Source organism: Rutidosis leptorrhynchoides, chromosome 2, assembly GCF_046630445.1.
Source record: "Rutidosis leptorrhynchoides isolate AG116_Rl617_1_P2 chromosome 2, CSIRO_AGI_Rlap_v1, whole genome shotgun sequence".
NCBI lineage: Eukaryota > Viridiplantae > Streptophyta > Magnoliopsida > Asterales > Asteraceae > Rutidosis > Rutidosis leptorrhynchoides.
The window spans coordinates 667,401,029-667,473,117 of NC_092334.1; the positions used below are offsets into that span (position 1 = coordinate 667,401,029).

At 33.0% G+C, this 72,089-nt stretch overlaps 1 protein-coding gene across 2 annotated transcripts; it reads left to right on the plus strand.

The window, feature by feature from the left end:
* Positions 1–13,304: 13,304 nt before the first annotated feature.
* On the plus strand, positions 13,305–19,812 carry LOC139893900 (uncharacterized). 2 transcript variants are annotated; one of them, XM_071877099.1, is made up of 14 exons: positions 13,305–13,529; positions 13,927–14,017; positions 14,144–14,228; positions 14,446–14,530; positions 15,564–15,633; positions 15,731–15,800; positions 15,974–16,022; positions 16,416–16,614; positions 16,942–17,147; positions 17,237–17,311; positions 18,359–18,428; positions 18,504–18,584; positions 19,073–19,152; positions 19,515–19,812. In XM_071877099.1, exons 1-14 carry the CDS (start codon positions 13,423–13,425, stop codon positions 19,591–19,593), a joined length of 1,347 nt encoding a protein of 448 aa, XP_071733200.1. In that variant the 5' UTR covers positions 13,305–13,422; the 3' UTR covers positions 19,594–19,812. The 2 variants fall into 2 exon arrangements, with proteins under 2 accessions (XP_071733200.1, XP_071733202.1); XM_071877101.1 differs by having other exon boundaries at positions 15,977–16,022.
* The last annotated feature ends 52,277 nt before the right edge of the window (positions 19,813–72,089 follow it).

Here is a 72,089-nt window from a genome sequence, read left to right on the forward strand (position 1 = left end):
TGCATTGATTGCATGAATAGTGTATAGACAAGATTCATATCGTAGCGTATCTGTTACTGTAAACCTTACCTGGCGTATCCCGTAAATTCCTCCGTGATCTAAGAAACCTTTTGTTCTATATATATGGATATTCTATGTAATTAAGAATACCATCCGTTAGCCAGAAAATCATTTCATATCTAAAAATTCTTTATTCAATCGTACGAAATGGAATTCGTCATTAGTTCAAGTCACTCGGATTCCGAAATGGAATCCCATTCAAGCTCTGAAAGCAGTGTAATCGGAATGAATCAACCAATCAGTCATCATCTATTCTGGATGAATTGGGGATGGGTTCGTAGCCTCCTCAATCATTGGAGACAAGAAGAAGGTGATCCTTTCCATCCGCCACATTGCTCTATTGGCAAAGAACCTGAAGCACTTACCGGTGAACCTGTTCGAAATACCATCTTTTCTCTCATTTCCAGAGTATCTCGCCACAATTATATACTATACCATTATATTTATCCGCTAGTCCGAACCGAAAATCACCCCGGTGTAATAGAAGAAGTCAACGAGCTTCACGCTCGGGTAGTGGCTTTAGAGAATATGGTGCGAAGGTTACAAACACCAGCAGCAGCACCAGCAGCATAACCAGTACCACCACCAATGTCAACAGTACCATCACCACCACCAACATCAACATCCGCATCCCATACCTCAACATCTTAATCTATACCTCGAACATCAACGTCATACACACCATGGATACCAAGGAGTACCAACAATAACAACATCATCACACGTCTCAACCTCGCAATCTATACCTCAAGCATAATCATCGTTCTACGAATTGTTTTATGAATCGTTCTACATAAACTATCTTCGTCCTTCATGGTGATTATGTAATCTCTAATATTTTAGAGATTATGTACTCTAGTTCTAGCCGTAAATCTGATGAGTTTAATATCACATTGACTCATTAAATCCATAATTACGTCTGAAGAAAATATATATGTATATATGTTTTCATAAAGATTGTAATTAAAATTTTTATTGTACAAACTGTTAATGGTGAAAATATTTTAACGGGTAGGTAATACCCGAGGAATATTTTGATTTTGCATTAATAAGTTACACTGTACATTCTTCGAATCTGATTCAACAATCATTTACTATCCTACTTACATCCACCGATATAAGAATTCGTTCACCACCGAATAACCATTTTCTTTCAATTTCATATTTGGATTTTGATCTATAATAATCCAACAAGTGGCATAATGAAGAAAACATTTGACATAATAAAATTTGTTAGAAACAAACAAATTAACTATGAGAAATTTGTTAAGAATCCACGCTAACTGTTCCTAGCTAATTGTTCCCAACTAATTGATTACACTTTATTTATCACAATTTAATTATCGCAATTTACATTCTCGCAATTTTATTTATCGTCATTTAATTTCTGTTATTTACTTTATGCATTTTATTTATCGTCATTTAGTTTCTGTATTTATTTCACGCACTTTAAATATCGGGACACGTATACAAGGTTTTGACATATCATATCGACGCATCTATATATATTATTTGGAATAACCATAGACACTCTATATGCAGTAATGATCGAGTTCTCTATACAGGGTTGAGGTTGATTCTATAATAATATATATACTTTGAGTTGTTATCGAGTCTGAGACATGTACACGGGTCACGATACGTATTAATTAATTCGAATATTATATATTAAATTATATATGAATTATTGAACTGTCAACTGTTTACTATCGTCTGTGGACGAATATTATTGGACAATTAAAATGAATTAAAATACTGACTATAACATATGAAACTAAATAATTCTTCAAGTTTGCCACTTGATTTCATCTTAAACCTCATTTATATCTTGACGATTACAATCTGCGTTCAAACCTTTCATGATTCTTGAAAACACCTCAATCGGGAGGATGAATCAACCACAACTTCATCTACGGAAGAAAAGATTGATGCATATAGTTATGTACCTGAAAAACTCTCGAAACCAGAGTCATAGTTTAACACGTATCTACGCTAAATCTTTTGGCATTTATTAGCAAAAAATAACTTTGCGATTCCTTTTCAAATTAGCCAATTTTGTCACAGCTCCAGCAAATCAACTTCGAATTTTCATTCGAATAAGCTTTATTATAACCTTGATATATAAGTTTCCTTTCGTCATCGTTACCGGAGAACTTTTTATATTCCACCATATTACCATCAGCGTTTAATCATCTAAAAACACAATTCTCTGAAAACACCTCAGATAGATAATCGACGATTTAGATATGATAGCATTAAATGCAGAGGAAACAGTAAAATCGTAGATGGCCTAAACGGCCACGAGTTTGATAACAAAATAATGGAGTGTTTGGAAGGCTCGATAGAAAATTTGGTACTGAAAAACGGATTGAGCTAACCATGAAGGAGACCAAGGACAAATACAAGGACCAAACCCTATATTCAAAGGATTCGGATAATTCTGGATCCGTTGAAATCTTTAGAGAATATCTTGCTCCGAAGTCATGTTAAAATCTTGCGGAAAATCTTTCTCCATCAACCATCGAACTTAGAAATTCCAAAATATCATAATCAATATCTTCGATATTTCTGAGGATATTTTCATAAATATTCTCGTCCGAAATTATATACCTCTTCGTGCTTCCTGTGTATCATTATATTGGAAACATTCAATAGAAAATTTAGTACCGAAAAGCAGATTATGTGAAACTATGAAGAAAGCCGTGGACAAATCACAAAGAAAAGGTTTGACTTCAAAGAATCCAAATGATTCTGTTTCTGATGAAATCTTTAGCGAATACCTTGCTTCCAAATCTAAACCCTTACGGATAAATCTTCTTCATCATCCATCGATATTAGAAATTCCAAGATATCATCGTATCTTTCATTATAAATATCCTCCATATTTCTGAAGATATTTTCGTAACTAATCATATCTGAAATCATTAATCTCTTCGTGCTATCAGTGTTACATCATATAGAAACTGTTAGTTTCTATATTCTGTAAACTTTTGAGTTTAAAACACGAATGTTTTGAAGTAGTGTTGGGAACTGATGCATGAGTTAGTATAATATAATGACACTTGATCAACGTGATTATATTATAGTAAGTCATGCTGAGTTTCTAAATGGAACATGATGATTCACAGATTATAACGTCATTATGTGCCATGTTACACGACTCTTACATCTTATCTGATATATAAACATATCAAGAAAATATTTTTCTTGATAGTTATATCTTTTCCGTGATATTCTGGTAACTTGACAAGTCAAGATCGTACCATTACAATTTCCTTCTTAAAAACATTAACTATGATCATTCCGAAATTCATATCTATGAATTCTGGACCGTTGCTCGCTTTACTAGAGGTCGAGAGGATAATAACAAGGCAAAGAGATCCAAAATATAAGAGGAAATATAAAGCCCAATGACAACACCAATATTACAAACCGTGGATATCAGTACGTATGGCAATATAAAGACACGGGAGGATTATAAATACAATAATCCCTAGAGCATAGTAGAAATAAACAGATTCTTCCGGTGGGAGTAGGAAAAGAAGAACGATCATTGCGATAGTCAGAATAAGAACAAAGATTAGAACCGGATTAAGCATTATTATAATCTTTTGGATATATGAACTGAGAAAGAAGGTATAGAAGTGGTGGAAACTAATGGAACGAAAAAGATAAATTTATAATGGAAATATCAGACAGTGTAATCGAGGCAGATCTCCGCATTTAATTATAGAGATCTTAATTCCCTTATTCGCCGAAGAATCTAATCTTGTAAATTTCGAAAATTTTCTTTTAAATCCCTTGAATTCCGAAATTCAACCAAGGCCACGTCATAAGTTAAAATGAAACTTCATTTATTCATTTCACTCTTTTGTGATAGCTTCATTCGCGCTCTTCGAATAATCGAATTATTTTATCTGTATTATTCAATAATGATAAAAACTCTATTTATCAGCACATATTCGTCAGGAAAACATATTTATTGTTAGCCATGACGACCTCACTCAAATTTCGGGACGAAATTTCTTTAACGGGTAGGTACTGTGATGACCCGGGAATTTTCGACCAAATTTAACCTTGAATCTTATATGGTTTCGACACGATAAGCAAAGTCTGTAATGTTGAGTCTTAAAACTTTTGAACTATTTACATGGCTTCAGTTAACCTTTGACTACTCCCGACGATTCACGAACAATTGTGTGAATGTAAATAGGAAAATATATATATATATATATATATATATATATATATATATATATATATATATATATATATATATATATATATATATATATAATACAATTATTAGATATAAAATAACTAAAGATATAATTATTATATTAATATTGATGTTATTACTTTCGTTATTATCATTAATATTAATATCAATATTATTATATATATATATAATATATATATATATATATATATATATATATATATATATATATATATATATATATATATATATATATATATATATGAAAATTTGATACATGTAATTAATAAGGATATGGTTATTATTAGTAATAGCATTATTATTCTAATTAGTGGTAGAAATATGAATTTTGTTATTATTAAGATTATTAATATTATATTTTTTTTAATACTCATTATCATAAAAATTATTATTAATATTATAATATTACCATTAATAATATTATTTTTTTATATTATTATTATCATTGTTGTTAATATTATCATTTATTAATATTTTTATTGTTATTAGTATCATTAATATTAATATATTTATTAATGTTAAATACATAATTCATATAAAAGAAAGAAAAGAGATAGGATTCTGTTGAAGGTTATTTTCAACCTGTTGGAAATTGGTACTACTGTCCCTTGATTGTGCTGAATGACAAAAACGAGATTGAATACCAACAAATGCAGTTTAGGGTCACTATTTTTTTATTTTATTTTTTTTTTCCTCTTGAATTATTCTTCTGCGTACATATTCCTGTTAACCCAAAAATCCTTATAAAGAAAACGATTTATTCTTGTTATTGGAAGATCATTCGGTTACTCGCCAATAAAATCAACTATAATTACTTTCAGCCTCAAATTATAGTGGAAGTATTATATTACAGCTCGATATCTCGGTCACTTCAACTTTTTTGCAAAATATCGAATTCAACTCAATCTTCAAAATCCAAAAATGCAGATGTGTTAGGATGCTTATAGCCTAAACTATCTGCAAGATTTCAAGTTCCAATTTTTGATATCAAATTCGAATTCAGAGGTCAAAGTTTAATTTCAAAAAGTCAAACAATTTGTTCTTCGCAAAATTCGAATTCCAGTTAAAGTTTTTGGATCAATGGATGATTTGAAAAGTTTCTAAGAAGGATTTAAAACCTATTTCATGAAGAAATTATTGTCTAAAAACGTATAGAATTCAAAATCAATTTTTTTTTTCTTTTAAAACCGCGAACAGCAACAGCAGTTTGTTAATATATATATATATATATATATATATATATATATATATATATATATATATATATATATATATATATATATTTGATTAGTGATTTATTTAATCACCCAATAGATCGTGTTCTGTTTCTCAAAAAGCCTAATTAAAACTGGTTAATAGTGTTAGAATGGGATAGGGTTCTGATCGATTGAAATGGTGAAGGAAGAAGAAGAAACCGAAAACAAGATTAAATGAAATTAGTTTATGTGTTATATCAGAAAAGCAAAGTCAGTCGAGTGGCTGGGGGTGTTATCGGGTGTGCGAGAGGTCTCGGGTTCGAGACCAGGCGTGGGATGTTTTCTATTTTTTTTTGGGATTCATTATATTTGAGGTAGTTTTCTAAACTTGTTATTTTTATTTTTAATATTATTATTATTATTATTTATTATATTATTGTTATTATGTTAAGTATTATTATCATTAATATAAATAAATATTACTAATGTTATTATCTTTAATATTAAAATTAGTATCACTAAAAATTATTATTATTATTAATAAGTATGACTATTATTATTATGATTTGAAATACCAATTGAGGTTATAGAAGCTTTAGTTATTCGTTCACAAATTAAACATGAAGATCTTGATTAGGATTAACATAAGTTTCGATATTAATATTACCACTAGTAATGAAATTGCTATAATAATTATTATTATTAAGTATTATGTAAAAATTATTATTTTCATTATTATTATTAATAAACTGTTCATTTCAATAAGAATTATTGTTATTAACATTATTATAAGATTTATCATTAATATTATATTTAATAAAATCATTAATATCTATATCATTATTATTAACACTTGTATTATCATTATCTTTATTTTAATCACTGCTAGTATTATTTTAGTATCATTATAATTACTATTTTAACAAACAAATTAATTATATACATATAAAATATATCAACTAATATATACATATGTATTTTATCATATAGAAACTCTAATATATATTATTATTATTAACAAGTTATAATGAAAGATAAACACTAGTTAAATAAAATATGTAAATTAAATATATCTACATCTATATAACAAACAAATTAACAAGCATATTATTAATAATAATATATATCTATTCGATTCCAATTATGTGTGTTAATATATATACAAATAATATAGGTTCGTGAATCCGAGGCCAACCCTACATTGTTCAGTTGTTTAATGTCGTTATATGTATTTTTACTACAAAATACATTAGGTGAGTTTCATTTGCTCCCTTTTACTCTTTACATTTTTGGAACTGAGAATACATGCGCTGCTTTTACAACTGCTATATTAAATGCTTTTGAAATACATTTTAAACTGAGAATACATGCAAATACTTTATTAACTGTTTTAAAATATTTATATGGGTGAGTTTCATTTGCCCTTTTTACTCTTTACGTTTTTGGGCTGAGAATACATGCAAATGCTTTATTAACTGTTTTACAATATTTATATGCGTGAGTTTCATTACTCCCCTTTTTTAATGCTTTTGCAATATATATTTTTGAGACTGAGAATGCATGCGCTTTTATAAATGTTTTACGAAATAGACACAAGTAATCGAAACTACATTATATGGTTGAATGATCGAAATCGAATATGCCTTTTTTTATTAAGTCTGGTAATCTAAGAATTAGGGAACAGACACCCTAATTGACGTGAATTCTAAAGATAGATCTATCGGGCCCAACAAGCCCCATCCAAAGTACCAGATGCTTTAGTACTTCGAAATTTATATCATGTCCGAAGGAGGATCCCGGAATGATGGGGATATTCTAATATACATATTGTGAATGTCAGTTACCAGGTGTTCAATCCATATGAATGATATTTTTGTCTCTATGCATGGGACGTATGATTATGAGAAATGGAAGTATGAAATCTTGTGGTCTATTAAAATTATGAAATGATTCTTTATGATAAACTAATGAACTCACCAACCTTTTGGTTGACACTTTAAAGCATGTTTATTCTCAGGTACGAAAAAAATCTTCCGCTGTGCATTTGCTCATATTAGAGATATTACTTGGAGTCATTCATGACATATTTCAAAAGATGTTGCATTCGAGTCGTTGAGTTCATCAAGATTATTATTAAGTCAATTATATTTGGATATATTATGAAATGCTTTACATGCCTGTCAACTGTCGATGTAACGAAAGTTTGTCTTTTAAAAACGAATGCAATGTTTGTAAAATTTATCATATAGAGGTCAATTACCTCGCGATGTAATCAACTGTTGTGAATCGTTTGTAATCGATATGGGCTTCGTCCGGATGGATTAGGACGGGGCATTTCATGTTAGGAATACAATACTCAAACTATCTGTAAAATTTCACGTTCCAATTCCTTTTATTGATCTCAAATTTTGGAGTCAAAGTTTCAAAACAAAAAGTCAAACGATTTGTTTTTCATGAATTTCGAATTTGTTTTAGTGTTTTTGGATCAATAGATGATTTCAGAAGTTTATAGAAGTGAATTACAATCTATTTCAAGTAGAAATTATAAACTAAAAACGTCCAAAGATTTAAATCGATGTTTGAGTTTGGTGTTCTTCACGAAAACTGTTTCAAAGATTTAATTTTTTTCCTCTTATCTGTAAATCAAAAACCCCCACTACAGGTCGTTTCCATTTCAATTTCAAGCTGTAAATTAAACTAAGTAATTCGTTGTTATGATTAATTGGGTTCCGGTCGGTTTATTTTTGTGAAGAAGATGATGAATAGCAGAAACGGGTTATATTAATTGGGTTGGGAATTAAATCAGAAAAACAGTCGGCAGTGCGATGGTTAAGGGTGTTTGTGGGTAATGGGAGGTCGCGAGTTCGAGTCCCGTCTGGAGCATTCTTTTTAGACAAAGCTTTAAGGGTATACACAATTACTTTTATTTCTATTATTATTATTATTATTATTATTATTATTATTATTATTATTATTATTATTATTATTATTATTATTATTATTATTAATTATTATTATTATTAATTATTATTATTATTATTATTAATATTATTATTATTATTATTATTATTATTATTATTATTATTATTATTATTATTGTTATTATCATTAGTTATTATTATTATTACTAGTATTATAATTATTATTATTATCATCTTAATTATAAGTATCATAACCATTATTAGTAATATTATTGATATTATGAGTATTATTAATTATTGTTATTGTATGTTAAAATTAATATTATGATTGCTATATTTATCATTTTAGTTATTATTATGAAATATCACTAAGTATTACTAGTATTATTATTATTATTATTATTATTATTATTATTATTATTATTATTATTATTATTATTATTATTATTATTATTATCATTGACATTGATATAAGTATGATTATTATTATTATTATGAATATGATTATTATTATTATTATTGTTATTACGAAAATAACACAAACTATTATTATTATCATTAATATTAGTATTGTATCAAGTTATTATTATTATTATTATTATTATTATTATTATTATTATTATTTTTATTATTATTTTTATTATTATTATTATTATTAACATAAGTATTATTATCAATATTATCATTATATTTATTAATATGATTATTACTACTATTTTTATTAAAACTATCTCCTTATCAAAAATTAACATTTTTAATAAAGTTATTATATTTATTAAAATTTCATTTAGGTTAGTACTATTATCATGAACAATATTTATAAAAAATACTTACATATAATAAACTATCAATTTTTAAATATAATACTAAACATATATTTATAGATATATTAATATAACAAAATGAATAAAAATTTATTTTAAATGTATATATACAAAATAGATATATAACATAAAATTTAAGATATAATACATATAAATAAAGTATATGTATTAAATAAAAAATTTAGTATAAAATTTATATAACTACAAACACATAAATATTATATAAGTAATAAATTAAATTATGAGATTTCCATTACATGTTTTAATAAAAATACAATTGATATAGGTTCGTGAATCCGAGGCCAACCCTACACTTGTTCAATGACGTCATATGTATTTTTACTACAAAATACAGTATTGTGAGTTTCATTTGCTCCCTTTTTAAATGCTTTTGCAATATATATTTTTGGGACTGATAATACATGCGCTGCTTTTATAAATGTTTTGCGAAATAGACACAGGTAATCGAAACTACATTCTATGGTTCGATTATCGAATCGAATATCACCTTTTTTAGTCTGGTAATCTAAGAATTAGGGAACAGAAACCCTAATTGACGCGAATCCTAAAGATAGATCTATTGGGCCTAACAAACCCCATCCGGGTTACGGATGCTTCAGTACTCGATTTTATCATGTCCGATGAGAGTCCCGGAATGATGGGGATATTCTAGACGCGTTTTGTTAATGTCGATTACCAGGTGTTTTCCATATGAATGATTTTTATCTCTATGCAGTTTGTGCGAAATGCCTGATACGAGATGATGTTTATGAAAAATGAAAATAGAAATCTTGTGGTCTATTAAAATTATGGAAATGATTGATTACGATAAACTAATGAACTCACCAACCTATTGGTTGACACTTTAAAGCATGTTTATTCTCAGGTATGAAAGAAATCTTCCGCTGTGCATTTGCTCATTTTAAAGATATTACCTGGAGTCATTCATGGCATATTTCAAAAGACGTTGCATTCAAGTCGTTGAGTCCAATAAAGATTATTATTAAGTAAATGGCAGATTAGGTCATTTATAGTTGAATATTATGAAATGGTATGCATACCTGTCAACTTTCAATGTAATGAAAGTTTGTCTTTCAAAAACGAATGCAATGTTTGTAAAATGTATCATATAGAGGTCAGAACCTCGCAATGTAACCATATGTTATTGTATTCGTCCTTATGGATTAGGACAGGTCGTCTCAAGTTATTACAATAGTAAATACTTCTATTTATAGTAGTCCTATTAACCATATAATTGTTCTATTGTCCACTGGTACATTGGATGTCTGTACTTGTAGGGACAACTGCATCAGAGAGCGTGCTCTCTTCTTTCCTCTTTGGTAGCTATTTGCAGGAACACCCCAATTCGGTTTGGCACCACTATTTGATTAAACAAATAGAATGTTGTGTTCCCTAGGCGTTGACAAAGAATAATACATGTCTGCACATGCGTTAAACTTCTGCATTCCCACGTGGTCTTGTAAGGTCACTTGTCAGCCGCCGACGCGTGTCCTTGTCTGTTCAACTTTGTCTTCAACTTCTGTTGAATAGTACAATTGATGTAGACCACTTAGGAAAACACTATGCTTGTAATGGAGCATAACTGTCTTGTGTAGTAAGCTTCTTACCAGCTATGCTGGTTCTTCTATGCTGAGTCACTTGATATTCTTGAAATGCTGGGTACACATCCTGTGCTAATTGAAGAATAATGTCCACCTTGTGCTGGTATACTAGGCAGCATACTAAACACTCGACACATCAATATTTGCTGTCTATACATAAACAAACCTGTGCTAGCTGCACATAACACTTTTAGTGTACATATTTGTTTTTTTTTTTTTTTTTTTTTGTCATAATTAAATCCTTAATTACTTTGGTCACTCAACACTATTTGTAGCTTTAACCCTAATATATTTTAATATTTCAAGGTCAACGAAATCAACAAATTGTTTAATGTCACCTACTATATTTGATACAAAGTTAAAGGATCAAAGATGACATTTATATATATATATATATATATATATATATATATATATATATATATATATATATATATACATATACATATATGTATATATGTATATATATACATATACATATATGTATATATGTATATGTATACATATACATATATGTATATATATATATATACATATATATATATGTATAGATATATATACATATACATATATGTATAGATATATATACATATACATATATATACATATACATATATATATGTATATGTATATACATATACATATATATATGTATATGTATATACATATACATATATATATGTATATGTATATACATATACATATATATATGTATATGTATATATATATATATATATATATATATATATATATATATATATATATATATCTGTGTGTGTGTGTGTAAGAGTAAATTATACAAATGCTCCTGTGGTTTACGTTAAATTATGACGGTCATCCCTAATTCTTTAAAGTTATGTCGTTAGTCCCTGTGGTTTTTTAATTGTTTGGCGCTGGTCCAATTGTTAACTTCTGTTATGTCCCTCCGTTAAATTAAAACATGTGATGTTCACATGGTGGTTAAAAATGTAATTTAACAATAATGCTATGAATAAAATCCCTAAAGTCATATTTAGGGTTCTATTCTCACGTAACCACCTCCGTTATTTCTTTCAATTCGCCTCATTTAAAGATCTAAGGTTCTAATTGATTAGAGTTTCTTCAATTCAATAATCGTTAATCCAATTAATTCGTGATGGTTAACTGTTTTGTTGAAGAAATGCAATTATTCGAACCTCTCTGACTCCAAAGAACCCTGGACGACATTTTTATACATGCCAAGTACCAATTCATAATTGGGTGTTGATTATTTATCTAAAACTTGATGTATTTTACCATTTGTAGAGTTCTAAATGCTCATATTATCGGAAGGGTGAATCTAGTGAGGTGTAATTGTTCGAATGAGATAACACTCGGATTGTTGAGGGTTAAGAACAAGTTTGAGGCCAAGGTTAAAGTTAAAGATGCTAAAATTCGAAGACTCAGGATTAGTCTGAGGATAAATTTGCAAATACAGTTTGCGATGTGTACGCCATTTGGGTCATTTGGTCACAAACATATAATACAATGTGGCATTCCACATGACCCATTTGTCAAATACAGTTTGCGAATCCATCTAGTGCAAATACAGTTTGCGATGCATATGCCATTTGGGTCATTTACTCATAAACATATAATACAATGTGACATTCCTCATGACCCATTTGTCAAATACATTATGCAAATTCATCTGGTGCAAATACAGTTAATTGCAATTACAATATCCAATACACAAAAAGGTTATAATAAAATTACTTCATTGCCTTGCAAAAACATAATGATATTGCATTTCAATTTCAACATTATTAAAAAAAAATACAGGATATTAACACGTATTAATCTAGGAAAAGAAAAATACAATAAATAACAAAATTACAAATATAGAAATCCACAAACAAATCTTAAGTCTTTTATTTCAGCTTCTTTCAATTTACCTTGATCTCAAACTTATTCTTAACTCGCAACAATTTGGGTATGAACTCATTTTAACAATTCAGGAAGTTCGAATGATTGCTTTTTTTCTTCATAAAAATACTTATCCATTTCGCTTTATTTGGCTACAATATGGTCGATTCCACAAAAAACACTTTAAGTTCGAATGATAGCAGCGATGAAAAAAATTAAACCTAATTTACAAGTAGCGAAAGGAAATAGAACCCTAATTTGATAATCACGCTTCACTTGTGGTTTTAACAAGGCATATGAATTGTAAAATGTCATTTATGCCCATCATGTGCTTAGCACATGGCATCTATTAAAGGGCTATGCTAACAGACGTTACAATCTGGACCAAGAGTGAGCTTTTTTAAAAACCACAGGGACTAGCGCTATAATGTTTAAAAATTTGGGACTAGCGGTGTAATAAAAAAAAAAAACTGGTAACCTGCTGGATATTACAACGAAGCTACCAAAGTACCAATCATCATCGTATTTGATTATCCCAAACTATGGTTCATCCGTCTCAAACCAATCATCATCGTTGTTATCATCATCCTGCTTCTGTATATATAAAATATAACTAAACTATACAGAAATACAAAAACAATTCATATATTCAAAATAAAAATAAAATAAAATAAAATGAGGTTGCGCAGATTAGCACAAACTTTCTCTGCTCACTCTCTACTCTTCTGCTTTACCCTATTACTCGTTCTCAAATTGGATCACTTTTTGTTTTCTTCTTGGTGGTTAGTTAATTTAATTTAATTTAATTTCATTTGTATATTGTATATCGATGAACCTAGTCATGCTAGCAACATACTTTTGTACCAATGCTTTATATTATAAAATAATTACAACAATATTACTTTCTGGTAAATTTAATGATCGTTATCATACAAGTATATGTTGCTGATTACCGAAATTTATTAAATTTATTGGATTATATAAAAGCCTGGAGCTTCAATCTTATCTGATTTTTTCAAATTCAATAAACCCTAAAAATATTCTGAAATTATATGTTGTTATTCTCAACCTATTTGTTTTTGTTGTTATGTGTTAATATAATAATTTACACAATTAAACTTTGTTCCTGATTGAATTTAAAATTTTATAATTGCAACCTCTTTTTTCATTGAAATGCAGGTTTATTTTTTCGCCTCTTTTTTTATTTCATTTAGTGGTAGCGCGAGGAAGATTTTCTTTGCCTGCGCCATCTGCTCCACATAACCGACATGTATGATTATTTCATTTTGTATTTTGTTTATTTTTTTTATGTTGTTCGAAAGATTTGTGATCGTGTATTTAGAATTTAAACGAGTTTTACTGTATGCATCATGCGTTCCTATCTCTGTTTGTGCAGTGGGCACCTTGTCATGCAATTGTTGGCATACCTTTGCTTGTTGCATTTGAACTGCTTCTTTGTGTATTTCTCGAGAGTGTTTATGGTACTGAACGTACATTTACTATAATTTATTTACATATTTAAAGTTTTGTGAACCAATAATTTCAGAATCAATCGCTCGTTATTTTTTGAATACATTTGCTGTCTGTTTAGCTATGTCACTTTTAGTTGGTTATATAATCTAGTAAACCAAAAGGTTGCCATTTTTTATTTAGTGTGTTGTTCAAGGTTCTGAGAGCGTATTTATTTCTTTTATGTAGCTAGAAGAACGTCTGTTGTAGATTTGAAGATCGTCTTTCTTCCTTTGTTGGTATTTGAAATATCAATTTTTGTCGACAATGTCAGGTTAGAAATTTAAAACGGTGCTAGTTTTATGTGAAAGATTGTTGTGACTCAAATTTTATGTGCACTTTATATGGTTTTTGTTAGTTAATTCAGCCATCTGTTCCCTGAACTGTTACATATGTTTTTGTATGTTTTGTAAGATGAGTGCTATGTAAAATCGAATTTCTAGGTTAAGTAATAATCATAAACATATTGCTATGAGGGGATAGGAACTAATACCTAATGGAGAGTTTTCTTCATTCACATAATTGGAGTTCTTAATATAGAAGCGTCTACGTCATAGTCATGACATTTCTATATAAAATCAAGTTGTGCATCCTGAAATCTCACCAAAGACAATAGTTTAGTTGTGTGTTGCAACTTAACTAGTTAGTAAAGGTAAAAAGGTAGAAGGTTTTCCCTGTCCAGGCTACCCGGGAGGGAGAGTAATCCGACCCCATACTCTGATGTACGCATCCCAACAGGATTAGTCCCCGGCGATTTCCAACTCATCCCTGGCCACCCCTAAATATTCGTCCTGGACAAGATTTGAACCCGAGACCTCTTGAAAGGAACTCAAGATTCGAACCTGAGACAAGATTCTCAACTTGCAATAGTTACAAGGTGAGATATCTAAAACAATAATCACAACGATGGCCTCTAGAATAGGAACTAAATTAAATTATAGTGACGGAACTTACAAAAGTATTTACCAAATTTTACCCGTATGGGAACACCTTTTTTGACTTCAGGTACATATAAGGTTCTAACATAGATTATTGTGTTACATCTCAAGTCAGAATGTGATTAGTTTTATCTTTCAGTTGTTATTTGCTTCATAAATATTGTGTTTGATCCGGAGACCATTATTGAATCCCCCAAAATCAGTATTAAATGCATAAATTACCTGAGCTTTTTCATATCTGTAAACTCTTTGATAAACTTAGTAAATTCACTTACAAAGTTACAAGAGACTATTTTATCAACCAATTGCAATTCAAAACATCGCATTGTTAGGCTTCATGCTGAATTCATATAACGTATTGGTCTACAGGATGTGTAAGGCTTTGCTACCAGGAGAAGAAGAAAGTTTCAGTGATGATGAAATATGGGAGACACTTCCTGTAAGTTTAGCTTACATAACTAACGAAATCATTAGTCTCTTAAATTCATAAGAACTTTAAATAATCATTACCACCTGGCCTTTCAATCTTATTTCAGCATTTTTGGGTTTCAATATCCATGATTTTCTTCATTGCTGCTACCTTGTTCACACTTCTCAAGTTATGTGGTAATATTCTCCTCAAATGAGTATTTTATAGCCTTAAGATGTGAATATATAGTTATATAATTCATCGTCTTATACATTCAATTGCCATTAAACAACCCATGCAAGAGCCCTTTTCATGTTTGTGAAACAAAAGGGAGTCATTACACCATGTCTGATCTGGTTGCTTTCTTTAGCAGGTGATATCAGTGCTTTAGGCTGGTGGGATTTGTTTATAAATTTTGGGTATTGTTCTCTTCATATCTGTACAATTTGTCTTCATTTTTAATAAAAAATCGCATAAAAAGTTATCGAACTGTTGTTTGATTCCTGTTTTGTCTAATACACTTTATTTGCACCCCATAAGGCTGGACATTCAAAAGACTTTTCTTCAGTATACTGGGTACATTATGTTCTTTCATTAAATAGGTCTTAGAAGTCAGCATGGTAAAAGTTACCATCTTGTCACTGTTATGCGTATTTGGGTCAGATTATCTTATATGAAAATATCTTAAAGCTTGAGCCTTTTTGCGAGTGAATATTAAGTGCCACTCAAAACAGAATCAGACCAACGCTGATTACATTTTATTTCAAATTTTCTCCCTTCGTTTTAACTTGTTGCAATTTGTCGTCTTACAGAATTGCAGAGTGCTTTGCATTTCTGGTTTGTACAAAGTGGTCAAATCCAGCTATTCACAGAAATTTCCAAACAAATGAAAGCCATTCATCATCAATGAGTATTTCAGATGATAGGATTTGTGGGCTGCAAGACATTGGTGGTCACATAACAAAAATTCCCATTATTGTTTTTCAAATCTTGCTTTGTATACGCTTAGAGGTATGTTTAAATGTTGGTCATTAATAAAGTTTGGAACTTTTTTAATGCATAAAAAGGTTACCAACTATGTTAAAAAAATTTATCTTGTTACCGTATACTTTTACCTATAAAAACCCTAATCTTTCTAAAATTTTGACACAAAATGTCCAAAAGTTTCAAAAATTAATCAAGTTGTAATTTTTATACATAGGTTGACCTTTTCAAACTTGGCACCGTATTGGGTTTTAGATACCATATATCTTCTTTCAAGCTTTAAGATTACCTTAGTATCTTTAAATACTTGAAATAATTTATATAAAACCTAACTGTACGTTATTCGAGTTTCAGAAAAAACCTGCTGCTGCTAGATCTATCCCTTTTTCAATTGTATTCGCTCCTTTACTTCTACTGCAAGGAATAGGAGTTGTTCTTTCTGGATCTCTTTTGGTGGAAAATACTATTGTTTTATTCCTTAATCGGGCCCGCACAGGAAGATACTTCATCATTTCTGCTAGAACTCGCGACTGGTTCGAGTTTTTGCACTGTGGCTCTAGGTAAGCACGTGTCTATGTAACAATTGATGAAATGTTGACCAAAAAAGTCAAAGTTACTCATTATGCTCTTTACTCTAACTTGTGAATAGATTGCTTGGTTGGTGGTCCATTGATGAAGAAAGTCGAGAAGAACAGGCACGGCTTTACCATGATGGGACTTCGGGGTAAGTACCCCATTAACATAATGATAATTAGTTTTAAGTAATAATAGAAGGTTAACAATATGGTCAGATATATTTATTTTTTGTTTATGTTTTTAGTATATACGTTATTTATTCAACATCGTTACCACTTGCGTTCGGTGTTTGTGTGTGTGGCAATTGCTTAATATTTTTTTTTGGAAAAAGGGGACGGTACCCCGGAGAATTTTATACCATCAAAAAACGAAAAGTACATGGGGGGATGATTTTTTGTGTGTGTGGCAATTGCTTAATATTTGGATCATATAAGAATGGGAACCTAATGTTGTGTTGGAGAAATCTTATGATAATTATCTACATTTTTATTGTGTTCCTCTTTTGTAACCCTTTTAATGGATCAAGACAACAACTTTTGAATCATTCAACACTAAATGTATCAAGATGGGCCCGTTTGCTACCGAGTCAACACAAAATTGAGTTAAAACTTGCTGTTTTTAGTACAATTGGGTAGATAACAGGCTAAATCAGTCAACATTTTTTGTCCAGTTTTATTAAATAATTGAAATGTCGGGTATTATCACATTATTAGTTTATTACAATAATAAGGAGAATTATTCTAATATGTAAATAACTTTCTAGGATATTTTATGGATTTAAAGTAGACATTCAGTCATTTTGAACCCCTTTGACCCGTTCCCTTTTTTCTTTTCTTTTTTTTTTTTCTTTTTTTTCTAAAGGGAAACTCACACACCAATACTAACACGAATATATACATCACGAAATGTCCTAAGCAGGACTCGAACCCTCAACCTCAAAGTTGTAAGGGTGACCTCGATACCGCCAAACCATTGGCTCTTTGGTACCCTTTCCCCTTCTAGGCTGTTATCTAATTTATTTTGTTTGACCACAAGCCCAAATCAGTGATATAAATGGGTCAAAGTTTCCACTTGAGTCAACACCAATATAATTATTAAAAACCTGAAAATTTTTATATATGGATATATTAGTAAAACACATCTGAATGGACATTTTTACGTGTTCTGAAATTTTAATATTCTTGTATTTGTGCAGTTATAATACTTTTTGTGGATACCCACCTGAAGTAGTTAAGAAAATGCCCAAAAAGGATTTGGCTGAAGAGGTAACCACCTTCATTAGCTATAATACTTCATTAATATAAACTACAAGTTTAATCTTTATTAATCCGTTTATTTAGATTTGGAGACTTCAAACTGCTCTTGGTGAACAAACTGAGATTTCGAAATTCAGCCAACAGGAGTATGAAAGGCTACAGAATGTAAAACTTCTAAATCTTAATTTCTGTTTGAGATTGCTCTTACTTCTAAACTTACTTTATAAATTTAGCTACACAGACACACATACTTTCCCTTTATATCCACCTCAAAATTCTAACCAACCGTAACGTCGTTTAGTGACTAGGGGTGTTTACTTTTTTTTTTTTTTTCCCCCCCCCCCCTGAATTAGCCTCTATTTTCATTTGCCTCTTATTCTGGAGGGGTGTCTAATTCCATGTCTCCTGGAAACAGACCAAATTTCAGATTAAATGACAAAGAAACAACAATTTTACTTCCTGAATTAAGATCTGTACAGAAACAGATCATTAACTGGAAAGTAAACAGGCCCTTAGTACTAACAAGTATTAAGCTTTTATTCTCTCAAGCATGTAAACACTATGAAATATATTCTTGTTTTTTTTATTATATAATCGTAAAAGATATGGTATTGACTTGTGATTACTATTGGACTTTGAAATCATTATCTCAGGAAAAAATTTTGTGTCGAGTTTGCTTTGAAAGAGAAATAAGCATAGTACTCCTTCCATGTCGGCATCGGGTCCTTTGCAGGTACTCTATTAAACTATTTTTTTTTGGACAGCAGTACAGGATCACCCAGGGGACTTAACCACCCACACGTTCATCTCCACAGTTGCATAACCCGCCCCCAACAATTCGAGGGCATGGGCGGTAAAAACCCCCTCCCCCACTGCCTCCGCAACGCAATGTGCAGAAGGCACCATTGGGTGGAATTCAAGGGTAAAGGGGCAACCTCATGGGAGCCGAACTCCTGACCTCTCGCTACGAGAGGCAGGTTACTACCAAATGAGCTACAACACAAGGTTTACTCTATTAAACTATTACTTCTTAAAGATAATCATTAAAAGTCACTCAAGTGTTATCATGATTTTTTTTAATCTCTCTATGTGCAGCATTTGTTCCGAAAAGTGTAAAAAGTGTCCTATTTGTCGCTTAAGTATTGAGGAGCGGTTACCTGTATATGACGTATAGCTTTAGTTATTTAGGTGACCCGAAAGCGTACATATAGTAGCTGAAAATGCAAAAATTTGTAGTCACATGGTAATTTTATCATACCAGTGAAGCAAAAATGTAAATCTGTGAAGACAAATTTCACCAAAACTGTAAAGAAACTGTCACGGTATTCAGATTGCTTATCTTACAAATGTTAACTCATTTATATAACTAATGTAAGTGTTATAGTTTGTATGACATTTAATCTGTTATTATATGTTTACTAGATTCTTTATATGGGATGTTTATGTTTATGGCCTTCGACAGAGTAACCTTTTTGTGTTCATGGGCTCAAATTCATGCATTCTACGTTTAGTGTAGTGTTGCTAAGATACAGTGAATCTGGCCGTTGATCATAGATATCAACGGCTGAGATTGCATACTCTCGAGCCACAATGACTTGTCTCATTTTTACCCCTCAAAAGCTGATCAGGTAGGTCACTGACCAGGCTGGTCACCGATAAATCCTGGTCTTGAGTTACTACGCACTAAAATATACGACACTATATTCATTATCTAATTAATTAAAACTCGACAAAGGAACAATTTATAATAGGATATAACTTTCATTTGTAAATGAAACTAAATCTTAGCCCATTACTAATGTAAATTTAGAATCTCGGCTATAAATTCCTAATCAAAAACATAAATTAATCCACATAAATATTCATTATCTGCCTAGAAAACACACTATTTATAAGGGCTGATTTCCAATTATGGATACTCTATTTAATTTGTTTGGTTTCATGTTTCCCAACTCCATCTTCAAGCAGTCTCAAGACTAGTCAACTGGGGTTGGTATTATCTGCATCACAATCATAAAAAAAAAAAAAAAAAAAAAAAAAAAAAGTACACAATCAGATACATTTTTCATACAATATTGTTTAAAAAATGTTACTGCAAGTAAATATGCAAATGCCTAACCCCTTCACATAACGTGCCCATTAGGCGCATTTTATCTGCAGACGCCCAAAGTATGAGCGTTTGTCCAGGTAGATAAATGTACGCACACTGTCACAAATTATTTCAAGGTTTAGTTTAAAAATTAAAATGGTGAAATTCGTACGATAAATGAAAAACATATCAGATGAAACATCGAGTTCCTTACTAGGTTGTTTGACATCATTGATACCCACGTCGGCCATGTATCAGACACAGAGAAGGCGAGATAATACTTGCCGGCTTGATTTGGACTAATTCACACAAAACGATAAATGATTGTTAATTAATGGTTTCTATATCGGTGTATGATCGTAGATTTGTAAAGAAATTTTTTACCAGATAGAAGTATCTGTGACAGGTACGAAATTGCTCAGCTGCATCATCTTTGGCCACTTCTCAAAGAACCTAAAAGAACATTTGTCATATACGATTATATATCAATGATGTATATATATAAAATCTATTTAGCATAATTGTCGATATACGCTTACTTCTCTGAGACTTCTGGCTTTCGATACGCCTGAAACATGAACGAAAATATATAGTTAATTATTGTAGTGATCGATGAAGTAATTGGGCAAACGTTCAAAGAATATATGTACCACGAGTTTGCTCACAGCAATGGTGGATCCTAATATCCTTGAAGTTATGTCTCCCTGTAATTCAAAGAATTAGATATATAACGACAACACAAGGATAAAGGACAACATTGACGACTGTACCAGACGACATGTCGTCCGTAAAGGCATTCACTGACGACATGTGGTCGAAAGCACGTCATCATAGAAAAAGGGTCGACAAAACCTTTTTGTCGGCGTTTTGGTCTTTTCTGACGACAAGTGCGACCCACTTTGACTGACAAAGTCAAAGGTAGAGACTATCTTTTTTAACAACAAATTCACTCTTTGTGTTCACAACGGGGTTGATTAGTTTCTTTGATACCGCTAGATCAAAAGCCCATTCGTCAAAGGTAGAGAGTACTTAAGCCGACAATATGCCGTCGCCAAATTATTATTATATTTATTTGGTATTTATTTATATTTATTTATTATTAAAAAAAATTTAAAAATTTACTAAATTGACTTGTTTTATGACTTTTTTGGACAATTTTGACTATCTAGTCAAACTTTATAAGCCGACGACAGGTGGAATTCAAATTGAACAATAAATTCAAATTAATTACCTCCCATGCTTGGACAAATCCAAATGGTACTTCAACTGACAAATTTGTATAATAACTATAATTGGGGGGAAAATTCGACGAGCTGGCATTCGATGAACAACCGACATCTGTGTCAAGTGCCAACGACACCTTAGATATCGGAGCCCTTTTTAGCATTTCTTCTGGTTTATTCTTTTCCAACCAAGACGTCGAAAGATGAAATGTATTCATTTGAGTAGGCTTGTTTGCATTAGATGTTGCAGTTTCTTGTAGATATTTTATAAGATCAGCCATTAATTGCGGATCCATATAATTAATAGTGACGCAGCACTTAGCATAATTCGGATAAACAAGTTCAATCGGCCGGAATTCAGGAGTTATCAAACTGTCAATTTTTGCCTGATCAAGAAAATTGAGTACTGATCAAATTGTTATGTTAATATACAATATACTTTTAACTGTATAATCTCAATTATAAATGACAGGCAATAAATAAATTTACCCATTGATCAGAATGATTTAAAGGTAATCCATTATGATTATTCAGTAACCGTTCCTGTTGCATCCACAAAGTTGTACCTAAGACGATATAAACGCAAACATAAATCTTAATTACATTCTTATGTTGATCAAAAACAGTAGTTCAGTTGTGTTTTTTTCTGTAAAGTTTAAATAGCTATTACCGTTATCAACTTCATCAGCAACTGGTTCTAATGACGATGATCCAGCACAAACGTTAACCTCTGCCGACATAGTCAAAGCACTATTGTCATTAAACCCTGTGTATGAGCTATCTGCTATAAATGGCATGTTTTCATCTACTGTCTGCATTTCCGGTCCAGTTTCAGGGTACATTGGCTCCAATGGCAAGGGTAAATCATTGATGATGTCGGTTATATCAGTACCTATATATATAAAAAAAAATACATCATCACCATTAACATGTTATTGTAAATCCTGTATACGTTGTTAATCAATGAACAACTCTCTGAGGCAGAGACGTCCAGGTACATGTACAAAGTGTGCAATTCAACAGAGCTCAAAATTTTGAAAATCATATACAACAATGCATTCATTTTCATTTATATATTACAGTATTTCGTAAAGAAAATCACGGAAATTATTTCCAAAAAAATTTAATCATCAAAATTCATTCATCAAATAATTTATATGTCTATGACTATAAAACAAGTAGTGGTATCTTTTTATATGTATTTAGAAAAGGGTTCAATTTTTTATGTCTCGAACAAGGCCTTCAAAATTAGTGAGACGGCCCTGATGAACGTGCTACAACCTGCTATAAATTGCATGTCATCATCTACTACTTGTGATTCCTGCGTGGTTTTGGGAGTCGTTGGCTCTAGCGGCAGCAAGAAAGGCTTAACAATGGCGCGTAGCTCGTTATCTATAGACCATAACTCATAAAAGTTAACACATGCATTATTGTAAACCAAATTTTAGTACTTAATGAATGTGTGTGTTATATTAATTAAAACCTGCTTTTAATATCGGCATGCTTGTGTTTACTGTATACATTGATTTCAACGCAGGCGATACATCATTGGGAACAACGTTGCTTCTCTCATCATCTATATAAAAATTTAACTTATCTCCATTAACGTAATATCGTAAACCACATGTGCAGTTATTGAACAAGTTTGTTACTACAATACTACGTACGTACCTGCTATTACTGGCCTGTTGTCGCTTGTTTTCAGCAGCTCGTTTTCAGGAAATTTGTCTTGAAGGAACATGTCTTGTTCCGATTTATTACCATTGTTAGTTTCTGCTCCTAACTGCTCAATTGTTTCTCTAGCCTCTTGAAATTGGCCGCAAATGAAAAATAGGATCGACGGTTGTTTAAGCGCCATGATAAACGACCCCTTGACGTTTTTAGCCTGCAATAAATAGCAAAAAATTTAAAACTGGCGAAAAACACGACAAAAAATACCATAAATAACAGACCACAAAGATTTTATGGAGCCTTACCGTATCATAAATGCCTTTGCTCATTGGTGTGCCACATGGGCAAATGACTGATAACGTCACGTACGACTGATCACATGAAACGGAGCGTTAATTAATTAGTACATTTTGAAATTAAGAACAGGACGAATGATCGAAGGTTTAAGAATTAAAGACATGATCAACCTTCTTGAATACATCGTTTATCGTTTCATAATCAGGACCAACATGGCTTGCAGTCACATAAAGACATTGTCGTAGATCTGGTTCCCGTTGGTGTGGATGCATCGATGGAAATATCTGTATAGATATATGACAAATTTTCGCGTAATTTAATTAAACTCAAGTTGCTCGATGAAGTTCAATTTTATTTGACGTAATTAAATTATATTGTACTTAATTACCTTTAATGCCATAGACAGGCCATCAGTGATTACTGTATTTCCAAGATGAGTAACATTGTTAAAGTTTAAACGCGATAAGAAAGATAGAAACGAATCAAGACTTGCAGTGCGGGTACAACATGGATCTTTCAAACACAAAGCAAAAATATATGTTAAGATATATGTATATATTTATTAGTTCACTCAATACAAAATTCGAAGTCTATACGTACTAAGATTTTGGACGTCAGGGACAATGGTGGTAAAACTGTATTTCACCGCGGACTGAACCTGTTGCATTTTCACCATAAAAGATGAATTTTAATTGAACAATGGTATATGTGAAATGAAGCATTGGAGGTAATAGGAAAAAGAAATCATACCGAAGAAGCTGACGCATTGTTCCCAAAAAACTTCCTGCACATAGACCATAATACTAAGTAAAAAAATCTTTAACAGCATGAATGTTATCACCTATTCTGAGGGGGGGGGGGGGGGGGGGGGGGGGGGGGGGGTTATCATCTTTTGTATCACAAAGACACAAACCACGGCTACATGGTTTACTAAGACAATTTCTTACGGGCCACAACAATGGGGTATTGTTGTTAGACCATTCTTTGGGGGAGGCCGCCTCCATTGGATTTTTTTTTCAGTGTAAAATTTTTGGGTTTTACGACTTTGCTCTCGTTGGATTTTTTTTTCCCCAAAACCTACATATTTTGCTCGAACTCCGTACCTACAGTTTTTCGGTTACGAAGTCACTTAGTCGAACTATAAAGAAAAGGAGGCTAAGGCTACGAAGTAAGGTCAACTGGTTAAGGAAAGCTCAGGTTATGAAAAACTGTAGTCGTTAATTAATTGAGTAGTAGTGAGATTTCGGTACGGAGTTGCGTCAGATCTGGAGATAGACTAGCTAAGGGGCGGACTTCATCTCTTCTATTCTCTTCACATACACCTTACACTTCTGCTGAGTTTACTGAGGCTCAGGTGCAGAGCCTTCCACTGTCACTATGGACCGAGACTACACAAAGGTAGAACATCATAGAAACTTCGATGACTTTCTCATAAACCTTGATTTCGCTACGCTCAATAAGAAGCCGGAATAGCTGAAATTGGTTCGTGTTCCGTTTTCAAAGTCAGTCGTCTTTACCCAAGTGTGAACTTCAGAAAACACTCAAGCGGTTCCATTCCTTCTTACTGTACTTCTGGGTCAACCCAACCCGAATGGGACAAAGGGGGTCAGCCAAACAGCTTTGTACGTTTGCTGAGCAGATATATATATATATATATATATATATATATATATATATATATATATATATATATATATATTGAAAGAATCAAGAAGAACTTTTGATCGTAGAGAATCCATAAAACCATGTGTTTTTTTATTTAAATAAAAAATTGTGACTTGAAATTAATGATAAATTGTCAAAAATACTACGCGTAAATATGTTCTTCAAGTTATATCCCTACCTAAGTTCTCCATGGATAATCTCCGTATATAAAGAGAAAAATTATGTTATGTTTTCTTTTGAACATAGAGTACTGTGATCAGAGGGTGCGCATAATGCGCAATTCACTCAGTACCAGGTCTCATGTTCGGAGATTTTGATTACCCGAGGTTTACCATCTATGGGAAGCCAATGTGCTCGTTCGTGGGGAGTTTCCTCACTAATAAAAAAAATTGACCTTCGTATAAGTTTATAATTTTGAATTTCAACCACTGATTTAAGTTATGATGACATAATTGTCTCAAATGTCAAATCAATTGTTAATTTGTTTAGAATTGATTTGAATTTCAACATTTAATTTGACTTCAACTATTAATCGATAATGCAAATACTTTCTTATTCTTATTGTTTCATTATTTTATTACTGTTATTAAAATTACAATTATTTTAATTATAAATTGTTAATTATTAATTTGGCGCGGACTATAAATTAATATATAAAAATTAATAATAATAATAATAATAATAATAATAATAATAATAATAATAATAATAATAATAATAATAATAATAATAATAATAATATATTTATTTCTTAATTGTGTCATTCATGTTGAACGGGGTTTAAATTTAAATAGATTGTTAAATTTGTATTACGTCTTACTCCACAAGATCATACATAGATATAACAAATCAGGTTTGCCTGAGTGGTTAACGAATTGCCAAATGAAACACACCACTTGAATTCGATTCATGGCTATATCAAATCGTTTAGAAAGAGAGTGTGACCAGATGGTGCACATAATGCACAATTCATCCGGTATCATGTGCTCGTTTATATATATATATATATATATATATATATATATATATATATATATATATACATATATATATATATATATGTATAGATATATATATATACATACATATATATATATATATGTATACATATATATATATATATATGTATATGTATATATATATGTATATGTATATGTATATAGGGTGAGGATCCATGGAGAATCAAAGGTAGTATAGAACCCATGGAACCATCGACAAACCTTTCATACTCGCGTGCAGATTGACTTTTTTCCAGTTTTTTTTTTACAGATTGACTTTTTTTTTTTTGCAGATTTTTTTGTGCAGATAAAGTCAATCTGCGTGCAAATTGACTTTTTTTTGCAGTTTTTTTTTTTTTTTTTTTTTTTTTGCATATAAGTTTATATGCACAACAACACCATATTCACTTTTCCATATATATATGGTGCAATCCTGCCCCTATATATATATATATATATATATATATATATATATATATATATATATATATATATATATATATATATATATATATATATATATATATATATATATATATATATATATAGGGGCAGGATCAATGGGGAAGTAACCAACCGGAGGGAAGCGGGGGGAAGCAAAAAAAAAATTCGTTTTTTGAAAAAACTTTGTTCACGAACATTATAGATTGGATGAAAATAAGAACATTTAGAAAAGACACTTCGTGATGAATGTTATTATTTTGGCGGAAAAACGATCGATAAAAATAACATTCAAGATAATATTGTTCGTGAAGAATGTTAAGATTTTTTTTTTCCATGTTTTGTGAAGTAAAATTTAGCCCGATTTAGAGTTTAGGGTTTAGGGTTTAGTGTTTTGGGTTTATTCCATAAACCCAAAACACCAAACCTTAAACCCTAAACCCTAAACTCTAAACCGTTCGTGTTAAAAACTCAATCTAAATCCTAAATCTAAACCCTAAATCTAAACCCTAAACCCTAAATTTCTAAACCCTAATATCTAAACCCTATAAACCCTAATATCTAAACCCTAATATCTAAACCCTAATGTCTAAAACCTCAACATACGCTCGAAAAACACGATAATTGTTATATATTACTTTTTCGAGCGTTTTCCCGCCAAAATAATAACATTCATCACGAAGTGTCTTTTCTAAATGTTCTTATTTTCATCCAATCTATAATGTTCGTGAACAAAGTTTTTTCAAAAAACGAAAAAAAAAAAAATTTGCTGCCCCCCAATTAGTTACTTCCCTCTTGATCCTACCGCTATATATATATATATATATATATATATAGTGGTAGGATCAAGAGAGAAGTAACCATTCGGGGGGAAGCGGGGGAAGCAAAAACTTTTTATTTTTTCATTTTTTGAAAAAACTTTGTTTACGAACATTATAGATGAGATGAAAATATGAACATTTAGTAAAGACACTTTGTGATAAATATTTTTATTTTGGCGAGAAAACGCTTGGAGAAGTAATATATAACAATTATCCTATTTTTCGAGCGTATTTTGAGGTTTTAGCTATTGGGGTTTAGATATTAGGGTTTAGATATTAGGGTTTATAGGGTTTAGATATTAGGGTTTAGAAATTTAGGATTTAGGGTTTAGATTTAGGGTTTAGATTTAGGATTTAGATTGAGTTTTTAACACGAACGGTTTAGGGTTTAGGGTTTGGTGTTTTGAGTTTATGGAATAAACCCAAAACACCAAACCCTAAACCCTAAACTCTAAATCGGGCTAAATTTTACTTCACAAAACATGAAGAAAAAAAACGTTCATATTCTTCACCAACAATATTATCTTGAATGTTATTTTTGTCGATCGCTTTCCCGCCTAAATAATAACATTCATCACGAAGTGTCTCTTCTAAATGTTCATATTTTCGTGTGATCTTGATGCCGGAAAAAAAAAACTTCAAAAAAAACGAAAAAAAAAAAAATTTGCTTCCCCCCGCTTCTCCCCGATTGGTTACTTCCCCATTGATCGTGCCCCTATATATATATATATATATATATATATATATATATATATATATATATATATATATATATATATATATATATATATATATATATATATATATATATATATATATATATATATATATATATATATATATATATATATATATATATTGGACCATTCCATGGATAAGCACTAAATGGGGCACAAACGGGATAAATAAAATTTCAATTTTTGTTTTTAAAAAACGATCATTTAATATGCAAATAGAAGAAAACGAAAAAGTTTTTTTAACAAAATCGTTCGAAAATCGATGATAAATGGTAAAATTAACCATTTATCTGGTTAATTTAACATTCATTTTGTTCGCGATTAATGATAAAATTAATCAATGCTAAAAAAAAGCAGATGAATGGTTAATTTAACCATTCATCTGTTTATGATGAATGATAAAAAAAACAGATGAATGGTTAATTTAACCATTCATCTGGTTTTTTATAGCATTGATTAATTTTATCATTCATCGCGAATAAAATGAATGATAAATTAACCAGATGAATGATTAATTTTACCATTCATCATCGATTTTTGAAAGATTTTGAACTTTTTTTTTATGAAAAAAATTGATTAGAGGTGTATTTTAATGCAGATTTATGAATGTAAAAAAAAAAATTTAAAAAAAAAAAAATTTTATTTTGCTTATCTCGTCTGTACTCTTTTTAAGCTTATCCATGGATCGTGCCCATATATATATATATATATATATATATATATATATATATATATATATATATATATATATATATATATATATATATATATACTTTTTTAGAAAAAAATAATAATATTGTAGTGTAGTTGGAGTAATAATGACAATCAATTTTGAAATGCCATAGTTTCACAATGGGGAGTGATATGTACACAATCAACTTTTACACATACACAACCAAATATGCTTTACAGTGTTGTACTGTACAATACTGTAAAACATATTTGGTTGTGTATGTGTAAAAATTGGTTGTGTGCATATTATCACCCTTCCACAATATGTAGTAAAAGGACAAACCGCATGGTTTGTTAGAGTATTGTGAACTTAATGAGAAAAGTCAACTTTACTAAAAAAAGTCAACCTTAACAAAAAAGTCAACCCTCACTAAAATAATCAAATGGTTCAAAAATAGATTATCGAGAAGACCTAAATCCCTAAACAAGTTTACTAAATTTAGTATTATGTTGTAAAAGATAAAAAATTAATTTTTTCCCGTCAAATGTAATGTATGCTACTTTAGAATTTTAACTCATAACGTCGCATTCAAAAAGAAATTTCTATACCTTTTTCTTTATAAATTTTACGAGTATAAAAGAACTCATATAATTTCCTATTATGCAAAATATATATATAGAAGATAAAATATAAATTACACCTTAAAAAAGCCTTTTTATTTGATCATCATTATTAACACCCATACATTCCTAAATTCATTTGAACTTTTAGTGAATAATTAAATTGTTACATGCGGATTTTGAAACTTTGAAGTTTAAAATTTTGAATTTTTTCTTCAAATTGAAATTTTCAAACTTAAAATTTGATTTTGACCCAAAAGTCACCATATTTTGTCCAAAAATATCCGGTTTTTGCCCCAAATCAAAAACTCATGATCCAGAAAGTTGTATTTTCAATTAAAAATAGAAGAAAAAATTTCACAGTGAATGTAAAAGATTTTCAAAAAATTCTGATTCAAAAAATTCTGATTCAACCACTCCTTAAATTCATGAATTTCCCATTACAATTACTCCATAATTTAGTTTAAAGAACTCAAGTACTAATTACTAATGGAAATGAATTTTTATACCTAGCGATTTTCTCAATAATTGTCTTGAAGTCATGCCAGTAAGGAACCAAAGTAACCGAACAATCGAAAACAACTACAAGTTTCTTTTCCATTTTCTGCAAAATTAATTAAGAGCACATGAGAAACTTATAAAGAATAAGTATTTTTTTTATATAGAAAAAAGGTAAATGTACAAAAGGAAATGCATGTGTAAATTACCACTGAAAGTGACTACAAGTAATTTTAGCTTAGTGAACTGTTGTCGAAGAAACAATATTCTTAAGTTGATAGAAAATGTGCCAAGACGTCCTCATTTTAATATTAGAAATTCTCGTCGTTTTGCTATACATTTATAACTCATATACGTAATATTATTATTGACTTTTTGATCCGTTTCTCCCACGTTTATACATCATTTTGCATGGGCGTCCATGTCAATTTTTTTTAGCTACAGTGATCCCTTAATTTTACAAATATTGTGTGGGTGGTCCCTCCGTTTAACTTCTGTAAAAAGATTCGTTAAGTCTTGACATGTGCATTGCATGTGATGGTAAATTAGTCTTTTATCGTTCATCTTCATCTCTAACCTTACTTAGGGTGCGTTTGATAAAACTGAATGATTTAGTGTTGAATGGTTCATAATCTGAATGATTCAAAGGCTCTGAATGAAGTTGCTTCTAAATAAAAATAACCTGTTTGATAATCATTATCAACGAATAATGTGAATGGCATAAAATTGCCTTATTAACATTTATCGTGAATAAAAACTACAAGATAGTTGTTTAATAAGTGTTCTTCATATAATTTAAAGAGCATATCACATAAATTTAGGTGCTTAATAGTTAAGAGATAGTTTCAGCTCTGAATGGTTGAGCACTGAATGTTAAAACAGTTCAACACCATCTGTCATTCAGAAATCGAAAACAAACGCACTGAATGCTGAATGGTTCAGCATTCAGTGCTAAACCATTCAATTAAGAGGTAAACAAACGCACCCTTAATTTACACAAACCCTAATTTCTTCCTTACCTTGTATGCTCATCCCTAAATCTAAAATCAATATAAACCATATTTATTTTTCCTTGAATTCAAAACTAAATACAAATCAAGAAAACATAAACTATAATCAAAATCTCAAATTCTCATAAATTAAAGCAAGACCAAAAACTAAATAACTCGTATTAATATATAAATCAAAATAAAAAATCTTAAATAAATCAAATAGAAAAAAAAACAAATAATACGAAAAAAAAAAAAAAAAAATCTCCATTTTAAACACCCTTGTTGCACTCGGTCATAGATCTGTTCAAATTTGAGTGAATTTTAAGTTTGTCTCCTACCATTTTTGTTTACAAGGTTATATTTCTTCACTCCAGTGGTCCTCACAACTTCCTCCACCACCGTCGTCAGTTCTTCCTCTTTTACCTCCACCACTACTGACGACAGTTGTCGATTAAGGGTAAAAAGATAATAAAAAAAAAAAAAAAAAAAGATACCCAGAATTTTGTCACATGTGGGTTTAGAACACTTAATTCATTAAATTGAGAAGAAATTATAGTTGGTGGTTTGTTGATATCTTTGTTCAAATCTCCACCTACCAGATTTTGATGAATCATGTTTGTATATAAGAATCTTTTCATTTTAACCTTCTTTTGTGTTTAATAGAGGAATTTGTTATTGGTTGAATTTTGGCATAGACGCTAGAGAATTTTTCATTTCAGCTTTTTGAGAATGTGAGTTTGAAGGAGGAACAAGAAAGAGATAAGAAAGATTAAAACATGAAAAGGCACATTAACCCTTGAGCTGAATTAAGAATACGAAAATGTCTACGTGATGGCACTTAACGGACATTTAAAAGGAAGTTAGACGGAGAGACCATTCACGCAACATTTTGTTATATAAATACATTATTTAGAGTAATTGTTTTTTCAGAACTAATTTCCAATGCAACATTTCTACGTCCTAGAACATTTGCAACAGATTCGTTGCCCATATGAAGCACATCATTGTCCGCTATAAAAGTCTTCAACTAACAACGATCCATGCTAGCTTCATCAATATTCTTTACACGACAATCTTTTCTGAAAATGACCGGATTTATCGCAACTCCAACTAGTTCTATTGCCCCTCTATTGGAACCATTATTGTTGCCATCAAATTTTCTTTTCTTCCCATTTAAATTTTTGTGGTTGTTATTCTTGTTCTCACGGTTATTATCCTCTATCATGTTGATAAAAGATGATATCGGTTCCTTACCATTTTCTATGCCGCCCTCTTGTATCTGATTGATTCCTCAATACGCAGGTGGCCACCCAATTCGATCAAATTCATTTGAACCTTTTTGTGTTTCAAGGTGTTTATAAATTCTTGCCAAGATGGAGGAAATTTAACAATTATACATGACATCGAAATGGATTCGTCCATTTTCAAGTCATGTTGAGCAAATCATTACAAAATCCTAAGAATTTCGTGAAATTGCTCAATTACCGGCCTTATATCTACTATTTTTAATTATTAAAATTACTAATAAGAAACTCCTTACTAGAAATATCCTCGGAGATGTACTTTGCCTCCAACAAATCTCATAATTCCTTAGCCGATCCAACAAATTAATAAACATCACATAAGATATCTATAGTTTCTAATAAAATCCTAAAATGATAATGTCATTATTAGGCTAATTCCTTTGTTAGGAAAAAATCAAAAAGAAAAAAATCTAAGCATGGTGGGTGATGTCATTAATTTAAATAATTTTGAATTAAAATTAAATCTTATTAATTAATTAATACTGTGACGACCCAGAAATTTTCGATCAAATTTAAATTTAATCTTTATATGTTTCTGACACGATAAGCAAAGTCTGTAATGTTGAGTCTCAAAAATTTTGAACTGTTTCATATATTCATTTAACCTTCGACTATTCCCGACGATTCACGAACCACTATTTGTAAATAGTTATGTGTGAATATATATATATATATATATATATATATATATATATATATATATATATATATATATATATAATAATTGGAAATATAATTCGAAACATTTTATGTTGTTGTTACTAAAACAAATTATGTAAAATAAAATAAAAATAGAATATTATAATAATTATTATTTATAACATAACTATATATAAATAAAGTATAGTAAAAATAAATATTAAATGATTGTAATACTCGTTTGAAGTTTCGATTGATATTAAGCAAGTTAAATTCAAACTTATGTAATTTTAAAATAACGGTGATACGAAAATGAGTTTTATAAATTTTAGGCTTATTAAAAATGTATTTAGGAACTATTTGATAAGTTTTAACACTACCCAGAATTGAGAGGGACTGTTGATGTAATTTTTATTTAACAAATTAAGGATCGAATTTTATATCATAAGGACCAAAATAAATAAATATAGTTAAATTAAAAATTTGGAATTCTTCTGAAGACTTTTATCCGCCACTGATTAACGATGGAGCATGATATTATATTCGCGTTAAAAATTGTCGGTAGTTAAAAGCCAAATATATGACTGCTATCTATTCATGTACTGTTATTGATTGAATTATGATTTCTTAAAAGCCAAAATATATGGCTGCTTTTTGATTGAAATTGATTGAATTATAATGTGTTTGTTTTCTCTTTATCCCACTAGTATATATTTATATATATAGTTTTATGCAGAGAGGGTATATAGATATATCACCACTTATATCACTACACTAACTCACACACACAACACTCTCACTTTCCATCACCAATTCGACCGGACCCCCATCTTTTTCACCACCCGCCACCACCATCATGTATAAATCACAACTGAGAATCATCGATCACTCTCCTCTCTGAATCTCTATCTCCAACATTCTAGTCCGAGAAACAACACCACAAAACCACTCAAACATTACACGTTTAGCCTTTCTGTTTCTGCCCGATCAGTTCAGACCCAAATCACCTCATGTTCGATCAAGACCCAAACCATTCGAACTCAAACTGCACCACCAACAAACCATTGAACACTGCAGCTACTATTGCAGCTGGGTTACTGTTTTTCTGTTCATATAATCAATTAAACCGCCACCACCACAGCTACTATTTCATACTCGTGCTTGCTGTTTCTCCCTTCTTCCTGCTCGAAATAAATGGCTGTTGTTGCAGCTCTCTTTCGTTCCTATAACAAGTAATACAATATCATTAAAACTTGCTACTCAACTGTTGTTATTGTTTCCTGCATCGATCATCATCATTGAAAACGAACACCACCTTTGAATTCTCTAAAACACACTCTTATTTTGGTTACCTTTCCAAACCGAAACCATGCTGCTCAACAACATCATCTTGACTCACTAGATCACCATAAACCCTATCACTCGTGATTACTATTCGGTTTACACCTCCTACTACTATTTGGGTTTATTGAGTCCCCAAAATAATTAAGGATTTAATTATGACAAAACTGTAATTTATTTGCACTAAAATGTTATGTGCAGTCAGCACAAGTTTGTTTATGTATAGTCAGCAGATATCGCTGTGTCGAGTGTTTAAGTTTGCTGCTCAGTCTACCAGCACAAGGTAGACAGTGTTCTTCAATCAGCACAGGATGTGTACTCAGCAATTCAAGAATATCAAGTGACTCAGTAATGAAGAACCAGTACAGCTGGAATGCAGCTTACTACACAAGACAGCTATGCTCCATTATAAGCATAGTAGTTTCCCGAGTGGTCTACATCAATGGTACTATTCAACAGAAGTCAAAGACAAAGTTGAACAGAAAAGAAAACGCGTCGGCGGCTGACAAGTGACCTTACAAGACCACGTGGGAATGCAGAAGTTTAACGCATGTGCAGACATAGGTTATACTTTGTCAACACCTAGGGAACACAACATTCTATTTGTTTAAACAAATAGTGGTGCCAAACCGAATTGGGGTGTTCCTGCAAATAGCTACCAAAGAGGAAAGAGGAGAGCATGCTCTCTGATGCAGTTGTCCCCACAAGTACAGACATCCTATGTACCAGTGCACAATAGAACCATTACACGGTTAATAGGACTACTATAAATTGTTGTATCCACTATTGTAACAACTAGTGGTGTGGGTTTATTTTTCTAGAGTCAAAAACGTGTAATAGCTTTTAGTTTACCTCTTAGCTATAATCTAGGTAACCTGTATCAACCAACTATCATTCCGCCAAGGATAGTTGTGATTCTTTGTGATTCAATCAATAAAGAATAACTGTTGAAAATTATCTGTGACTCTATTTATTTGCATGCTTGAATACTAATCGTGTTTAACTGTTAAGTTATTTAAAAGAAATTATATTCACCCCCCTACAATACTCCTGTTGTTATCAAGGGACCAACAACTGGTATCAGAGCTTCAGTCTTGATAATTAATATCTTAGATCTGAATTCTCTCATGGCTGCATATTTAAATACAGCTTACCTTGAAAATAGCTCATCCAATAGACCACCCAAATTTGATGAAGATGAGTATGAAACTTGGAAGGCAAGATTCATGCTTCACCTTGAGTCTATTGACCCACTCATGCCTGGTATTGCCACAGATGGTCCATTTGTTCCCACTGAGACTATTGGTAGTGCTCCAGCTACAGCTGACACTCCTGCTGTTCCTGGCAGAGAGGTTATTCTCACCCCTTCTAGATGGGATGCTGAGGATAAACGTCGTGTTGGACTTGACCCTAAAATCAGAACCTTGTTAGCTATAACTTTGCCTAACCCACTGTTCAAATTGATTTAAGGGAAAAGAAAATGCCAGGCTTATGTTGGACTATCTAGATGTTACCTATGAGGGTATGGGAGAAGTAAGGCAGAACAGAATGATTGCTTTAAAAAGAGAATATGAAATGTTCTTTGCCTACAAGAATGAAACCCTTAAGCAAACCTTCATTAGGTTTAACTCCTTGATTGCTGACCTGATCACCTTGAATGTCACCTATACTGAATCTGAACAAGTAAACAAATTCATAGATTCACTGCCTACTAAATGGAAATCTGTTACTGACCCGTTAAGAACCACTCAGACCCTAAAGAACTTTAACATGTCTTCTCTCTACAGTTCACTTTGGAACCATGAGAAGGCAGAGACTAAATTTGAACTTAACTTGAAAGAAAACTTTAGGTCTGCCCCCACCACTTCAAAATCTTCTAAGACAGATGATACTGCTCTTATTGATGCTGCTAAAAAGAAAGCTCAAAAGGCTTTACTGGTTCAAAAGTTGTTGGCAGAAGAAGAGACAACTGAGAGTGATGTGGATAGTGGTACTGGGTCTGAAGAAAGCAGTGATGATGAAAGTGACGCAGAAGGGTTTGCTGAAGGTATGGCTTTGCTGGCTAGGCAGTTCAAAAGGTTCAATCGTAATAGAACCAGTAAGTCATACAAAGGGAGTAAGAAACTGAGTCCTAGGTATAGCAGCAAGTCAGTCAAGGGTCCTAAATCTGAGTGTTATAATTGTAGGAAGGTTGGACATTTTGCTGCTGAATGCATGTCCAGGAAACCTTCAACTTCACATGCTAACTCTTTCTCAAAAGCTGACAAGTACAAGAACAAGTACAAAGCTATGAAAGCTCAGATGAAGGAAAGTGCTAAGACTGATAAGAAGGGTAAAAAGCCAGAAAAGGTTTTAGTTGTTGAGCATCATGATTGGGATGAAACCAGCTCATCGTCTTCCTCTGATAGTGATACTAATGATGATGGTGCTGGTTATGCTCCAGATAAAAAGCTGTGTTTAATGGCCAAGGAGGTCAAGGAGTCTGATGAGGATGATAGTGGTAGTAAGTTTTTGGCTGATATGAGGGAAGCTGATCAGAAAAGATATTCACCTCAATGGAAAACTGAATTGATGTATAAGGTTGATAATTTTTGAACTTATACTGATGATGAAAAAGCCGAAATGTTTGACTACCTAAGAGTTGACTTATGTAGAGGCAGCAAACGTGAAGAAATTTTGAAAACTGACAACAAATATTTAAATGAGAAACTTAAATGCAAAAATGATGAAATTAAAATCTTGAAAGATGATATTTCTAAACTTGAAAAACAAAACTTTGCTTTAAGGTCTCTTCACGTTGAGGCAGCAGAAGTCAAGAACCAGCTGGATAATCTTAAAAAGGTTGTCGCTTCGTGGTGTACATCTGCTCAACGCACAGCAAAGTGTATTAACGAGCAGGCGCCTGCTGATAATGCTAAAAACGAACATATATTTCATAGCATTATTCCTCAAGAAAGACAAGCTTTTAGTTGCAATTGTTCTATTTACAAGTGATATTCGTTTAAATAATAAAAGGTGAAGACAAAAGACAGATTCGACGAATTGAAGACGCAAACGACCAAAAAGCTCAAAAGTACAAAAGACAATCAAAAAGGTTCCAATTATTGATAAGAAACGTCTCGAAATTACAAGAGTACAAGATTCAAAACGCAAAGTACAAAATATAAAATTGTACGCAAGGACGTTCAAAAATCCGGAACCGGGACCAGAGTCAACTCTTAACGCTCGACGCAACGGACTAAAAATTACAAGTTAACTATGTATATAAATATAATATAATATATAATTAATTATATTAATTATATATATATATTATATTTATATATAAAAAACCGTCGGCAGAGAAAACTCCAAGGACTGAGCTGTAAATACTATCTCCGCGACTCGCGGAGTTTGAAGGGGATTTTGCCGCGAGTCGCGGAGCCCCAAAATTTAACTCTGGCTATAAAGCAAACCGAATTCTGATCAAATTTCATATTCTATTTCTATCTCTCTCTCAATATATACGTAATATATATATATAATTTATATTTTAATTTTAATTTTAATTTTAAATCCTAATAATAAGGGTATGTTAGCGAATGTTGTAAGGGTGTAAGTCGAAATTCTGTCCGTGTAACGCTACGCTATTTTTAATCATTGTAAGTTATGTTCAACCTTTTTACATTAATGTCTCGTAGCTAAGTTATTATTATGCTTATTTAAAACGAAGTAATCATGATGTTGGGCTAATTACTAAAATTGGGTAATTGGGCTTTGTACCATAATTGGGGTTTGGACAAAAGAACGACACTTGTGGAAATTAGACTATGGGTTATTAATGGGCTTTATATTTGTTTAACTAAATGAAAGTTTGTTAATGTTAATATAAAGATTTACAATTGGGCGTCCCTATAAATTACCATATACACTCGATCGGACACGATGGGCGGGGTATTTATATGTACGAATAATCGTTCATTTAACCGGACACGGGAATGAATTAATAGCCACTAGAATAATCAAAACAGGGGTGAAATTACATTCAAGGGTAATTGGTGTAATTGTTAACAAAGTGGTAAAACCTTGGTTTACACGCAGTCGATAACCTGGTGTATTCATTAAACAAAGTATTAAAACCTTGTTACAATTCGAATCCCCAATTAGTTGGAATATTTAACTTCGGGTATAATAATAATTTGACAAGGACACTTGCAATTTATATTTATGACTGATGGACTGTTATGGACAAAAACCAGACGGACATATTAAATAATCCAGGACAAAGGACAATTAACCCATGAGCATAAAACTAAAATCAACACGTCAAACATCATGATTACGGAAGTTTAAATAAGCATAATTCTTTTATTTCATATTTAATTTCCTTTATTTTATATTTAATTGCACTTCTAATTATCGCACTTTTATTTATTGTTGTTTAATCGCACTTTTAATTATCGTACTTTTTAATTATCGCAAGTTTATCGCACTTTTATTATTCGCAATTTCATTATTGTTATTTACTTTAAGTTTTAATTTAAGTCTTTTATTTATTTAATATTTTACATTAGGTTTTAACTGCGACTAAAGTTTTAAAATCGACAAACCGGTCATTAAACGGTAAAAACCCCCCTTTATAATAATAATATTACTTATATATATGTTTGTATTTTTATAAAAGTAAACTAATATAGCGTTGAGCTTTGTTTAAAGATTTCCCTGTGGAACGAACCGGACTTACTAAAAACTACACTACTGTACGATTAGGTACACTGCCTATAAGTGTTGTATCAAGGTTTAAGTATATCCATTCTATAAATAAATAAATATCTTGTGTAAAATTGTATCGTATTAAATAGTGTTTTCTAATAAAATTTAATAGTATTTTATACCCCTTAGCTTTAACATCAAGTTATTTTTGGCGCCGCTACCGGGGAATCATCTTAAAAGCCGGAAGCGCAACGCTAATATAAAAAAAAAAAGATTTTTTTTTGTTTACTTTTATTAAAATTCGTTTTTGTAAAAATACGTTTTAAATATTCGAAAAATATAAAAAGAAAAACAAAAATATATGTATTTTTAAGATTTTGTTAAATATTTAAGTTTTATAAGTTTCTTTATTTTTATTTTAGTTTATAAAAATATAAGTTTAATTTTAATATCTTTTAATTATATAAAAATTAAAAACAGAAAATAAAATAAATAAATAAATAAAGAAAAACGCGTAAAAATTGAAAGCTGTCAACTGAATTTCTGAACCCCGCGACTCGCGGGGTTTTCTTCTTTAATTGCCGCGACTCGCGGAGATCATCTGACACGCGCACAGAAGCCCTAATTCTGCATTAATTACGGGTTATTTTTAATTATTATTATTATTTAAACCTAATTATTATTATTATTATTATTAGTTTTAATTTTACTTTTACTTTTTATTTATATATTTTAGTTAAATTAGTTTTATTAAATTGTAAAATTAGTAGTTTTATAAAATAAATAATATAAAAATAATATTTTTATAAAAATTGTACTTTTTACAACTTTTTGTATATTTTTATATTTTGTCCCTTTTTAATCGTTGAAGCGTAATTTTTGTATTTTTAGCTCATATTTAATTTTAAACTTAGTTTTTGCTATAGTTATTTTTACTCCTAGATTTTTAGGCTTTGCCGTAGAATTCCTTAAGTGCTTTTTCTTTAGACTAAGATTTAGGTGCTTTAGAATTTTGCGACGCCTTTTTAAGTTTTAGTTTCTTTTTAAGTTATTTCCATTTGGGATTTAGTTTTTCCTTGTAAGCTTTAATATTTTTAGACACCTTTTACTATGTACCAATTATCATTCCAATTAGTAATTTCAATTTGCGATTATAATTTTAAGTTAGTTGTAGTAATAAGGTTAGGTTAGTCAAGTATTTTTAAGTTTTTATAAGTTTCTTTTATTTTTCCGTCACCTTTTATTTTTCAATCATTTTTTCTTTTTCGACCTTTTTCGACGAACTCTTTTTCTTTCTTATTTCTCGCTATTCTAGTTTTTAGGACTTAGAATTTTTTTTCTACTTCTTATCTAAATTTCTTAAAATTACGAAAATTTATTTTGAGTGGTTAAATTAATAGACATCAAAATTTTCTGGTTCGTAGTAATAGTTGGATTTGTACGTGGACCGGGTTATTGGAGCCAAACAGTACTCAATTACATTGAGACCAAACGAATCCTGCCCCTCTGCTGCATCTTTTGGCTATTCGAAACGTGGGCAAAATCAGAAAAGTCTATTAATTGAATAACTTATTATAATTTTTCTTTCCTTTTAAAAACTAATAGGATATTCAGTGAATGCACCGAGCAAGACGTTCATCACCTTTTGTACGTTCACCACCTGTAACTAGATCAAGACATTTAGCAAATATAACCGCCGTTGATTTTTCTTTAGAATCGTCATCCAGTCAACCAAGTACTTCAGTTCAAATTTCCGATAATCCATTTTTTGAACCCAACCTCACAATTGAGAATCCGGAAAATATTCAGGAACGGTTCGTAGATCCTGAACCACTAAACTTTCCTCCGGAACCACCAATCATTCAAACAGAGATTGTTGAGGAACGAACCATTAAATCTGAAGCATCTAGTGATACCGATTCAACAAATTCAATTATGGAGAATCTGGAACCTTTAAGTATGGAAGACCGAATGAGAGCTAAACGCACTGGCCAAGGTCACGCAATTACTCATCCAGACATTAATGCGCCAGATTATGAAACCAAAGGACAAATTCTACACATGGTGACTAATCAATGCCAATTTAGTGGTGCGCCGAAGGAAGATCCAAATGAACATCTACGTACCTTTAATAGGATCTGCACACTATTTAAAATCCGAGAAGTGGAGGATGAACAGATATATCTCATGTTATTTCCCTGGACTTTAAAGGGAGAAGCCAAAGATTGGTTGGAATCGTTACCTGAAGGGGCGATAGATACATGGGACGTTTTAATTGACAAATTTCTTAAACAATTCTTTCCTGCATCTAAAGCCGTAAGACTTCAAGCAGAAATTGTTACGTTCACACAAAAGCCAAATGAAACTCTATATGAGGCGTGGACTAGATATGGAAAGTTGTTAAGAGAATGTCCGCAACATGGTTTAGACACCTGTCAAATAGTACAAATATTCTACCAAGGATGCGACATCACTACAAGAAAAGACATAGATATAGCAGCTGGTGGTTCTATTATGAAGAAAACCGAAACTGATGCTTACAAAATTATTGATAATACTGCTTCCCACTCACATGAGTGGCACCAAGAAAAAGATATCATTAGATCATCTAAAGCAGCTAGAGCCGATTCTAGCCATGACTTAGATTCCATTTCCGCAAAGATAGATGCTGTAGAGAGACGAATGGAAAAGATGACTAAAGATATTCACTCAATACGAATTAGTTGTGAGCAGTGTGGAGGACCACATTTGACAAAAGATTGTCTCAGTATTGAATTAACAATGGAACAAAGAGAGAATATTTCATACATAAACCAAAGGCCTGGAAATAATTATCAGAATAATTATCAACCGCCAAGACCGATTTACAATCAAAACCAGAATTATAACCGAAATATTCCATACAACAACCAACAAGGTCCTAGCAATCAACAAGTATCCAATAATACTTACAATCAGCAAAGACCTAATTTTCAAAACAAACCACCACAACAAACCGATGATAAAAAGCCGAATTTAGAAGATATGATGACGAAGCTAGTTGAAACTCAAACGCAGTTTTTCACATCTCAGAAACAAACCAATGAACAAAATGCTCAAGCATTTAGAAATCAACAAGCTTCTATTCAAAATCTGGAACAAGAAGTAAGTAACCTAGCAAGGTTAATAGGTGAAAGAAAACCGGGAAGTCTACCTAGTGATACAAACGCTAACCCCCGAAATGAAACAGCTAAAGCTATTACCACAAGAAGTGGTACAACACTTAAACCACCGGAAATACCTGTAACTTCTGATGAAACTATTCCTACTCCACAAGAACCACAACCTGATCAAGATAAGGAAAAAGAACCGGTAGTTGAAAAGGTTAATGAAGATAACACAGTTAAGGATAAACCTTATGTTAAACCATACCAACCACCACTTCCTTACCCGAGTAAAATGAAGAAAGAAAAACTTGAAGCCGAGCAATCCAAATTCTTGGATATGTTTAAACAGATAAATGTAAATCTTCCTTTCATTGATGTGATTTCAGGAATGCCAAGATATGCTAAATTCTTGAAAGATCTAATCTCAAATAGAAAGAAAATGGAAGAACTCTCGGCTGTCACTATGAATGCAAATTGTTCAGCAGTGCTGTTGAATAAGATACCAGAAAAACTATCTGATCTAGGAAGTTTCACAATTCCATGTTTTCTGGGTAGTCTTAGTTCAATAGAAGCATTGGCAGACTTAGGTGCTAGTATAAATCTAATGCCGTATTCACTATACGCTAAACTAGACCTTGGAGAATTGAAACCAACCAGAATAAGCATACAACTAGCCGACCGATCAGTAAAATATCCTAGAGGGATAATGGAGAACATGCTAGTTAAAGTTGGTACTTTAGTATTTCCAGTAGATTTTGTTGTTTTAGACATGGAAGAAGATTCTCAAGTTCCTCTCATATTAGGAAGACCATTCTTAAACACGGCTAAAGCAATGATAGACGTGTTCGGTAAGAAACTGACCCTAAGTATAGAGGATGAGAGTGTTACCTTTTCAGTTGATAGAGCAATGCAACAACCACAATCTGCAGATGATACATGTTATTATATTCAAACTATAGATGCACATGCAGAATTATTAGAAGAATTTCCAGAATTACAAGGAACAGGAGAATGTTCTTTAGGAGAAGGTAATGAACCAATTGATGAAGCTGGAATGTTAGCTACACTTATAGCTAATGGATATGAACCAACAACAGAAGAAATTCAAATGCTAAAAGAAGAAGACAGATATCGATATAAATCATCGATAGAAGAACCTCCGAAATTAGAGTTAAAACCACTTCCAAACCATTTGGAATACGCTTATTTACATGATGAATCTGAATTACCTGTAATAATATCGTCTTCTCTTACAGAAAATGAGAAATCACAACTCATTTCTGTGTTGAAAGCTCATAAACCAGCCATTGCATGGAAGATTCATGATATTAAAGGAATAAGTCCTTCGTATTGCACACATAAAATCCTTATGGAAGAAGGTCATAAAACGTATGTGCAACGCCAACGAAGACTAAATCCTAATATGCAAGATGTAGTTAAGAAAGAGATTATTAAACTGCTAGATGCAGGTTTAATTTATCCAATCTCTGATAGTCCATGGGTAAGCCCAGTTCAATGCGTACCTAAGAAGGGTGGCATGACTGTCATTACAAATGAGAAAAATGAGCTTATTCCTACTAGGACTGTAACAGGATGGCGTGTATGTATTGATTATAGAAAATTAAATGACGCCACCAGAAAAGATCACTTTCCCTTACCTTTCATAGATCAAATGTTGGAAAGATTAGCCGGAAATAGTTACTATTGTTTTCTAGATGGATTTTCCGGATATTTTCAAATTCCAATAGCACCCGAAGATCAAGAGAAAACCACATTCACGTGCCCTTATGGTACGTTTGCTTACAAACGCATGCCATTTGGACTTTGTAACGCCCCTGCAACCTTTCAAAGGTGTATGATGGCGATTTTTCATGACATGATAGAAGAATGCATGGAAGTATTCATGGATGACTTTTCAGTCTTCGGTGATACATTTAAATCATGTCTAGTTAATCTGGAACGAATGCTAATTAGATGCGAAAAATCAAATCTAGTACTTAATTGGGAGAAATGCCATTTCATGGTTAAAGAAGGCATCGTTCTTGGACATAAAATTTCAAAAGAAGGAATTGAAGTGGATAGAGCTAAAGTAGATGTAATTGCTAAACTTCCACATCCCACCAATGTTAGAGGAGTTAGGAGTTTTCTAGGGCATGCCGGTTTTTACCGACGTTTCATAAAAGATTTTTCTAAAATTGCCACTCCTATGAATAAACTCCTAGAAAAGGATGCGCCATTCATCTTTTCAGATGAGTGTATCAAATCTTTTAATATTCTTAAAGAAAAACTCACTAATGCACCGATCATGATAACACCAAATTGGAATCTACCATTTGAACTAATGTGCGATGCAAGTGATTTTGCAATGGGAGCCGTTTTAGGACAAAGGATTGAAAAACGATTTCAACCTATATATTATGCTAGTAAGACATTACAAGGAGCACAAACGAACTATACAACTACTGAAAAAGAACTCCTTGCTATTGTCTTTGCTTTTGACAAATTTCGATCATATCTCGTTCTAGCAAAAACGGTGGTCTATACCGACCATTCTGCTCTTAGATACCTATTTTCAAAACAAGATGCTAAACCAAGATTAATCCGTTGGATCTTACTCTTACAAGAGTTTGATATTGAAATCCGAGATAAAAAAGGAGCAGAAAATCTCGCCGCTGATCATCTTTCTCGTCTTGAAAATCCCGAATTAGAAGTTCTGAATGAATCAGCCATACAAGACAACTTTCCTGATGAATATCTATTGAAGATAGATTATAAAGAAATCCCATGGTTTGCAGACTATGCAAACTACTTAGTTTGTGGATTCCTTGAAAAAGGATTATCGTACCAAAGACGAAAGAAATTCTTCAGTGATATAAAACACTATTTCTGGGAAGATCCACATCTGTTTAAAAGTTGTCCCGATGGAATAATACGCCGATGTGTATTTGGAGATGAAGCTAGTAAAATTTTAAACCATTGTCACACAGGACCAACAGGAGGGCATTATGGGCCTCAACTAACAGCAAGAAAAGTTTATGAAACTGGATTCTATTGGCCTACAATTTACAAAGACGCACACCTTCTTTGCAAATCCTGTGATGCATGTCAAAGGGCCGGAAAAATAAGTCAACGTGATGAAATGCCACAAAATGTCATCCAAGTATGTGAAGTATTTGACATTTGGGGTATTGACTTTATGGGTCCATTTCCAAAATCTCATAATAATCTATATATACTCGTAGCCATTGATTATGTATCTAAATGGGCGGAAGCACAAGCTCTCCCAACTAACGATGCACGAGTTGTAGTCAACTTTTTAAAACGTCTTTTTGCAAGGTTTGGAACACCGAAAGCTTTAATAAGTGATCGGGGTACTCATTTCTGTAATAATCAACTTGAGAAAGTTCTTAAAAGATATGGAGTAACTCATAAAATCTCCACAGCATATCATCCACAAACAAGTGGACAAGTTGAAAATACCAACCGAGCTTTAAAACGTATTCTAGAGAAAACCGTAGGATCAAATTCGAAGGAATGGTCCATTAAATTGGAGGATGCACTCTGGGCTTTTAGAACTGCCTACAAAACTCCAATTGGAACCACACCTTTTAGACTTGTTTATGGAAAAGCATGTCATCTTCCAGTAGAAATTGAACACAAAGCATTTTGGGCTTTGAAGACATGTAATCTTGATTTACATGAAGCCGGACGTCTACGATTAAGTCAACTAAATGAATTAGAAGAATTAAGACATGAAGCATACGAAAATTCGTTAATCTATAAAGAAAGAACGAAGAAATGGCATGATAAAAGAATCAGAAGTTCAAAAGAATTTAAAGAAGGAGACAGAGTTCTTCTTTTCAATTCACGATTCAAGCTATTTCCTGGAAAATTGAAATCAAGATGGTCTGGACCATTCATAGTCAAAAGAGTTTTCCCATACGGAACGATAGAATTAATAAATTCAAATGGGATTGAATTTAAAGTTAATGGTCACAGAGTTAAACATTACATACATGGTCCGATGGAAGTCGACAACGAAGTTAATCACAATTTCGACACCACAGCTAACTAAGTGTGGGGAGAATCAAGTCTTTAAAGGATAATATGTATTTCTGTTAGAGTTAGATTGTCTGTTTTCATGTAGTTCTCGAAAATGGAACACGTATGGTCTTTCCCTAGCAGACCCTAAAGAACTAGTCTTCTCCCCCCATTCTGAATTTTTATTTTTTTTAGGTTTTTACGAAATGAAGACTGCCTGTGAACTAAACCATGGTCTAATGCTACACGCTTTGATCACTAAACGTAATAATGACATACTACCGAGTGAATTAGTATCAGTAATCAGAGAAAGAATGGACGGAGTTAGAAAAGGATCCAGATGCGAAGATAATAAGTTACAATTTGGTAAAGGAAAATCAAAATCCGCAGCGAAAAGAAGAGCACGACACCTAGAAAGATGTCACAAATGCGGAAAATGGTCACATGGAGGTAAATGTTCAAATAATCAAACCTATTCAAATACCGAATTTGTTACTTTATGCAGAGACGGACCGTTCATATGTTTAGAAGAAAAGACACTGAATGCTCGAGGTTACGCCTATGTAGCCATGGAAAACCAATTAAACCGACTATCTTATGAATGGGATAGATCATATAACTAAGAAATCTATTTCACAGGTATGTCTGTACAGTTTTTATTTTTATTTTTATTTTTAACCTTTTGATAATAAACGCTAATTTGTTCGCTAAAAAGCATTAAATTGGTATTAAATAAAATTAGGTTTGGCGACCGAAATTATTGATATCATTCAAAAATTTATTACATCACTGCGAAATTTAACGTTTATTCTTAAGGTATAAATATCTTTAATCAATCAACCCAAAATATTTCAAAAATTCGTCATAAGTTAAATTAGGTCTTGAAACCGAAATTACTTTACCGAAAAGAGGGGCGCATATTTTTGATAATATTTGATTGATTAAAGTGGGATAAAAAGACAAAAAGATTTTTAAATTTATTTTTACCATATTTTTAAAATTAATATTTGAATCTTAAATTAATATTGTAAACTTTGTAAAAACAATATATTTAAAATTGTAAATATTTGAAAAATTAATATAAGTTTGATATGAATTTATAAATTTTTAAATTAAGTTTTGTGTGAATTTTTAATTTTTAAAATATTAATTTTTAATTTTATGCATTTCAAATTTTAAGTTTGGTGTGAATTTTTAATAATAATTTTGAATTTTATATTTAAGTTGTGTGAATTTAAAACAAAAATTTACTTTATCTCATTAAGTTAAGAATATGATTTTTAAAATTCGTCGTAAGTTGAAGACTAGGTCTTTGAACCGAAATTGCTTTACCCGAGGGAGGGACGAGAACTTTTATTATCATTATTTTTAATCCTATTGATTTAAAGTATGCCAAAAAAATTAAAAAACCCAAAAATCTTAGCTTTTAAAACAATCGCTACTAAAAGACAAATTTTAAAATTTTGTCGAGGGACGGACTAGGACATCGATCCGAAACGACCTCGTCCTAAATAACAAGGGAAACAAAATTTTAAAATTAATTTCTTAATTGTTTTCAAAAGTTAATGATTATAAAAAAAAAAAAAAAAAAAAATATATATACCAAACTCCGCGACTCGCGGAGTTTGGAGCTTAAATCTCCGCGAGTCGCGGAGAGACTAAAAACCGGAAAAAAAAATATAACTGAACAACAGATCAGTCCCAACTCCCCCACACACAAAACAGAAAAATACTGCGAAAAAAGAACCCGAAAAAACCCGAAAAACACCCCAAAAATCCCAATTTTTAACCGTTAATCACCAAATTTTTTGCTAAAATCATGTTGAGAAGGATGCTATCTAAGAATTACTCAAGAAAAACGGTAAATTTCTACACCTAAACACCATTTAATTCGAAATTAGGTGTTCTTGAGCTATTTTTTCCCCAATTTGATTTTGATGCTTTTTAGTGTAATTAAGCTTAAATTGTTTATGTATTATACTTGTATAACCTAGATTGATGCTGTTTAACATGATTAGAAGCCTTAAACTTCAAATTTTGAGTAATCTAGGGTTTGTGTTCTTGAGCAAATTTGGGGCTTTTTGATATAAACTAGTTATGGCCGATTTTTGTCATGAATTGTTGCTAAATTGAGTAGTGTAACATGTCTAGGTAGTTAAATGATCCAAACTTTGATCCTAAACATGATTTTGAGAATTAAAGTGGACTTTTTCAAGTCTAAAAATTCATGAACTTGATTTTTGAAAGATAATGCCATTTGAGACTTGTTTGATTGCTAGTAATGATTATTTTGACATGTTATTTGAGTTGAATGCTTATGAACTTGGCGAAAATTTTCGTATATGCTTATTTGAAAAAGTGTAGATTTGATAAAAATGTGAAAATAAGCTTAAGTTTGATATAAATTGATAATGTCATTGTAATTATTTTGATTGATGATTTTACTGACACTAATGCATATTTGGATGCACAAAATTTGTGTTTGATGTGTTTTACAGAATGAAAGGGGTGAATCTTCATCCCAAGCCCGCAATGCTCCTGCTGAGAATTTGGAACAACAGGAGGTAGATAACTACTACAAGCAGGATGTACCTCATCCAGTCATGACCTTTTCCGATATGCATTTGGAAGAGTTGCACCCGAACCTGAGATTTGACAGACTTTGGATAGATTATCCAAAATATCAACGGGGTTTGCATACTCTTCATTCCAAGGTTGTTGAGGTACCGAGGGTCATAGAATGGGGACCCTTAGAAGCTGTAGAATTGGCCGGGCCAATTAGGGAATTACTTGTACAGAGGTATGGTAATTCTTCTTTTAATGACTGGATATGTTTATTCACCATACGCAGACCTGTATATAAAGTATGGTGTGAAGAGTTGTTATGTAGTATAGAGTTGAATGATCGGGTAGCTAGTTTAACCGATCGTTCTTTTATTAGATTTTTGTTAGGCGGTTCGATGCGCCACATGTCTTTACTGGACATGGCTCAGGCTTTACGTATATATACGCCTGAGGAGTTAGCGTCTGCCGATTGTAGAGGATTGATACTAAACGGTAGAAAGATAGATGAGAATTTTGATACACACGGTGTGTGGAGTCAAATGACAAGCCATCACCGTTTCAAAGGGGGAAATTACTCTTATTTGGATATAGATAGAGCCGAATTAAGAGTGATACATAGGTTTTTAGCTAATTCGATTACACAAAGGGGTAAGAACAAAGAAAAAGTAAATGAACAAGATTTGTTTTACCATATGTGTATTCGAGACCCACAGAGCGCTGTAAGTATACCATATTGTGTGGGTTATTATTTATCAGCTATGGTTCGGGGGATGCAACCACATAGCATAATAGGAGGTGGTATTTTTATTACTTTGATTGGTGAATATCTCGGTGTGGATATAAGTCGGGGGGGATTATTACTAGAAGAGCCGGAACCCCGCGATACTATAGGTTTAAATGTATACCATGGTGCGAAAGTTTTGAAGAGGCGAAATAACGCCGCAGTACGATACCATGGTAGACATCCACAGGTGGAGAGAAACCAGGAACAAGGTAATGTAGGAGGGGGGAATGAGATGCAAGAAATGCATAGGTTTATAGCTTCTCAGGAATACGAAAATGCTAGACAGAGAGCATTTGAAGATTGGCAAGTTCATCAGAACCAGATCATAGCTCATTGCCAACATATAGGTAGAAACTATATTCCTACACCGAAACCCATCTTCCCTCCTTGGTCGATAGAGATGCAGCCACCATATCCTACGTATGACCCTGCCGAAGCATTCTATAGCACTTATGGTTATGCCTGGAACCCCTATTGGTACCAATATCATCCTTAGTTTACTTATTTTTTTTTTTTTTTGTAATTTGTAATTATTGATACATTTAATATTTTTGTTAATATTGTAATCATTTTTATAATTATCTAACTTTTATTCTTAGATTTTAATAATTTTTGAATGTGGGGTAATATACCAAACTTCAAAAATATGTATATATGTTTGCAGTTTATCTTATGTACACAACAGGGTAAAACAACGCATTTTCAAAGACTGGCATTAAGTTCAGCAAAAGCAACTAATTTTGACGACAAGATGCAAAATATATGTGAAATAACAACAAGACGGAATGAACAAATGATGTGCACCATTTATCATTCAGCAAATAAACGCCAATATATTTGGAAACTTTGGTAAAAATTTAATCATTTTCACACAAATCACCCTCAATAATTTAAATTGTTACTGATTTCTTGCAAATGAGGGCATTGCAAGATCTTAAATGTGGGAAGGGGTTAAATTCTTTCGGATTTTAAAATTTTTATATTAAACACTTGGTTACCATTAAAAATACTAGTAAAGCAGTAGTTGTATTAGAATCTAGTGCTCTCTGATAAAAAAGAACAGCCCTAGTCTTATATACTGACTACCCAATTCTAGTAAAATTTTTCAAAATTTTCAATTAAATGAATTCAAAATCATGTTTATACATATTTATGAACGATAAAACTAGGTTTTAACACCGAAATTATTGTTACCTCGGAAAGGACATAAATTGAGAAACAAACTAAAATGTTAAAATTCATTTAAAATGGAATAGAGGACGATAAAAAGGAAAATAAAAGCCAAGTGTGGGAAAATTTACCAAGTTATTTTAAACATATGTCACATATATCTGTAACAAATAACTGAAAATACTTTTGCTTTGAACTAAACTAAACTGTTTTACCCGATGAAAGAAAAGAAAAGATGGATCTACACGATGAATCAATTCCATCATTAAAAGGAAGTAAAGTCTTCCGAAAAAGACACGCGCTTCTTGATTTAGGTCATGAAGTTGTCGTCCAGACCAGCTGTAGGTTGACGAAAAACCTAGAAAAGTCATCACTAAAATCAGCAGGAAATCCACGGACCTCAGCATTAAACAGGGTCGCCATGTGGTCAGATTTATCCTAACCATGAGAAGGATTTATCTCGTACAATGGGGGGGCACCATGCAAATTAGCTGGATAAGACTAATGAATCAGATCCCCAGAAAGGATAATCTCCTTAAAGATTAAAAATCAGCTTTTAAGACTGGTATTACTCAATCCTAGAGATTGACCTTAAAGATTGAGAATTCAAACTCATGGAATTCAATGATATCTAAACTCGAGCTTAAACGAGAAAATATTTTGATCAAAATTACAAACCGATTTGTTTTCTGAAAACCCTATTTTCAATGCGTTCATTACCATTGAACGTAAAATCCTAGGAATTCACCTGGAATTCATTAGGTCACCTGAACTAAATCGGGTGTCAACCGTAAGAACGGTGGTTGCATAACATGGTCAAAGACAGGACCTTGTGTCAAACCGACAAATTATAAGGGTGAGCTTTACTATTGCTCCTACCAAGGATAGTAATTGCGTCCGACACGTTATAGACCATAATCAAAAGCATGTCACGGGACATTGCCTTAACAGTTGCTTGTTCAACGCTTTCCTTTACAACCGGACGGTAGTTTGCCGAAAGGTAATATACGGAACAAGTAAACTGGACGTGTTGCTTTCCAAATACAAGGTTAGCAAGTGGGTGACACAAAACCGCAAGTTTTGAGCTAAAATTTTCAAATTTGAAACCCACCAAACCCACAAAAATATTTTGCAAACACCGGTAAAGGGTTATTCCGGAAAACTTATCTAGGGTAAAAACTAGATTTAATTTTCAAAAGATCAAATGTTTTCATAAAGATCCAATTTCCTTAATGGATCTAAATTTTTATAGTCATGTGGGACTGTAAACCATATCGTTACTACCATTGTTTATACCGCCGTATAGAAATCACTGATGTACAAAGTGTGAAGAATAAAGAAGTGATTCTAGTATTTCAAGACGATATTGCTTGAGGACAAGCAACGCTCAAGTGTGGGAATATTTGATAATGCTAAAAACGAACATATATTTCATAGCATTATTCCTCAAGAAAGACAAGCTTTTAGTTGCAATTGTTCTATTTACAAGTGATATTCGTTTAAATAATAAAAGGTGAAGACAAAAGACAGATTCGACGAATTGAAGACGCAAACGACCAAAAAGCTCAAAAGTACAAAAGACAATCAAAAAGGTTCCAATTATTGATAAGAAACGTCTCGAAATTACAAGAGTACAAGATTCAAAACGCAAAGTACAAAATATAAAATTGTACGCAAGGACGTTCAAAAATCCGGAACCGGGACCAGAGTCAACTCTTAACGCTCGACGCAACGGACTAAAAATTACAAGTTAACTATGTATATAAATATAATATAATATATAATTAATTATATTAATTATATATATATTATATTTATATATAAAAAACCGTCGGCAGAGAAAACTCCAAGGACTGAGCTGTAAATACTATCTCCGCGACTCGCGGAGTTTGAAGGGGATTTTGCCGCGAGTCGCGGAGCCCCAAAATTCAACTCTGGCTATAAAGCAAACCGAATTCTGATCAAATTTCATATTCTATTTCTATCTCTCTCTCAATATATACGTAATATATATATATATAATTTATATTTTAATTTTAATTTTAATTTTAAATCCTAATAATAAGGGTATGTTAGCGAATGTTGTAAGGGTGTAAGTTGAAATTCTGTCCGTGTAATGCTACGCTATTTTTAATCATTGTAAGTTATGTTCAACCTTTTTACATTAATGTCTCATAGCTAAGTTATTATTATGCTTATTTAAAACGAAGTAATCATGATGTTGGGCTAATTACTAAAATTGGGTAATTGGGCTTTGTACCATAATTGGGGTTTGGACAAAAGAACGACACTTGTGGAAATTAGACTATGGGTTATTAATGGGCTTTATATTTGTTTAACTAAATGAAAGTTTGTTAATGTTAATATAAAGATTTACAATTGGGCGTCCCTATAAATTACCATATACACTCGATCGGACACGATGGGCGGGGTATTTATATGTACGAATAATCGTTCATTTAACCGGACACGGGAATGAATTAATAGCCACTAGAATAATCAAAACAGGGGTGAAATTACATTCAAGGGTAATTGGTGTAATTGTTAACAAAGTGGTAAAACCTTGGTTTACACGCAGTCGATAACCTGGTGTATTCATTAAACAAAGTATTAAAACCTTGTTACAATTCGAATCCCCAATTAGTTGGAATATTTAACTTCGGGTATAATAATAATTTGACAAGGACACTTGCAATTTATATTTATGACTGATGGACTGTTATGGACAAAAACCAGACGGACATATTAAATAATCCAGGACAAAGGACAATTAACCCATGAGCATAAAACTAAAATCAACACGTCAAACATCATGATTACGGAAGTTTAAATAAGCATAATTCTTTTATTTCATATTTAATTTCCTTTATTTTATATTTAATTGCACTTCTAATTATCGCACTTTTATTTATTGTTGTTTAATCGCACTTTTAATTATCGTACTTTTTAATTATCGCAAGTTTATCGCACTTTTATTATTCGCAATTTCATTATTGTTATTTACTTTAAGTTTTAATTTAAGTCTTTTATTTATTTAATATTTTACATTAGGTTTTAACTGCGACTAAAGTTTTAAAATCGACAAACCGGTCATTAAACGGTAAAAACCCCCCTTTATAATAATAATATTACTTATATATATGTTTGTATTTTTATAAAAGTAAACTAATATAGCGTTGAGCTTTGTTTAAAGATTTCCCTGTGGAACGAACCGGACTTACTAAAAACTACACTACTGTACGATTAGGTACACTGCCTATAAGTGTTGTAGCAAGGTTTAAGTATATCCATTCTATAAATAAATAAATATCTTGTGTAAAATTGTATCGTATTAAATAGTGTTTTCTAATAAAATTTAATAGTATTTTATACCCCTTAGCTTTAACATCACCTGCCCAAGTTGAAGCTTTCTTTGCTGGTGACTATGCTGCTGCTGCTATTGCAGAAGTTACTTTCATGGACCCTATTCTTGAAGCTGATCCTGAAGCTGTCTTGCCAAATACTTTTGCCAAGATAGTTAAGGTAAAAAGGTCTTGACAAATAAGTTTGTTAGACCTGCTGTGTCCCCATCACCTGCCATGAAAGAGATTTTGGAGGATGAAGTGAGAGCAAGAGAAGCCAGTACCTCAATTGATGAGATTACTGACCCCTCAAGCATCTACTACATGACTCCAAAAGAAAGACGTATTAAAAGGAAAATCACTGAAAATAATCTAAGAAAAATTAAACCAACTGATTCCCCTTCGTGTTCGAGTTCCAATTGTGCTGAGCCAGCTGATGACAAACTTACTGGTCAACTAGTAGCTGTAGACAAGCCAGTCAAACGTAATACTGGCAAGTCCAAGGCAGCAGGAAAAACTTCTTCTAGCTCATCAGCTTCAGTAGACAAGCCAGTAACTTCCCACGCTTGCTCGTCAAGTGATAAAGGCAAAGCAATACGTCATGACTATTGTACTGGTTCCAAGAAGAAAGCTGCCCTTAAGGAAAAAGCAAAAGTGGACTCGAATGATGAGCTGTCTATCACTGAGATTATGACAGTCAATCTTGACCAGCTAATTGAGGCGGTAACCAAAAATCAACCCGATCTTACTGCACCCCTTTACTCAGTGTATTACCAGTCACCGATACCAAATGTAAGAAAATGCTACAAATGTGACAGCAAGTTTCACTTAGCCAACCGGTGTCCTTTTACCCTAACCCCATCTACTGCTGCTTCTTCAAACAAACCAACAGACAGGAAGAGATCATCAAAGATGACCCTTCCAGAACCCATCCTTGGATGGGTTCCCAAAAAGAACTAATCTCTTAACTACTGTGCAGGGCATTCAAAACAAGCAAATCTGGTATCTCGATAGTGGTTGTTCGAGACATATGACCGGATGTAAGTCCCTGCTGATGGACTATCAAGAAAAGGATGGTCCAGTTGTTTCTTATGGAGATAATTCGTTGGGTTACACAAAGGGTTTTGGTACTTTGACTAATGGGAATGTCACGTTCTCAAATGTTGCATATGTCGTTGGGCTCAAACATAATTTACTCAGCATAAGCCAACTGACAAGTAAGAATAAGATAGTCCAATTCAAAAGGAAAATTGGCACTATTTTTGATAAGACAAGGAAGCCGCTACTGACTGCAAAACGTCATGAAAACATGTATCAAATTGACATGAACACAGCAGTCACAACAACTGATACTTGTTTCTATTCAAAGGCAGCAAATAACCTGAAGTGGTTATGGCACAAGAGACTCTCACATCTCAACTTCAAAGATATTCACAAATTATCCAGTAGAAGTTTGGTGTCTGGGCTACCCACCATGTCTTATGTAAAGGACAGATTGTGTCCTGGCTATAAAAAGGGAAAACATTACCATGCCTCATTCAAATCAAAGTAAATCTCATCTGTTGAGAAACCATTTCATTTACTTCATATGGATCTTTTTGGTTCTGTTAATGTGGCCAGCTGTAGTGGGAAGAAGTATACACTGGTTATTGTTGATGAATATTCCAGATACACCTGGGTATTCTTTTTGAAGCAAAAGAGTGAAGTTGCTGATGAAATTATTAATTTTATCAAAAGAATGGAGCTTTTAAATAGGCAACTGGTGAAACAGCTAAGAAGTGATCATGGTACAGAATTCAAAAATGCTACATTAGAAGAATTTTGTGCTGACAAAGGTATTTCACAGAACTTTTCTGCTGTGAGAACACCTCAACAGAATGGTGTTGCAGAAATAAGAAACAGAACTCTCATTGAAGCAGTAAGATCTATGTTAGCTGAGTCTGGGCTGAAAAATTCATATTGGACAGAAACTGTGAACACTGCATGTTTTACCCAGAATAGATCTTTAATAGTAAAAAGACATCAGAAAACTGCTTATGAAGTTCTCAAAGGAAGAAGACCCTCAATTTCATTTCTTCATGTATTTGGCACTCCTGTTTCATTCTAAACAATAGGGATCAGCTAGGCAAGTTTGATGCTAAGGCTGATGAAGGTATATTCTTGGGATATTCCAACATGTCAAAGGCATATAGGGTTTTCAATAAAAGAAGGGGTTGTTTTGAAGAATCAATTAATGTTACATTTGATGAAACTGCCCCAGCCTCATCTCCCAGTCAAGAATATGAAGAGTTATTGTTTGAAGAGCCTACTCAGCAAGCTCTTGATGATGAAGAAGAACCAGCTGCAAATCCCTCACCAATCCATGTTGCTGGGTTCTCTGGTGATGAGATGGAACACTCTGTTCCATCTGTGTCTAAACCAAGTGGACCTACTGGCTCTACTGAAGTCCTACAACTTGAGCATAGGTTTACTGGTTCTGAAGGATCACAAGCTGGTACTGGTTACATTAATAATGAACAGCTGTCTCCAACTGCTGCTCATACCTTTGAACCAGCTGATGATCAAGATGCTGTGTGTTCCACGACAAGTTCACCTGTTCATAACACTAGATGGATAAAAGAGCATCCAATTGAGCAAGTTATTGGTAATCTGGCTAGTGGTGTTAAAACAAGAAGGCATGCAACCAGCAACTTTTGTATGCATGTAAATTTTGTGTCTACCATTGAACCTACATGTCCTGATGAAGCAATCAAAGATCCAAGCTGGACAGGAGCTATGCAAGAAGAGATCTCCCAGTTTGATAGGAATAAGGTTTGGACATTGGTACCTAAACCTGATGATGAAACTAAGAAGATCATTGGTACCAAGTGGGTTTTCAAGAACAAGATGGATGAAGATGGGATTGTGATCAGAAACAAAGTAAGGTTGGTAGCTCAAGGGTTCAAACAGGAAGAAGGATTGGATTATGGAGAGACATATGCTCCAGTGGCTAGGATGGAAGCTATCAGATTGTTCTTGGCATATGCTGCTAAGATGAACTTTAGGGTATTCCAGATGGATGTTAAATCTGCATTTCTAAATGGGAAGCTGCAAGAAGAAGTCTATGTCAAACAGCCTCCTGGTTTTGTAAGCAGTAAATATCCAAACCATGTCTACAAGCTAGACAAAGCTCTTTATGGCCTCAAACAGGCTCCAAGACTATGGTATGAGACACTTCAGGTGTATCTCACTGGTATAGGTTTTAAAGTTGGAATAATTGATACCACTCTGTTCTCAAAAGAGACAGATGGTGATCTCTTGATGGTACAGATATATGTGGATGATATTATTTATGGATCTAAAAATGAGAAACATTGTCAAGATTTTTCAAAACTTATGTCAAAGACATATAAAATGAGCTTACAAAGAGATCTGCAATACTTTTTGGGATTGCAAATTAAATAACTTGATGATGGAATTTTTATAAGTCAAGATAAATATATCAAAGATATGTTAAAGAAATTTGGTCTGACCTGTTTAAAAGATATAGGGACCCCAATGGCATCATCTATTAAAATAGATGCTAATCCCAATGGTGAACCAGTCAATATCACTGAATATAGAGGTATGATTGGATCCCTACTTTATCTTACAGCTAGCAGACCAGATATTATGTTTGCCACATGTCTCTGTGCCAGATATCAAGCTGATCCTAAAGAGTCACACTTACTAGCAGTAAAACGGATATTTAGGTATCTGAAAGCTACTGCTAAACGTGGTCTTTGGTATTCCAAAGACCAGGATTTTGAGCTAATTGGGTATTCAGATGCTGACTTTGCAGGGTGTAAAATAGACAGGAAAAGTACTACTGGTGGTTGCCAGTTACTGGGTGGTAGGCTAGTCAGCTGGACGAGCAAAAAGTAAAATTCTGTGTCCACATCTACTGCTGAGGCAGAATACGTTTCTTCTGGTAGTTGTACTGCTCAAGTACTATGGATGCAAAGCCAACTGAAAGACTATGGTATTCATGTTACAAAGACTCCAATCTACTGTGACAACACAAGTGCAATTGTTATCAACAACAATCCTGTGATGCATTCAAGAACAAAGCACATTGACGTTCGATATCATTTCATAAGGGATCATGTTCAAAAAGGAGATATGGAGCTACATTTTATTTCAACAGGCCAGCAGTTAGCAGATCTATTCATAAAGCCCTTAGATGAGAAACGTTTTAACTATCTCATCTCTGAGCTGGGTATGCTTGAACTTTAAATAAAAGACAATTTTTGTTGGTGTGCTGGCTCTACAACATGTAGGGCAAACCAGTAAGTCACATTTGTTAACTTACTGCCTACATGTAAAACACTCAGTACAACAAGGTCTTTTATTCTTTGGTTACTCAAAATGTTTTTTAAATAAAATAATAAATAACTCACAAAATTAAATGATTCCTTAAATCTGAAACTCATTTACTCCCAATGATTTAAATTAAATTCATGACATATTATATGTAACAAAGTATTTTGTATTTAATACAAAACTTATTTTGTGATTTTTAAATCAGTTTTTGAATTAAAACCTGCTGCATTTAATGCTGAATGAGAGGTATGAGTGTTCAAGTCGTATATACGTCAAGTCAACAGTCTGTGTCCCCTCGAAAGTGTGCCAGTCTGTTACATCTGCCCACGCGCCTGCTAATGACAGTTGCCATTTTCTCTCTCCCGCACTTTTTCATCCAATCACAACGGTTAAAAGAGTGTTTTATCTTCCATAATAACCTTCGGTTATTCATTTTTCAAATTCACATACTCTTTTCTCTCAAAATCTTCAGATCTTCCCACTTTCACAAGTTCATATTTTCATCCTTACATTTCATCAATGGCAGACCAACCTCAATCACCACATGTTGAACACTAGCCAGAGGAACAATAGCAGTAACAATCGGCACAACAACCTAATCAACAACCACAACCAGCACTGGAGGAACAGGTTGTTCAAGGACCACTGTTCAATCTTCATCCAGCTCTGGTTAGGGCTAATAATGCATTTGATCACACGAATATTCGCCTATCAAGAGGCAATGCTGCTCATTCACTCTCCATTCCCAAATCAAAGGTCAATATGGGTTATGAAATGCTCATTGACTACATCCGGAAATCCCCTCTGGCTAGGGCTATCACTGGTGTACCTTCATGCCTTTATACTGCCTGCTTGGCAAGATTCTGGTATACTGCTACCACTGCCACCACTCCCCAGAATGTTCCATGTATTCGTGGCATGGTAACCGAAACCCTAACTTGCTTCATCACCACTGAAGCCATCCGCCGTGCCCTTCAATTACCAGATGGACCGTTTATCGATTCACCAACCAGCAATGTATTCAGAAGGTAGGTGCTAGAAATCATTGGGTTTACTCAACCAATTGCTCATACACCTTTGAGGAAGCATATGCCACCTCTTTTGTACTACTTCTTTGGGCTGCTGACCCAATGCATCAGCCAGAAATCTGGAAGTTTTCACCAGTGCTCAGATTTTGAGCTTAAAATTGGTCATGGTTTGTTGTTCAACAGGAACATTGATTATGCCGGGGAAATTTACTTGAGGCTAAGGGAGATGGTGCAAGCACCTAAACAAACACATTTAATCCCCTTTCCAAGGTTCTTAAGCATGGTTTTTGAAAGTGATCTGGGTGAATCTTACCAGTAGATTGTTGATCAATCATATGACCTGCCTCTAAAACAAGGGGGTATGCCAAAAGATGCACCTGCTGCTCCATATACTGGTTTGACACCAGGCATGCTCGAGTATCTTGTTGCTCGGGGTGGAGCTAACCCATCGACTGCCTCTGGTTCTGCACTAGCTGAGGGGGAGGGTCCTCAGCGTAAGCCAGCTACTCATAGGAAGCAGCCAGCTACCTCAATTAGAATAGCCACCGTCTCACATACTGGTAAAGCAGTAGTTGTATTAGAATCTAGTGCTCTCTGATAATAAAGAATAGCCCTAGTCTTATATACTGACTACCCAACTCTAGTATTGGAATTCGTTGCTTATCTATTTCTTGGTAACAGGCAAATCCAAACGTGCAAAGGCTGGCTCCAAGCAAACCACAGGGGAGATTGCACCAGTCTCAACTGCTGCTCCTGCAAAGGATGTGGCTATGGAACCTGGTGTGTTTCTAGACCATACAGCATAAAATTCTAACTTAATTGAAAACATTTTCACTGCTGACTTGAAAAATGCAAGTGGAGTTAAAGGTATAACCTTGGCTCTCAAGCTGACTGGTTTTAAAACTAGTGTTAAGAAGAGTAGCAACCCATACTCTTCTAGCCAGACACTTCCACATTTTTCTAAATTGAACTTAATGTTATATCCTCTGCTGACAGTACAACCAGCAGAGCACATACCTGACTCCCGGAGCAAACTTGAGCTGGGTCCTCATCATGTTGAATCAGCTCAGGGTTTTGCACAACCAATATGTTACTTGGATCATGATAAGAGTCTCACTCCTACATCATTACCAGCCAGAACTCTTACACTATCTGGGTCAACATGTGTTGCCAATGAGTCAGCAGAGTCATAGCTGCACTTACAGACACCTAACTCTGTCTCAATCAAAGGGCTGACTAAACCACCAGTCTGTCCCCAGATACCAACAACAGATGCAATTGTTGAGTCAAATTTATTTGGTTCTACAGTTGTTAACATAAAATGCTCTTTTGTTTTAGTTCTTAGCAGGGTAGATGAACAGGCAGAGGGGGAGCAAGAAAAGGATGTTAATGTTTCTACTGATGAGCTCTCTGCTTCTGCTACTGGTGTTGGTGCTACTGATTTGCCTATTGGTGGTACTGACACTAGTACTGTTGCCTCTACTGCTACTGGCTCTACTAGAGACACTGTGGTTACTGGTTCCACTGATCTTACTGTTAATGAGGAGGTAGCCACTGCTGATATATCTGCTACTCCTCCTACTGTCTCTGGTATTGCTGTCTCAACCACTGATTCTGAAGTGGTTGGTGAAATGAAAATGGAACCTCCTCCGGTACTTGAAAAGGTTATTGATAACATTGTTAAGGAGGTTCTTGATATTGATGATGCTGCACTACCACTGTTACTATAACTGCTGTTTCTACTGAAGTGGTTACTAGTGGTGGATTGCATGCTGATGATGATTCCTGGCCTTCGTTCCTTCAGGATGTTGGCTATGTTTCCAAAGAGCCAAAGGTGGATACTGCTGCTCCTACTGTTACTCCGTGTGTTTCTGATCTTCAATCGAGACAATTTATTACTGTGGATTCCACTGGTAATCTACAGGTTTCTAATTCAACACCGGATACTTTCTTTCAAGGTGCTGCAGATGTTGCTTCTTCACCTAATGCACAGTCACCTACTGCTGCTACTGGTTCTACAGAACCCATTATGGATGCTGGTACCTCTGCTACTGCCACTACTGATTCATCTCGGGCTACTGCTTCTGCTGAGCAGCAGCTATATGTGTGCCAGGTACCAGATCCTGATGAAGTTGTACCCAACTTCATCTATAGGGGAGCATCCATCACTCCCAGAGTTGCCTTGCTGGTGGATCAGCTGACTATTGATCCCCAAAGTGCTCTGGTGTCAGCCAGTAAACTACCTAGGGAAGAGCTGACTGAAATGGTGTGTCAGCTTGATCGACCAGCAAGAGAAGAGGTATATGAGAGGCTGGCTACTTTAGAACAGATCAACGAGCAGCCATACTATCACTATTTTGGTATGGCTCCAGCTGCTTCTCCATGGCCTGGTACATGGAGGCCTCTCAAGTTCATCAGAGATCCCACTACTGGTAAGTTCATCATGCAATAACTTCCTGATTCGCCAGTACCTTCTGATTCATCAGCTTCTTCCTCATCATCTTCTTCATCTGATGGTGATGCTGATAAAGGAATTGGTAAGGAAGAGCCAGTCATTCATGATAATATGACTGGCTCCAAAGATAAACCATTGGATCTCACTGATGATGCTGACAATGATACTGATAAGGATACCAGTGGTTCTAAACCTTCGGGTGAAGGTAAAAATGGTGGTGATCATGGTGACGAGTCAGACTCTGACCTATCACCTCCACCACCCCACGGAGGTACTCCTGTGTTAGCTGATAGTGATCACCCTCAACCAGCTATACTACGTTTAATGCTGATGAGGTGGCTGCCATCTCCACTTTGGCTATCTATAAGACATTGGCTGAAGTCACACCGGATCTACAGAACACTATTCGATCTGCTACTGTTGATAGAGTGTCTAAAGCAGTACGCACAGCTGGGGAGGCTACCGCTTCTTCTATTGAGAACAAGCTCAAACAAGTATGTGCCTTTGCAGATCTAGATGTGGAAGCCATTGTCAAACAACATGAAGAGGAGGAGGATTTAAAGAAGTGAATCATCTCTCACAATGAGTATACTGAGGACATTGCCCGTCTTCAAGCTGATTTGGATGCTGCTAATCGCAGAATTCTTTTCCTTGATGAAGAAAACAGGGTATTAGAAGAGAGATTGGATTCGCAGGAATGGCAAATGGCCACTATGATTTCTGCCTCAGCTTATGTTCAAATGGTGGAGGTAATGCAACGCATGGCTGATCTTCAAGCTGGTGTTAGGGCTGATGTCCAAAACATGGCCATGGGTGTTGCTAGAAATGAAGTTCGTACTTCCAACCTCTGCCTAAGACAATATGGCGTAGATCCTGGTGCCCATCTTTCTCCTACTGATGCTGACTGGAACAATTTTGCCTTCTCTGTTCCTCAGTCGGATAGTGACCTTGATGCACAAGTCTCCCCTGCTCACCCTTCTGCCCCTGCTGATGACAAAAAGGGGGAGAAGAAGTCTAAGAAAAAGTCTAAAAAGAGAAAACAATCTGAGGGAGAGCATGAGCATGAAAAGGCTCCTAAACAGCAAAGGAGAGATGGTGATGATGGTGGTGATGGTACTGGCACTAAGCCCAGCAACGCTCATACTGAAGCTGGTGTACAGGCAGCTGGTGAATCTCAACCCAGTGTGTCTGCCACATCAGTGAATGATATTGGTTCTGGCAGTAAGCCCAGTGACGTTTCTGAATTGGTTGTTGCTGAATCTTTTGCTGTCTCTCAAACCATTGAATGTAAATTGAAAAGAAAAATGGAGAGACATCAGAAGAGACAGCAGAAATTAGATGCTACTTTCAACGCTAAGTTTGGGGCCTATGCTGCTCTAAAAAGACTTAAAATGGGGCGTAGGCGAACCCTCACTCCTGATAAGCGTGAAATTGATGATGATCTGATCAACATTGAAGAATATAAAAGGGCTACACTGAAAAGAAATGCTAAGTTCATGATCAAATATGATAAAAAGAAAGTCAAGCTGTATGCTGAGCGAGCAAATAGAATAAAGAAGATGAATACTGAAGAGATGAAAGATTACTTAGCTTCTACTGGGTCAGGAGGAGTTAGAGCTGATGTATTTATGAAATGGCTGGATGCAATGTTAGAAACCAGCTTATCTCCTCGACCAGTATCATCTACTCAGCCAGCTACACAACAACAGCTAGCAGATGTTGATATTTAGGGGGAGCATCTTGCCATTGTTCCCTATCTGCCACCACAAGAACCAGTATCAACACAAGAACCATCAGCTGAACCCATGCCAATTGACAAACAAAGGGTAAAATCTGCTCCTAGGGATAACCAGCCCCTAAGGAAAGGACCCCTATTTGAGGCAGCTGATGAAGATACTGAGGCAGTTGTGCCAGCTGATACTAATCAGTCAGCTGGTACTGAAGATATAGCAAGGAGTGCTGTGAATGTAGACCCAGCCAGTAGTGTGCTGCTGGGTGAAACAAGTGTTTAAGGCCCAACAAAGGTGGATGTGCTGGGTGATAATCAAGATGATGATACGGTTAATCCTGCTGACTTTACAGTCTGGGGTAGTGGAGATCACTTATTTGTTCAATCACCTATCTCTCCCCGGACTCTCGCTTATTTTAACAGAACACAGGATAATCGTGTTAATCAGTTTCCAATGAGTTCATCTGGCATAGGTGAATCAATCATGTATCCTCCATCTTCTCCAAAACGTCATGGTAAACACAGAACTTGGAAAGATGATTCAGTTACCCGTGGTGAGCCAGACTTATTTAAAATGAATCCAGATGAAAGAGATGCTTACAGGCTGGAGATCACTGTTCCAGAATTGATTGAGCAAAGATAAGCTGCTATTAATGAAAGGATGCACCAAGTTAGATTGCTGCATCATCCTCTTGATCAGCCACTCTACATCACTGCCTTGACTTATGACATTGAAATTGGTGTATACTTAAACAACAGTGGTCAAAGGCTCTCTACTAATGAGGAAAAAGCTCAATTTCAAGAGGCTCGCCAGCTGGGTATGGATCTAAGGGAGTATCGAGCTGCCCTTAGAACTGAAGAGGGTAGAAAAATGATTGAAACAGCAAAGTCCCTGAAAATTACTGCCGATGATTATTTATTGGGCTTACAAGCTGAAATTCAAAGAAGGGAGGCTGCTGATGCTGAACTCACTGAGAGGGTAAGGCTTCAGGAGATAGAAGACAAATTGGCTGCTGATAGAAAGCTAGAGGCTGAGTCCCTCAAATTAGCTAAAGCCATTGTCAAGGAACAGGATAAGGCCCTTGATGAACTAGAAGCTGCTGAGAAAGCACCTGCTGTTGCTCCTATGAAAATTGCCCAAACCATAGAACTATCTGATCATTATTAGAGGAGCAAGTATGGTGATGTGATGAATAGAAGATCAAATCCCAGCAAGATCATCAAGGTGCACAGAGGCTCAAAAAGGGCTTTCAATATCAACAGGGAGAATAATGTTCAAGAAAGGATAAATTATGATGAGTTGTGATCTTTAGGATTCAGTGAATGGATGGAGATATTGGAGTATTTCATTGGTAAAGCTGAAAGTGGTATTAAAAAGTCATTGAAGCCAGAACTCCAAGATCTCTTCAACAAAGCTACAAAATTTGGGAATGCACCAGTGGTAAATGTAGAAGAAGTACTTTCTCAAAAACCTAAAGGGAAGAAATCCACTGATGAAGGCCCACAAAGAAGAGATCGCATCATTCTACCACCTCATATTCTTGTATTTGATCCTGCTGATATACCTATCCTGTTTCCTGAAGCCTGGAGAATCAAACAAGAGGAGCTATCTGAAGAAGAATTAGATAAAGATAAAGATAGATAGCCCTCTAGTGCTTAAATTATATCTTTTGTTTATTTCATTTTTCATTATGATGTTCCTGTAATTACTATATATACTCTGTTGTAATGAAAGTGAAATGAGTTTATCTTCAAAATCATATCAAATTATAAGATATGGATAACTCAGCAAAAGATCCCAAAAACAAACTTAAAAAGGGACAAATTTACTGCCTATTATTCATTAGGTCCCTCGGTGCTGACTTTAGTGTTTTCTCTATATGTCATAGGTTTTGTCATCATCAAATAGGGGGAGATTGTTGAGTCTCCAAAATAATTAAGGATTTAATTATGACAAAACTGTAATTTATTTGCACTAAAATGTTATGTGCAGTTAGCACAAGTCTGTTTATGTATAGTCAGCAGATATCGCTGTGTCGAGTGTTTAAGTTTGCTGCTCAATCTACCAGCACAAGGTAGACAGTGTTCTTCAATTAGCACAGGATGTGTACTTAGCAATTCAAGAATATCAAGTGACTCAGCAATGAAGAACCAGCACAGCTGGAATGCAGCTTACTACACAAGACAGCTATGCTCCATTATAAGCATAGTAGGTTCCCGAGTGGTCTACATCAATGGTACTATTCAACAGAAGTCAAAGACAAAGTTGAACAGAAAAGTACACGCGTCGGCGGCTGACAAGTGACCTTACAAGACCACGTGGGAATGCAGAAGTTTAACGCATGTACAGACATGGGTTATACTTTGTCAACACCTAGGGAACACAACATTCTATTTGTTTAAACAAATAGTGGTGCCAAACCGAATTGGGGTGTTCCTGCAAATAGCTACTAAAGAGGAAAGAGGAGAGCATGCTCTCTGACGCAGTTGTCCCCATAAGTACAGACATCCTATGTACCAGTGGACAATAGAACCATTACACGGTTAATAGGACTACTATAAATTATTGTATCCACTATTGTAACAACTAGTGGTGTGGGTTTATTTTTCTAGAGTCAAAAATGTGTAATAGCTTTTAGTTTACCTCTTAGCTATAATCTAGGTAATCTGTATCAACCAACTATCATTCCGCCAAGGATAGTTGTGATTTTTTGTGATTCAATCAATAAAGAATAACTGTTGAAAATTACCTGTGACTCTATTTATTTGCATACTTGAATACTAATCGTGTTTAACTGTTAAGTTATTTAAAAGAAATTGTATTCACCCCCCCCCCCTCTACAATACTCCTGTTGTTATCAAGGGACCAACAGGGTTATGTTTCGATTAGACCCTGATCATACACACCATCATCAACCACAACCTGAATAACTTGAAACGTTTACTGTTCCTGTTTCGTTGAGAACCATCCAAACCCCATGAAAAACCGCCACTAAGAACCACATATATTGCTATTACAACTGCCGTATACTTCTGTTTTATGTTCCTATTAAAAGAAGATAATGAAAATGATAGCAAGGTGGTGGTGGAGCATCTTATGATCATACCTAATTATTTATTTATTCATACCAAGTACTCCATAATATTATTTAGATTTGTCGGTGAGCTAGTTTTTATGATTGTGTTAATGGAAGATGATGTAACTATGACAATGAGATGAAGTTTTCATGATGTTGTAGTACCTGCTGGACTTCTTCGAGCCAAGAATCATTTTAAACGCGTTTTTTTATTTTATTTTATTACGGGCCTTATTTCAATACAAGGCCCAAACCTTAAGCCCATTACATACTTAAACTAAAACTTGTTCTAAATACCCAAGAGTTCACTTGGACTAGCTCTTGTGGCATGTAACGAGCTACTACTACTTCTATTTCTTGTACGTGACGTCAATATGATACATGAGATGATGATGATAAACCATGAAGGATGACAGTAATAAAGATGATAATTATAAGCGAAGAATATGTAGTTAATGATATTAAAGATGATTAGGATAATCAAAATGATGATGTTTTGATTATGATATGATATTGATGATTTTAATGATGATATCATACGATGACAACAAATGATGATGATGATTTAGATTATGATATGGTTAAGATGATGATGATGATACTTTATATGATGTTAATGAGATGATAAAGATGATTAAAGATGTTGAGGAAATGGTAACAGTTTCGTATGGGTTATATATATAAGCGAGCAAGTTATTACATAAACAAACAGATGGTCTAATGGTTTAGAAGGGTGTTTGTTAGACAGGAGGTCGCGGGTTTGAGTCTAGGCTGTGGCATTATTTTGGTTACTGTTTTAAAGGTAGTCCTCTTTTATTATTATTATTATTATTATTATTATTATTATTATTATTATTATTATTATTATTATTATTATTATTATTATTATTATTATTATTATTATTATTATTATTATTATTAGTACTAACAATGTTTTTATTATTATTTTTAACATTATTATCATTATTATTATCATTATTTTAGTATTATCGTAACTATTATTTTAAAGCAAATAATATTATATAAAAATATACATAATACATATAATAGAACTATATTAATATTTTAATGAAATATATAAGTTATAAAATGATATCACTAATAAATACATATAAAAATTGATCGACTACAATTATATGTGTTAATATATATACAAATGATATAGGTTCGTGAATCCGAGGCCAACCCTGAAACTGTTCGGTTCAGTCGTATGCATATTTTTACTACAAAATTTCGTATTGTGAGTTTCATTACTCTCTTTTTAAATGCTTTTGCAATATATATTTTTGGGACTGAGAATACACGCGCTACTTTTATAACTGTTTTACGAAATAGACACAAGTAATCGAAACTACATTCTATGGTTGAATGATCGAAGCCGAATATGCCCCTTTTTACTTGGTAGCCTAAGAATTAGTAAACCGATCTACTAATTGACGTGAATCCTAAAGATAGATCTATTGGGCCTAACAAACCCCATCCATGGTTGCGGATGCTTTAGTACTTCGATGTTGTTTTATCATGTCCGATGGATGTCCCGGAATGATAGGGGATATTCTTATATGCATCTTGTTAATGTCGGTTACCAGGTGTTCAATCCATATGAATGATTTTTGTCTCTATGCATGGGACGTATATTTATGAGAAATGAAAATGAAAATCTTGTGGTCTATTAAAATGATGGAAATGATCGATTATGATAAACTAATGAACTCACTAACCTTTTGGTTGACACTTTAAAGCATGTTTATTCTCAGGTATGAAAGAAATCTTTCGCTGTGCATTTGCTCATTTTAGAGATATTACTTGGAGTCATTCATGACATATTTCAAAAGTCGTTGCATTCGAGTCGTTGAGTTCATCAAGAATATTATTAAGTCAATTGTAGTTGGATATATTATGAAATGGTATGCATGCTGTTAATTTTCGATGTAATGAAAGTTTGTCTTTCAAAAGCGAATGCAATATTTGTAAAATGTATCATATAGAGGTCAAGTACCTCGCGATGTAACTAAATGTAATGTATTCGTCCAGATGGATTAGGACGGGTCACTACAAATACTATTAAATCTTATTAATTAATTATTATTATTAAATCTTATTAATTAATTATTATTATTAAATCTTATTAATTAATTATTATTATTAAATCTTATTAATAATTATTTTAATTATTAAAATTAAATAATTTTGAATTATTTTAATTAATTATTTTGAATTGAGTACGAGAAGGTATAAAAGTTAGGCAAAAGGAAACAAATTCTAATATTTTAATTTATACTTTTAAAATAAAATGACAATCAATATTATCTCTTATGATTGGATGTGGATTGTTTAATATTATTTTAGGTATTTGATGAAATGTTCAGCTAACGAGCTTCTTAGTCGGACTCTGTAGTTCCACGAGTCATTAAACTAAATAACTTTAGCATTTTCGTTCACTTAATACCTAAAACATATAATTAAACTGTTTCATTTAAACAAACTCGTGGTTTCACGGGTCATTTCACTAGTCAGAGATACCATTCAAGATGTGGCCACAACAAATGAAATCATCATTTTCTCATTTGCTTCTCTTATGAGTTTGTTTCAGCGTTTCATTCTCCACTTCCTCGGGCATAGCGGTTGATAGAACATACACAATATTCAAGGCTGTCAAGAGAAATCTCATCTTTTTCGGCCATCTTCTAAAATCCACTTCTTCAAACTTTATCAAGTTTTGCAAACTTGAAAGTCATAACCGATTTTGATTCTTACAAATACTTGATTAGAATGTTACATAAAATATGTGTGGCTGAGAATAAGATCACCGGATTGTCCTTGAATCGTGTGAACACTTTCATAATCAAGTATTTCGACCCAATTATCCAAGGGTTGCACGAAATCAAGATTGGGATAAGACAAGGAATGGATTATTTTCTTGGTTAAAAGAGAATAATTATAGGTCATTATAGATTGTATAATCTGATTGTAGAGAGTAAAAAGTGTGTTTGAATGTTCAAAATGTCTAACCCATATCCAGAAAATAAGTTCCTTATTTATAGTGGGCGAAAAGGTGCAACCGATGAGTTGCAACCTCTAGAAATTACCATATTGAAATGCACATCACTTGAGAACCAACACTCTTGAAAAGGTGTCAAAATAGGCCTAAAAAGCATGTATAAGTCGTGCTTAAATTTTCAGGAATAACTGCACACCGTTTAGTAAATAATGCAACTTTGTAGTCAAGAATAACACAAGTTCGCTTCTGGCCCTGGCACACGCTTTACTGCGCGGCGCTCAGATGTACTGGGTGATCCGGTATCCTGAACAAGTGATTTCTATCTCCTGAAGTCGCTCTATGGTGTGGCGCGTCAACAATCTACGCTGCGCGCAGATGTGTTATGAGTTCAGGCAGATTATTTTAAGCACAACAAAGCCTATTCCAAATTAACCAAGTTCATTTCTAGCTCCCATAATCCATCTAATTCTTTACGAACGTGTACTCCACACATCACCGAATTCGTTCTAGAGTATCAATGGACCACGGCCACTTTTTACTTAGCAAATCCAATTTCACGAAAACTATTCGTTGGATCACAATAAAATCACCAACACATTTGTAAAATAAAGGGATCACCATAGCTAATTAAGAAAAGATAGGGACATTACATGCAAAATGATGTATAAACGAAGGACCAATGGAGCATAAAAGTCATTATTATTTTCAAAATATATATATATATATATATATATATATATATATATATATATATATATATATATATATATATATATATATATATATATATATATATATATATATATATATATATATATATATATATATATATATATATATATATATATATATATATTAAATGCGCCATTTTTTTTCAACTCCTTTTTCAGTATGTTTGTGATGACCCGGAAATTTCTGATCAAATTTAAACTTAATCTTTGTATGATTAACATTTCTGACACGATAAGCAAAGTCTGTAAAACTGAATCTAAAAATTTTTGAACTACTTTCATATATTCAAATACCTTTCGGTTGTTTTCGATGATTCGCGAACAATTATATGTAAATAGATACATATATACTATAACTTGAAAAGGTAACAATGTATTAATTGTTTGATACCGTACATTAAACTTATTGGTTTAAATATCTATTTGAATATATATGATAAGTTGAAATATTTATTATTAAAATTTATTTATAAATAACTTCCAATGTGTATTTAAAAACTGATTTATGTATATTAAAAAGATATATACATATATATAATTTCAAGTTATTTAGTAAACGATAGTAACATTCGTTTATTGATTCGTTTGATATTTAGATAAGTTAACTAAAGCATTTAAGATGAACCAGTAAAACACTAATTTGCTACAGTATTTTCAAATTGTTACAGTACCCAAAATGCTACAGTGTTTTCGAAAATCACTATTTGCTACAGTAACTTTGCTGCAGTAAAACACTATTTCAAAATGTAAATGTATATAATATATATATTAACAAATAGCGAGACGATGATTTATAAAAGTAAATGACCAAAACACTCAAATGTATAAGTTAAACCTCGAGTGGTATAGTTTATGGATGATTTAAGACTATATTTTGACAAAGGTACGATTCACGAAACGTAAAGTACAAGTTTTCTCAGTATACGAAAGGACGTTCGAAAAACCGGAACCGGGACATAAGTCGAGTGACGACGTACGACTTATTGGAACGAAAATTACAAGTCGACAAAGATATATAATTAATTATATGTCGACATAACTATGTACGTGAATTTAATATAATATATAATTAATTATATATATTATATATATTATATATAAATATAATATTATGTCGACAAAGATAAAAACAAACGAAACAGGCTGGTGACAGTTGGCCATGCGATCGCATGGCCGTATGCCTATGAAACCATGCGATCGCATGGTGGGTGATGGTGGCTCAAATCTATAAATTCGCCCGATTTTGTTTCAGTTCTTCATTTTCTTTTATATTTATCTCTGTATTATTATTATTATTATTATTATTATTATTATTATTATTATTATTATATTATTAAGATTATTATTATTATTAATCTTAATATTTTTAGTAATATTATACATAAAATATTACGACGAGGTTATGAGCGTGTCACTTTCAAAATGGTTTTCGAGCGGGATAGAGCTAAGGAAATTATGGGTTATTGCCAATGAGGTTATGGGTAATGTTCGGGGGTATATTTATGAATCAAACATAGTGTTTATCATCTCCGTTGTGTCTACGTACTTTCCTACAATATT

What these genes read in the sequence shown, in the direction of transcription:
- LOC139893900 (XM_071877099.1), top strand. Translation starts at nt 13,423, where the DNA reads ATGAGGTTGCGCAGATTAGCACAAACTTTCTCTGCTCACTCTCTACTC. An exon ending in GATTTGTTTATAAATTTTGG is followed by an intron (nt 16,023 to 16,415) that starts GTATTGTTCTCT and finishes GTCGTCTTACAG; the next exon opens with AATTGCAGAGTGCTTTGCAT. An exon ending in TGCTTTGTATACGCTTAGAG is followed by an intron (nt 16,615 to 16,941) that starts GTATGTTTAAAT and finishes TTCGAGTTTCAG; the next exon opens with AAAAAACCTGCTGCTGCTAG.